This window comes from Oryza sativa, chromosome 12 (genome assembly GCF_034140825.1).
Source record: "Oryza sativa Japonica Group chromosome 12, ASM3414082v1".
Classification (NCBI taxonomy): domain Eukaryota; kingdom Viridiplantae; phylum Streptophyta; class Magnoliopsida; order Poales; family Poaceae; genus Oryza; species Oryza sativa.
In genome coordinates this window covers 17,161,477-17,233,565 of record NC_089046.1, presented here as the reverse complement: position 1 = coordinate 17,233,565, position 72,089 = coordinate 17,161,477, and the positions used below count along the sequence as shown (strand labels likewise).

General features: G+C 43.5%; 3 protein-coding genes across 4 annotated transcripts; 2 read left to right on the top strand and 1 right to left on the bottom strand.

The window, feature by feature from the left end:
• Positions 1–32,474: 32,474 nt before the first annotated feature.
• LOC4352197 (uncharacterized) lies at positions 32,475–38,729 on the top strand. The gene is made up of 10 exons (XM_015764988.2): positions 32,475–32,767; positions 32,886–33,058; positions 34,272–34,430; positions 35,209–35,358; positions 35,895–36,038; positions 36,393–36,549; positions 37,180–37,352; positions 37,622–37,677; positions 37,946–38,048; positions 38,432–38,729. Exons 1-10 carry the CDS (start codon positions 32,557–32,559, stop codon positions 38,519–38,521), a joined length of 1,416 nt encoding a protein of 471 aa, XP_015620474.1. The 5' UTR covers positions 32,475–32,556; the 3' UTR covers positions 38,522–38,729.
• LOC9270461 (putative cyclic nucleotide-gated ion channel 7) lies at positions 38,133–42,786 on the bottom strand. 2 transcript variants are annotated; one of them, XM_015764987.3, is made up of 3 exons: positions 41,706–42,786; positions 40,592–41,122; positions 38,133–39,580 (listed from the first exon to the last, which is right to left on the bottom strand). In XM_015764987.3, exons 1-3 carry the CDS (start codon positions 42,582–42,584, stop codon positions 38,768–38,770), a joined length of 2,223 nt encoding a protein of 740 aa, XP_015620473.1. In that variant the 5' UTR covers positions 42,585–42,786; the 3' UTR covers positions 38,133–38,767. The 2 variants fall into 2 exon arrangements, with proteins under 2 accessions (XP_015620473.1, XP_066162358.1); XM_066306261.1 differs by having other exon boundaries at positions 38,133–39,586; positions 40,598–41,122; positions 41,706–42,780.
• Positions 42,787–53,106: 10,320 nt separating this feature from the next.
• LOC4352196 (disease resistance protein RGA5-like) lies at positions 53,107–59,802 on the top strand. Its single transcript, XM_015762800.3, has 4 exons — positions 53,107–53,396; positions 53,519–54,363; positions 56,285–58,326; positions 59,536–59,802. The coding sequence occupies exons 2-3, from the start codon at positions 53,654–53,656 to the stop codon at positions 56,526–56,528; spliced, it is 954 nt and encodes a 317-aa protein (XP_015618286.2). The 5' UTR covers positions 53,107–53,396; positions 53,519–53,653; the 3' UTR covers positions 56,529–58,326; positions 59,536–59,802.
• The last annotated feature ends 12,287 nt before the right edge of the window (positions 59,803–72,089 follow it).

Here is a 72,089-nt window from a genome sequence, read left to right as displayed (position 1 = left end):
GACAGCTTGAATCTTATAACAAACCATGCTGAAGCTAATAAATCCTAGCTGATGAGGGCACGACTAGCTTGGATATAACCATGACTACCTTATGTATTAATCAACCAAAGGTGCATATGTTATATATTAGATTTACTTGTTATATATTTGAACAAACGTTGCTACATAGTGATTTTGTGTGTTTTAGTTTGCAGAGGTACTTGCTTGGGCGAAAGAAAGAGACCGAGCGTAAGGAATGCATGGATGATTGAAGAAGTTGATTGGGGACCAAATCAAAACCTTCTCCAAGTCTTCTTTCATATCAGCACGTCCTTTTTGGTCCATAGAAGACAGGAGATAAATTTCAACACGTTTTGGATTCGAATTCGGGCCTCATGACAGCATCAACTTCAAACGGACCTAGCCACTGATCTAGAAGGAATTTTGAGGCCCATGAGTACTTGTTGGAAAGCTTATGGAGTCTACTTTCAAGCCACATATCTCATCCAGTCCGAATCTAATTTGGGTTTTGGGCCTTGTAATTGTGTCGTGGGCTTAGCCCATGGGGTGTGCGCCCTAGGGCAATCCTAGGACGTCCCTAATCATATTTAATCAATAGCCGTCATTGTTTAGAGTCAGGTTTTGCTTAGATTATTCTGTTAAGAACAGTTTTGCCACTAGATCGGTTTATGGAACCCCAAATTAGAGTGCTTAATCATTTATATGCAATTTGGTTGCAATCTATCTTGTTATCGCTTGTGTTCTTCAATTCGCATGCAGGGATTAGCCTTCTCGGTGAGGTCAACCAGGTTTCGGCACGGTTGATAACTAGAGGAGACATGGTGTTGCGATTGCGGAGCTCAGTAGCGTGTTCGTTCAGAAGCCGGATCGAGTTGTGTCGCGACTCCGCCTAAATCGATTGTTTATCAATACCTATCGGAAGATCGGGACTAACATCCCTCATCACTAGTCCCCAACCGTGAAGTTGGAAAAGTCAATTTCCGATTACATGGCTTGGTTAATACGCATCCATTTAGCACTCTTACATGACTAGGTCTTACATAGTCATTCGGCTCTTAGAATCTGACAAGACCTTATCTGCTCTGGGCATCCCAGTCGAAATTCTCTTAGGTTTCTTGGAGGCTTGTCAGAACAGCTTAAAGGGACAGTAGGACCGACTTCAAGACGAAGGCGGTATAAGAAAAGAGGATCACCGGACAAATATTGTACATATAAACACTTATAGAAGTTGACGTATAAGAAGTGATGAGACGACTTCCACACGGGGTGAAGACCAGGTGTATAGTTGTACTCAACAAATCGCAGAGGTAGTGGGAGATTCGCTACACTACTGATCGAAGACCTGTTATAGTCGTAACTCGACCACTGCAGTTTAAGGTGCAAGAGATCGCTACATCCTACTGGTTGATAACCAGAAGTGAGTATCTCTCGACCGTTTAAAATAGAGTTGCAAGGACCGCTACATTGCTGGTCGAAGACCAGTCGTAGTCGTAACTCGACCTCTGGATATTGTGGTACCAGGACTGCTATGCTGCTAGTCGAGGACCAGTCGTAGTCGTATCTCGACCATTAGAAGTCGTGGTGCGAGGACCGCTATGCTACTGGTCGAGGACCAGTTGTAGACATAACTCGATCACTTGAAGTGGAGGTACGAGAGATCACTACGACCTACTGGTTCGAGAACTAGGAGTAGGAGTCTCTCAACAGTTTGAAATTGAGGTGCGAGGACAGCTACGCTGCTGATCAAGGACCAGTCGTAGTCGTACCATGACCATTTGAAGGGAATCCAGAGTACTAGATGGACGACATTCTCGTGACCTACGAGAATTGCCTCCTAATGACGACGAAGACAATGAGGAATTATCGTAGTCGGAGGTTCGGTTCCCGGACCTACTACCTCGTCCTCAGGCCCTCTAGAATTCAAGGGATCTCGAGTTTCGTCGACATCGTGTGATGTCGTGATATCGTTAACCTTGTCTGTTGTCGTCCTGATGTCGTTAGTCCTGAATGTTGTCGTCCTGGTGACAACGGCGATCTAGTCGGTCTTGGTTGTCGCTATCATGACCATGTTGATTGTCGCATTAGATATCGAGAGATTGTTGTAACCAACTGGTCGAGGATCAAAAGTAGGCGTATCTCGATCACCTGAAGATGAATTTTTAGGTGGTGATAGATCGCTACGATCTACTAGTCGAGGACCGGGTGTAGGCGCATCTCGATCACTTATAGGCAACTGATAGGCATACAAAAACAAACCATATTCGCGAAAGCATCCCTTGTTATCCGTGACTCCCCTTATCAATATTTATCGTACTCACTTGGTCGATCCCGGTGTACGACCATAGAGAAATGGTGTCTTCGACAACGATATATGGAGTTCAATGGTCCAGAAGTGAATTTAAATTGATAAGCGGCCAGATATTGCTACAACTGTCTGGTCGATAACCAGGAGTAGGCATCTCTTAATCACCTATAGGGGCGCTAGAGTTGGTTATTACATGTGCATCTTATGTGGCCAGCATGACTCACATACCCAACTTATAGCATATCCAGATGTCTGTTTGCAATCATGTTGGGTGATCAAGCCGACAACGTTCGCGAGGAATTATACGTTAACAACCTTTGTTCAAATAGTCCAGCCGTAGCCGGTGCTATACATAAGATAAGTCGTCAGTCTTCGTTGGTAGGTTGGGTGCAATAACTCAGCATTTTTCGAGAACGTTCTCGATAATGGGGTGTATTCGACTACAACCTACTCGAGTGTTCAATTGTTCCTGAAAAATATTTTCTAAAAGACAAGATATATAGCAGAGGATATTGAGTATATACCCAAAAAACTGCATAAATCTTCTAGTATTATCAGGATATAATGAGCAAATTAAATATTAGGCATTATGTAAACCGTAAACAAGCATGATTTATACTGACGAAAATAGGGCGAGCCCCCAGTATTAAACCGTTGTTGGCCTATTATAGGGAATGCTATATTGTATAAAAAGCATGCTCCAGGTAAACATAATAAATCATGGATCTGACAGTATTGTATATATCTTGAAAATAGGTACGGTAAATTGTATACAAAATATTGCGTACCTTTTATAGATACATGCCAGATGTATCTACGAAATTAGTAGATTAATTTAAAAATCAATCTCACTAATTACCTTTTGTGCACATGTCCGAGTACCCCAGACATATCTTACCAAAGCAATTGTACATATGGACTGTGGATAAATCTTGGCTTGTATCCTCATGTCTGCTGGTGTACTCGGTTGGTGATAGTAAATGTCGTGTCCAGCTTGGACTTAGCGGGCCGATGCATTGCACCAGCTAGCTGTAGGAGTTGATGCCACACGCGGAATGATTTGTTTTCACCTTAACCCGGCTAGAACAGTGCGACGTTTGATCTCGATTCGAATCGGGCCAATGCGTCCGAGTACACCCCATTGGGAATAGGACCGACTCATATTGGATCAATCCCACGTGCCGTCGATACCGTTGGTCTTCCGCCGTGACGAAATCTTGAACCTTGGTCGATCTCGCCGGATCGAATAGTTGATGACGATGATTCCGATCTCATCGGGAGACATACTTCGGTCGGGTTAGATCTCCCCACATCCGAAATTGTTGAGTAGCTTATTGTTGGATAATCCATCTCTTGAACTCATCTCTTCAAAACCTTGAAGCACAAAGATCCCTATCTGGCACGCCACTGTCGACGTTTGAGATCGCGACTAAAGTATTTTGGATGGTATGGGGATCGTTTGTACAAGGGTATATGCAAGATTGAAGTAAAAGAGATGGAGACAGGGATTTTTATACAGATTCGGGCCCCTTATCTGATAGGCAATAGACCTATATCCTGTTGGCCGAAGCCGGTGTTGCTCTTATTCATCTGAATCACACAAGTACGATATTTGGGATAACCTATCTAGCCGTCGTCGACTTGGCTGCAGGGATAACCAACTCGTAGTCGACGACATGGTAGTCTTCCTCGTCGAATATGAACTCGTCGAGATCAGATATGGCACTAGATCCCTCTTGCCGGCCTTCGTAAGAACCGGATGGGGTTTGTCTAGGCTAATCTCTGATGTCGATATATAGCGGCGTATTGGCTTGTGTGTATGTTGTGTCTTGTGGCTTGTCCCCTCTTCTCTCCTCCTATGGAGGCTTGTATTTATACCCATAGATACCCCTCGTCCAAGTAGAACTAGGGAAACCTATGTGGATACAATCCAAGTAGTCCTTGTCGTTTTCATACAGAACTCTATTCGTCTTTTCTTATCCGGAACTCCTTCTATATACGATATTTGTTTTCGTATAAAACTTGGTACATGGTGGGCCTCGTTGAGCTTAGTCGATTACTATTGGGTATATGGTATCCATAACCCTGACAATTTATAATACTAAATTAGTTTCATCAAATCATTAATTAAATATAATTTCATAATAAATTTGTTTTGAGTTAAAAATGTTACTGCTTTTCTCTACAAACTTGGCACCCCCACTCTGGCACCCCCGGTGGCTTCGCCATTAGCGAGAGGTGAGGCCAACTGCCAAGGTGCTAAGGCGAATTTTGATCCGTGGGTTCTCATTCTTTCTTCTATAGTTAATTATCATGACATGCATTTAATTTTTATGCAAATATGAAAATATTTATGTCATGTTTAAAGAACATTCGATAACGAATCAAGTCACAATAAAATAAATGATAATTATATAATTTTTTTTAATAAGACGAATGGTTAAACGTTGGACAAAAAATTAACAGCGTCATACATTAAAATATGGAGGTAGTAGCACCTAACGTGCATGCTTGCTTCGATGAAATTTCAGCAACGCGTTGTCGTCAACTTCTTCCATAATTAATCGGTGTGGAATAATAGTGGCGAAGCCACCGGGGGTGCCGGAGTCACTGGCGAAGCCAGGATTTGAGGATTGGGGGTGCCAACTACAAGCCGTACGTGTGAACTTGATGGCAGCTCGGTGAAGGGTGATAAGGATATGTAATTGGCAAGTTGGACGAAAATAACTGGAAATTGCAAGATGATCAAATAGACAAGTAGATGAAAACGAAGTTTAGTCTATAGCTATGGTATCGCTGTTGCTGCTAGAAGAGAGGAGCCTATCACCCTACTGTGTTTAGCAATTTACTCCGAGGAAAACAAGATCATCTAGGCCAGTTGTTTGGACGGGTGGGTGGGCCCAGATTGTGACCCATCCAAACGAGGCACTAGCTAGCTTTTATCGGCGTATGGATCAGAGCAGGTACAATACAGTAACATATTATAAGCACATTTCGAGAAGATTCACGAGGAGAAAGAGGAGCAGTGGACTAGATTTATAGCCAGCTACAGTACGGACTACAAAACACAATATGTATATGACTGATAAGATCAGATATTAATAATGTAGTATATGAAACTATTTTATGCATTGGTTATTAAATTAAGGAGAAAATACTAATTACCCTCCCAAACTATCACGGTCGACCGAATTACCCCCTAAAACTAAAAACCAGACATCGCTCACCATAAACTTTCAATACCGGACGAATTACCGCCTTCACCCAATCCACGGAGGTTTTGTCCTACGTGGCGTACGCATGGCACTCCAGTCAACATTTTCTTTTTTTAATGGGGGCCCTACCTGTCATATATACTTTCTCCCCTCTTCTTTCTCCTCTTCCCTCCTCTCTCTCTCTCGGGCATTCTCGCCTTCTTGGCGAGCAAGGCAGCGCGTGGCGGTGGGCGGTCGGCTGGGCGAGTGGAGGCAGCTGTGGCGGCGAGGCTCGGAGTTTCACCGGATGGGGCGGCTCGGTGGGCGTAGACATTGTAGAAGGTCCAGGCATCCTCCTCGTCATCGAACTCCTCATCTCCTCGAACGGGTCGATGCCATCGTAGACGCCGGCCCGCGCCGCATACGCCGCCACCGCCACCGACCCCGCCAAGCCGTTCCCGGCGGCGTCAGCCTCCATCTCCGCGGTGTAGTCAACGTTGTCGTAGTCGTCGTCGCCCATTTCGCTCTCGGGCGTCCCGTGCTCACTCCCCACCACCCCTCCTCCTCCTCCCCCTCCTCTCACCATACCACCTGTCCCCCCAACCCAAACGTGCGCCACCCCTCCGAGATCAATCCCACATCAATCAATCCAGAGAGAGAGCCTCCTCATCCCCGGCCACGATTACACAGGGAAGCAACGAGAGGCGATCGACGTGGGAGACCGCCGGGGAGATATTTCAGCCGACAGTTGCATCGACGGCGGCAGCGTCAGCGGTGGTGGTGGTCCGACGAGGGGGTGAAGGAGGTGGGGGCAGGGTGGGGGTGGGGAAGAAGGGGAGGGGAGGGGCGTGACCGCGTGACGCGTCTAGGCGAGGCAGTCCCCCGAGTTGTCCCGCGTGAAGGCCTCCCACTCGCCTCCGCTCGCCCAGCTGCACCCACAGCCTCTTCCGCTCGCCCAGCCACGCCCGTAGCCGCCTCTGCTCGCCCAGCCGCGCCCTCAGCCATCCCGCTCGCCCCGCCGTGCCCGCAGCAGCCTCCACTCGCCCAGCCGCGCCCTCAACCGTCGCCGCTCGCCCCGCCGCGCGCTGCCTTGCTTGCCGAGAAGGCGAGAACACCAAAGAGAGAGGAAGAGAAGAAAGAGCAGGGGAGAGAGTATATATGACAGGTGGGCCCACCATTCAAAAAAAGAAAATTGCTGGCTGGAGTGCCACACGTACGCCGGGAAATTTAACTATTTGCCACTCTTGTGACATGGCAATTAACGATTTGCCACACCCTGTCAATGACATGTGGGCCCTCATGTGTCTATGACATGTGGGCCTAGTGGCAAATCATTAAGCAACATCCGTAAGAGGGGCAAATAGTTAAAAGCCCCCACGTACGCCACGTAGGACAAAACCGCCACGTAGGACAAAACCGCCTTATTGGGTCGAGGGGATAATTCGTCCGGTATTGAAAGTTTAGGGTGAGCGATATCTGATTTCGGGTTTAGGGGGTAATTCGGTCGACCGCTATAGTTTAGGAGGTAATTCGTACTTTTTTTTCCCTTAAATTAATTATAGATGATTTGAAGCAAGCTGTTGACTCTACTATTAAAATTAATGGCAGCAACGGTGGCCTACAAGTCACCGTGCTCCACGACACGTGCTGCCGTCGTCACCACAGACGGAGGCTTCCGCGTCTTCCGAGATCGTGGCCGTGCCGTGGGCGGTGGGACCTTCCTCTAACTTCATCTCGCCCTCCTGGGGGCCACGGGGGATTGTCGAGCTCGTTGCCCGCATCCTTCCATGAGCAGCCGGAGACGAAGCGGACATGGATGACTCATGACTGAGACTAAGCAGTGGCGGAGCAGGTCGCCGGCCATCGTCGCAGAGGTTACTGATACGTGGGGCCGACCACATTCTTGTTTTCTCTAAAAGTAATGCCGCGTAAGGGCGAGATCGCTAATGAGCGATCAGTCGCGCGGGTGAGCGGGTGAGGAGATCAGTCGCGCGGGTGAGCGGGTGAGGAGATCAGTCGCGCGCGCCCTCACCCGCGCGACTGGACGCGTGTCGCGCGCGGAGAGGGGGGCACGGGCGGCGGCGCTGCGCGCTGATTTTTTATCGTAATTCCGTACGGTTTATTTTTTCTTGTTTTTTCTTTTTTTCTTTCCGCTTTTCTTTTGCGCATGTTCCTTTTTTTTGGGGTTTCTCTTTTCTGTTTTTATTCCGTACCTTCTGTTTTCGTTTTTTTCTGTTTTCTGTTTAATACGTATCCGTACCTTCTGTTTTCGTTTTTTTCTGTTTTCTGTTTAATACGTACGTATGCTAACTTTGTATATGTACAAATACAAACTTTATATACGCATATACAAAGTTTGTATACGCATATACAAACTTTGTATACGCGTATACAAAGCTTGTATACATATGTATTACTAATTTTTTATACACGTATACAAAGTTTGTATACACATATATAAAGTTCGTATATACGTGTATTTTTTAGGTTTTTATACCTGTATACAAAGTTTGTATTCACGTATTTTTTAGGTTTTTTATATGTACACATAAACTTTATATATATGTGTATATTTTTTTACATTAAAATTGTATATATATATATAATTATACGTATGTATATATAGTATATACATACGTATATATATTGCCGTAGAGAAGAGAGACTAGAGAGAGGAGAAGTGACCGCGCGCGCCCCCCCCCCATGTAAGGGTCATGTCGGATGATGAACGGAACTGTTGAAACTGTTGTTGTTGATAGTATCGAAACTGTTGTTGATAGTGTATACGGGATTGTTTTGTACTGGCTGGTGGATGCTGCGTGGTTTTTCATTTTTGTGGTTTTGCAGGAGACGGCAGCCACCGCGCCGACGATGCCTGCGGCGACAACTCATGGAGTGCGGGTAGGCAAACTCCGTAGGTTGGATTCGCCGGCCCTTACGTCAGACACATCGACACAGACGAGGCGTCGCCGCTAGCTAGGCTGGATGGAGGCTGTAATACCCTGAAATTAAAAATAAAAATAACATGGTTGGAATTGGGCTGAATCAATTTGGGCCAAGTCGCACCAGTCCAGCCCACCTCCCCCACCAAATCCCTAGGGAGAGGCAACTCCCACCTCCCTACCCGACGCCGCCACACCTCCCCTCAGCACCTATGGAACTCACATATTCTTTTCTTCTATATTAACCTTACTCCATAGATCTCTAAGAACGATAGATCTAACCAAGAATCTGATTGGAAAAACGGATCGAGGAAGAGGAGAGGAGCCAGAGGAGTGGTGGGTTGGTTTTCCCATCATATTCTCTCAAGTTCTCCAAAACCCTAGGTGAGGCTTACCCCTCCTGTACAGAGGTTCTAGGTTGTGTTAGGGTTGTAATTCGTCGCTTTTTGGAGGGTTAGAGGATGGGTTTAGGTGTTGTGTTTTGGATTAGTGATTCTGGGTGCTGTTAGCTTTGCTATGTCTCTGTATTTCGCCAATTAGAGGATCAAAACGATTTTTTCTGCGAAAGTTTATAACTAGGAAGTTGTAGAGTTTTTCCTTAGCTTTCCATATTGGTAAAGTACACTTTGATTGGACGAGTACCATATTGGTAAAGTACACTTTAATTGGGCGAGTAGAACTCCAGATATGGTTGTTTTAGTGTGGCAGTCTGAATTCTCGGGCAGATTCCGAAGCTCGTTTGATCTGCGCTTTAGGCCATCTAAATGGTAGAATAAAAATATGGTTTCTACACGAAAGTTGTAGGTCTCATTCTCTAGTTTCATAAAATGTATTCATTTGCAATGTTAAACTTATTAAATAGTGAAGTAACAATGCTTTTTATAGATGGGATAGGACCGTAGGAGCGTGCCTCTTAATTTATTATAGCTATGTTTGAATGTGTTTGCTAAGTCTTTGTTTGTGATTAGGTGGTGGTCCTTCAGATCGTGCGTGATACCAACCCTTCCTTGGAGGCAAGTGAATGTAGCTGTGGTTTGCTACGGTTTTAACATGTTATTTTTCCAACCTCCACCTTGACACTTTAATACCTACGGTCATGATAATTCCATAGGTGCAAATAATTATTTTATGTATTTTGCACTGTGCTCTCTCCGCTCGGCTAACTATGGTCAATGTGGTATGCTTTTAGTGAGAGTAATTATTATATGTGGTATCATTGGAAGGATTATGGCCGTGTTATTATTCCTCTATTATTGTCTTGCATTGCATTTCATATGCATTTCATTCGAAGTTATGTCGTGAACCTATGGTTGCGACCGTATCGGTACAACATTGTGTACTGTCGTAACACGATGCAGCTTCACACCTTGTTGGGTGTGAAGGCAGGAATATCATTGCATTTGCATCGCATTGCACTTTGGCATTTTGGGGTTTGAAAAGTTGTATACTCTATTGAGTTCATGAGAGGGCTTATTTCTCCTGAAGTCATTGCAGATGTGGTTTATCCTCTTTGCTTTTGAACCTATGAACACTAAATGTTTGCCTTTATATTTAATGTTATGTTCCTTTGTTTTCTTATGAATATAGTCTAATGATTTGGTAGGTTAAATAACTTGTTAAAACAATTTTCTTGCTATTCTCACACCCTTGCAGTGTTTTCAGGTGCTTAAGGTGACATTCTCGCTTTGGGGAAATGGGAGTAGAAGCACATCGGCATTCCACACTACCACCTTAATCTTTAAAGCTGTCATGATTTTATAATAAAGGAATTTTACTCTTGTTAAGTTGAACTAGATGAAGCTAAGAGTTGAAATTAGTTTATTTCATCCCTGAATGTTCTTTTCTCCTTGTTTATTTGTTGATGGCTACTCGCAATGTTATACTTATATTTGATGCTTCCGCAATGCTTATGTTTTAGAGGAGATGCTGTCAAAATTTTCCTTATTTGTTATAAATGTATGTTTGTTTAGTAGCATCCCAGTGTTGTTAAAGTTTCTAGGGTGTTACAGAGGCGTAGCCGCCGCTCAGGGAGGAGGCCGACGAGATGCTGCCGCCGAGGTAGGGATTGAGAAGGTTGCCTTATCTATTTAGGATGGACAGTTGGAGACGGTCCAATCCACTGGAACGATCGAATGCGAATGCAAAAAATACAATTTTGCCCTTCAAAACATGTATTCCACACGGACAGCGAGGCGGTACCTGCACTGCACACACGGGAAACCTGTACCTCCCGGAACTAAATGTTGTCAGACCTTGGATCTGGCTCAATGAACGGATAGGATTTTGGTACCTCCCACCCTCAAGGATGGTAAAAATGCTATATGCCTAAGGGATGTGAATAAATCAACAAAGAATAGAGTGAAAGTGAAATGTTTACCAAGGCTAATGGTGTCACTCTTTGGAAAACTAGATGATACCTCGCGCGTTGTGGCGGGATTTGTAGTGACATATTTTGAAGATCTATGTTTATAGAGAATCGCAAATAAGAAATGAATGTAAACAATGACAAATAAAAAGACGCGATGAAGTTTTGGTCTTTAGGATGATAATATAGGGACTTTTGAAAGGACTGAATACAACAATGATAACATTCATGATGGGGTACTTTGAAAGCATGGAAATAAGGTTGTTACATATAAAACACTATCTTACAAAATATATAAGGAGGTTATTCGGGTGGAATGAACCAATAAGATGAAGAGCAATGCTTGTTATTGAAGAGGCAACAAATCAGATAGTATATTTTCATGGAACTATTGTAGATTAATTAGCTATTACCTAACTGAGCACACTTCGTTGATCAAAAGTCATTTTACAAATGTGAAATAAGGAAATGAGAAAAGGCTAGCTAAAACCTATAAGTAATTGATACGATTGCTTACCTGGTCATTATAAGAACTGGTGAAGCTGGATGGAGCTAGCATAAAATTCTGTATAGATCACCTTTCTCAGCAGATATGAAAAATATTTCCGTATACGGAATCACAAAATATTTTGTCGAATCACGGGCTGCCGAAAGGATTGCTTCTGATCTTTTTTCGTCAAGGAATAATTAAACTGCAGTTAATTTTTACCTCACTGTTTACCTCACGTCACAACACGTTTACAACATGAGTTGCATATGGAATACTGATTACTGATGTTCTTGTGGAGATTATGGATACCCCATATCTACACGGCATGTTTAGTCCGATTAGGTACAGGGTACCATATATAGATAGAATATCTTTATGAGGACTCGGGTTAGGTTTAAACTTGTATGTCAAGGAAATATCTGAGATCCTAGTCGGTTACGATTGTATTTTATCTATAATTACATATTCCGTTAGGGATATGGACTGTATTTTGTAATACGGACCCCTTCCCCTATATAAGGAGGGGTCCGGGTCCCTCTAGAAGTCTAGGGACACGATTTTCTCCCAGATCATACGATCTATAATACACTCAGCGGATCCATCCCCGGACAGGAGTAGGGTATTACTTCTTGAATAAGAAGGCCTGAACATGTATAAAATCCTTTGTCTCCAAACCCATCCACTTTTCTAGCTTGATAGCCACCCCCTTTTAGTATTGCCGAAATCTTGTTTCGACAGTTGGCGCGCCAGGTAGGGGTTGCGTCAAGTTTTTCGCCGATTAGTGCGATGGGTTCCATCTCCGGCATCGACGACTTCGTCTTCCCTCCTGGGCAGGCGTTCCGGTTCGGCAGCCTCGACTCATCACCAACGACTTCGGCAAGATCTCTCTCCTTGACTCGGACTCAAACCAGTCAGGGAGAGACCAGCTCCCAGCCCCGTTCGGTATTCCGAACTCGGCCGAGATCTACCCCAAGCTTATCTCGATCGAGTCGGCTCCAAACCACTCGGACGAGATCCCATCTACTTCAACGCCACCAAATCAAGACGATGGGGCCTACCCGCCAATCCTGATGAAACTCCCCGACGATCTGGCTGCCATCTTCACTACAAGGACGTCTTCTCCCCGTAGGTCTAGGTGGAATCCGGCTTCAACGCCGATCCAGCCTAGCTCCAGGGAAGTCGGTGTCATACTCCAGCCACTCGGCACGGTTTCGACGGATCAATTGGAAGGCTACTTCAGCTCCCCTGGCGTCGACTCACGACCATCAGAGATCGTAGAGTATGACGAATCCGGCTACCGCTACGACAACCGCGACCTCGACGACTTCGACGAAAGCTTTGAAGATGACTACACCCCTCTCTATTTCGGCGTCTTCATGGCCGATAACGAGACGGAGGAACAACGCCAAGCCCGAGAAACAGAAGCAATACACGTACAACAGGAGGCCGAGCGACGCCGACTTGAAGAGGAGCGCCAAGCACAAGAGCAAGAACGGCTGCAGCGTGAGCAACAGGAACGTGAACGGGCTGCAAAGGAGGCTGAGGACCGACGACAACGAGCCTTGGACGCAGGGCGACGAGCGCGAAATCTTATTGGGCAGCAAGACATCGAGGGGACAGCGGTCTTCCGCACCCCTCAACAGAACGCCGTTGCGGCGATCACTCTCCTCGACACCCTCCTCAAGGAAGACGTGCTCAACCAAGCTAATCACGTCGTCAACATCTTGAACCAGACCAAGACCATGATTGCCGCCTCGGTCCCGGTTAACTCCGGAAGCATCCGCACGCCGACTGGCAGCCAAGTTCCCCATCTTCGATCTCAAGATTATCACCAGCCAAGCCTCAGCATCGCCGGCGCAGGATCCAATCGCAGGAGCAGGGGTCACGACGAGTGATCTGTCCATTTACCTCCCGAACGACACAGGGAGCGCCGAGTTGAACGGCCTCGCTCCCCACCTCGACGGCGCCCCGTCGATCTTCGTGATACAATCAGTCAGCGCCGTGCAGCACGAGGCTACGCCCACCGCCACTCACCAGATCGCTATGACGACGACGTGGATGGAGTCGTTGCCTTTACTAATGACCTGCGTCGAGTGGATTGGCCAGCCGGCTTCAAGCCGACTGGAATCGAGAAGTACGACGGCACCACTAATCCGGAGTCTTGGCTCACCGTCTACGGTCTCGCAATTCATGCAGCAGGAGGAGACAGCAAAGCCATGGCTAACTACATGCCTGTGGCTCTAGCAGATTCTGCCCGGTCCTGGCTTCATGGGTTACCCCGCGGCACGATCGGATCATAGGCGGAACTCCGCGACCACTTCATCGCCAACTTCCAGGGCACCTTTGAACGCACTGGCACACAGTTTGATCTCTACAATATCATTCAGAAATCTGGAGAATCCCTTCGAGATTATATTCGACGCTTCTCTGAACAACGCAACAAGATCTCCGACATTACCGACGACGTCATCATCGCTGCTTTCACCAAGGGCATTCGTCACGAAGATCTAGTCGGCAAGTTCGGGCGCAAGCCTCCCAAGACGGTCAAACAGATATTCGAAAAAGCCAATGAATATGCCAAAGCCAAAGACGCCATTATCGCATCCAAGCAGTCGGGTCCCACTTGGAAGCCAAAGAAAGATGCGCCGACTACGGGAGGGGGTGGAAGTAACAACCACAAGGACCGCAAGCGTAAGCCCGAGGAACTTGTTGCGACTACTACACATTCCTCCCGACAACGTTCGCGCGTCAACACTTTTGATAAGATCATGAACTCCCAATGTCCGCATCATCCCAACTCCAATCATGTAGCAAAAGATTGCTTCGTCTACAAACAGTTTGCAGAACAATACGCCAAGAATGCACGGAAGACCTCCGATGGAGATCAAAGCACGTCGAAAAAGAAGGACGATGACAATGATGCCCCACAGGTTTTCAAGACCATCGCAAGGAACTCAATCACATCTTTGGCGGCCTTCTGACTTATGAATCTAAAAGAAAACAAAAGCTGACCGAACGGGAGATTAACGATGTTCAGCCCGATACGCCCCAATATCTTCGGTGGTCGGAGACAACAATCAAGTTTGACCGCTCGGATCACCCAGACCGAGTGGTCCACCCGGGGCGGTACCCCCTGGTACTAGACCCAGTGGTTCGCAACGTCAAGCTTCGCAGATCCCTCATCGATGGCGGCAGTGCACTCAATATCCTCTTCGCCAAGACCCTGGATGACATGCAGATCCCTCGCACCGAATTGAAGTCGAGTAATGCGTCCTTCCACGGAGTCATCCCAGGGTTATGCGCCACGCCACTCGGCCAGATCACTCTTCCGGTCACCTTTGGTACTCGGGAGAACTTCTGCACAGAGAATGTCTGCATCGAAGTTGCTGACTTCGAGACAGCGTATCATGCCATACTCGGGCGCCCGGCGTTAGCCAAATTTATGGCTGTCCCGCACTATACCTACATGATGATGAAGATGCCTGGTCCTCAAGGAGTCATATCCCTGCGGAGCAACATCAAAAAAGCCGTCACATGCGACAAGGAAAGCTGCGAGATGGCCCAAACCCGCGAGATCGCGATCGCCCGAGAAGACATCCGACTGGCTGCAACCACGGCAAGCGAAGGAGAAGTGCCTACAACCAAGATCTCAAAGAGTGGAGAAAGCGAAGCCAAGACCAAGAAAATTCCTCTAGATCCTTCTGATCCTACTAAAACAACTGTAATAGGCGCTGAGTTAGATTGTAAATAGGAAAGCGCGCTCATCACCTTTCTTCAAAATAATAAAGATATCTTTGCGTGGAAACCATCCGATATGCCTGGTATTCCTAGAGAGGTGATTGAGCACTCTTTGCATGTTAAGGAAGACGCTAAACCCATCAAACAACGACTCCGCCGCTTTGCACAAGATAGGAAGGACGCGATCAAGGAGGAATTGACCAAGTTGTTAGCAGTGGGCTTCATCAAAGAAGTCCTTCATCCCGACTGGCTGGCTAACCCAGTCCTGGTTGGGAAGAAGACCGGGCAATGGCGCATGTGTGTCGATTACACCGACCTCAACAAGTCTTGCCCCAAAGATCCTTTTGGGTTGCCTCGCATTGACCAGGTAGTTGACTCGACCGCCAGCTGCGAGCTACTCAGTTTTTTGGATTGCTACTCTGGATATCATCAGATCCGATTGAAAGAATCCGACTGCTTGAAGACTTCATTCATCACGCCGTTTAGGGCCTACTGCTACATCACCATGCCTTTCGGATTAAAGAACGCAGGAGCAACTTATCAACGCATGATCCAGAGATGTTTCTCAACTCAGATCGGTCGCAACGTTGAAGCTTATGTGGATGATGTAGTCGTCAAGACCAAGCAGAAAGATGATTTGATCACGGACCTGGAAGAAACCTTTGCGAGCATCCGCACTTTCAGGATGAAACTAAACCCTGAAAAGTGCATCTTCGGAGTACCGTCAGGGAAGCTGCTTGGATTTATGGTGTCTCATAGAGGCATACAAGCCAACCCGGAGAAAATCAATGCCATCCTCAACATGAAACCGCCAAGTTCTCAGAAAGATGTCCAAAAGTTGACTGGTTGCATGGCGGCGCTCAGCCGGTTCGTTTCACGACTTGGCGAGCGGGGGATGCCCTTCTTCAAGCTGTTAAAGAAAACAGACAATTTCCAGTGGGGACCCGAAGCACAGAAAGCCTTTGAAGACTTCAAGAAACTTCTCACTACTGCACCAGTTTTGCCCTCACCACATCCGCAGGAGCCGCTATTGTTATACGTGTCGGCAACTTCTCAGGTTGTGAGCACGGTCCTGGTTGTTGAGCGTGAAGAAGAAGGCCATGTTCAGAAAGTTCAGCGACCAATCTACTTCGTTAGCGAGGTTTTGGCCGACTCCAAGACGAGATATCCTCAGGTCCAGAAGCAATTATATGGTGTTCTAATTACCGTCAGGAAATTATCTCACTACTTCCAAGGTCACTCGGTCACGGTGGTTACATCGTTTCCACTCGGGGATATACTTCATAATCGCGAAGCCAATGGGCGGATCACAAAATGGGCCTTAGAACTGATGTCCTTGGATATATCGTTCAAGCCGGGAACTTCGATCAAGTCCCAAGCTTTAGCCGACTTCGTCGCCGAGTGGACCGAGCACCAAGAAGATATGCCCGAGGAGAAGATGGAGTATTGGACTATGCACTTTGACGGGTCCAAGAGACTTTCAGGCACTGGGGCTGGGGTTGTTTTGATTTCCCCGACTGGAGAAAGACTGAGCTACGTGTTATGGATACATTTTTCTGCATCTCACAACGTGGCAGAATACGCGGCGCTCCTTCACGGACTACGGATTGCAATCTGTTTGGGAATTAGGCGTTTGATAGTTCGCGGAGATTCACAGTTGGTTGTTAATCAAGTTATGAAAGAGTGGTCCTGCCTTGATGACAACATGACCGCCTATCGGCAAGAGGTATGCAAGTTGGAAGACAAGTTTGATGGGCTCGAACTAACCCACGTCCTTCGGCACAATAACGAAGCAGCCGACAGACTCGCTAACTTCGGTTCCAAACGCGAAGCAGCTCCTTCCGACGTGTTCGCCGAACATCTTTACGAACCAACCGTACCAAGGAAAGAAACAGTTGAGGCCATAGACATTCAAGACATAGCTATGGTTGAAGCCGACTGGAGAGAGCCCCTTATATGATTTCTGACCAAACAAGAACTCCCCCAAGATAAAGATGAAGCCGAGCGGATTTCCAGGCGCAGCAGGCTTTATATTATTCATGAGACCGAGCTGTACAAGAAAAGTCCATCAGGAATCTTGCAACGGTGTGTGTCTTTGGAGGAAGGGAGACAATTGTTAAAGGATATACATTCTGGCATCTGCAGCAATCATGCTGCTTGTCACGTCCTGATAAATTCATCCCGAAATAAAAATCATTCTCTAAAAGGAATAATAGAATTAATTAAAATTCGAAAAGAAATTGGCAAACACTAAAATACGTACAAGAAAAATTCAAATGTGGCCCGGAGAATTTTTGTTAAATTCTCCTTGGTCTAAAAAGAGCCCTCAAATTTTAGTGGAATTTTCAGAGCACAAATAATAATTGAGAAGAAATAAACAAAGTTAAAAAGGTTTTATAAAAAGAAAAATCTCTAAAAGTCTTCTTTTCCCCCCCCTTCCTCTCTTGGGCCGGCTCGGCCCAACTCTCCCTCCCTCTCTCTCCTCTCCCCGCGGCCCATCGGCCTCCTCCCCGCGCGCGCGCCGCTGACAGGCGGGCCCGCCCGCCGCCCTCGCTGACGGGTGGGGCCCACCTGTCATCGCCTTCCTCCCGCCGCTCCCGCCGCTCGCCCGTGCCCTAGCGCCGCCGCCGCCACGGATTCCGCCGCATCCCGCCGTCCCCGCGCGCCATAATGAGGGGGGAATCATTCCCCGCGATTCCCTCTCCCGTTTCCCCCGTTTTTCCCTCTCTCTCTCCCTCGGATTCGTCCGATTTCATTCCCGAAACCCTCGCCGGCGCAATCAATGGCGGCCGAGATCTCCGCGGCCGATTCCTCTCTCTCCGGCCGCGCTTTCCCCCTCTCGGCGCTATAAAATCGTCCCCCGTGCTTCGCTCTTCCGTTTCCGCCGCTCGCCGCTCGCTCTCGCCGTCGGATTCGTGCTCGCGCCGTGCACCTCTCTCTCCGCCGTCGCCGTCGAGCTCCGGTCCGCCGCCGTCGTCGCTCCGGTCTTCCTCCCGACTCGGCGTCGCCTCCATCGTCTTTGCCGCGTCGTCGTCGACCCCGTCCGCTCCTCCGCTTCGCTCGCCGACCGTCGGAGCGCCGTCGTCCTCGTCGTCCCGAACCGCGCCGCCGCCTTCTTCCGCTTCGGCCGCCGTTCCCGTCGTCGCCGTCGACCGGGGTGAGCCGAAGACCGCCCCTCTCGCTTCCCTCTCCTCTCCGCTCTCTCGGGCGCCGCTCCGCCGCGCCGGTGGTCGCCGGCGGTGACCATCGGGGCGCGGGCGCGCCGCCTCCCGTCGGCCGTGCCGGCGAGGCCGCCCTCGGGCGCGCCCCGCGGCTGCCAAGTGGGCCCGGCCGTCAGCCGCCCGCGCCCGCGGGTGCGGCTGACGCGTGGGACCCACGGCGCCGACCGCCGCCAGCCGCGTGCTCCCGGTCCACCGTGGACCGAGAGGCTGACGCGTGGGCCCCACTTCCCGTGGACCCGGTCCGCGCGCCCTCTCCCTCGGCTGACGCAATAAATGAGATTTTTAATTAAAATTTAAATGAAGAAATTCGCAAATATCCATTTAAAGAGCATATAAACTTCAAAGGGCCATATCTTGGCCATTTGAACTCGGAATTGGACCGTTCAAGTCTCTAATTTTTCCTTAAGAAGTCAAGAACCCATTTTTGTGCTTGGTTTCTGCTGTTATGTGGAGTTTATTAGAGTAAAAGCCTTTTTCTTTTCCGTTGGTCGTGTAGACGCTGCAGCTTCGGAAGATCCGCTCTTCGTGGAAGTTGAAGCCGGCGTTTGGGAAAGCGAGCAAGGCAAGTCACATCATCCTTGAGCATATTGAATCCCAGTTTACAAAATTATTTTTAATTTAAATTAATGCATTATCGCTTTATTTAAATTCCCGCGTTATCATTGTTTTATTTAGCCATGCCTATTTACCTTTGTTATGACCTTATTATTATTGCTATTGTTGTTATTACCTTGTTCACCCTAGGAAAATAAAACCCCAACTAGTGGGTACTCTATTTATGGTTCCACTAGTATGAATTTAGGTAGATGCTTCGCTGATTAATAGGACAACATTAGGTGGTTTTATAATTTTAGACTTTGGGTATATTCATATCATTTGGTCACTGTGGAATTGTTGGTTTATGGTGGAATTGGACATACACCTCTCTTCCTCTTTCAAAACCCCTAAAACCTGTTTTCGGTGGGGTTTGGGTGCATGCCAGTTGTGGGAAGTAGCACCCCGGCCACTATAAGGATTAAGCTCGGGCCTCTGTTGCAAAGCACTACCGTACTTCCACATGTCTAGTGGGTAAGGCTTAGTTTGTGGCTCAGTCTGGTCATAAACAAAAGTACACGGATTGGAGATGGATGAAGTCGGGGGTCGATGGACATTCTCCAGGGCAAATGAAGGCTACACGAGCTGCGGCCCGGTAGTCGAGATGTCATGGCAGAGGGTTGGTGCCCTGCTGCTAGGGGGCTCAGTCCTGCCTGCCTGTCCCGGGTGTCCCGGCCGTAGGGGGATTGGGTCGGTACTCTTGTTTATGGCTAGGATGGGTTGGGAACTATGTCACGTCTTCCGTCCGTATACCGTGGTGGTATGTGGCACGTGGTTGCACGTGAGGAAGATGTGTCTTGTGGGTAAAGATGTACACCTCTGATCAGAGTATAATCTATTCGAATAGCCGCGCCCTCGGTTATGGGCAAGCCGAGCAATGTACCCAAGTCAGTGTTTCAAATTCTTAAAATTTGCTCAACAACTAAGATGTGGAATGGTTGGCCTGGGTTGGCTTGGGACGAGCTGGGACCCAGGGTCGGGTTGCCAGTTCGGTCTGAATCATCGTAGGCCTTGGGTTAAAGCAGGTTCGTGAGGGTTCACGGCCTTGTTTAATAATACTGTGTAGCTCTAGGATCGTCTTTATAAAATGGCTTTGGGCAACTAAGTGACTTTTAAAGGCTGTTACTGCAAAACTTAACCCCTATATTATTGTCCCCTTGTACTCCCTTGCATTAATTATGCATCTCCGGTGTGGCTTGCTGAGTACTGTGGTTGTACTCATTCTTGCTCTATCTTTCTCCCCCCTTCAGTAAGAGAAGCTTTGGAGAAGAAGTCTTAGGTGGAGTCCTGGCTTATACCCCAGTTGAGCGCCTGTGAAGATGGAGCCGTAGGCCCGCTAGTCCGCTGCTGTTTATTTTTGATTGTCAGGCCTTAAGTGCCTTTGTAATAATGTAAATATTATCGATATAATAAAGATGTGTCTTTTATATCATGTTTGTGTGGTGTACCCCGGCTTTTCCTGGGACGGGGATTAATACACTAGCGTTCGGGAAAAGGCAATTTTCCCGGTCGCGACACTGCTGCATGGACCATTGTCGGTAAGGCTTATCGGCAAGGTTTTTTTTGGCCCACAGCTGTGTCTGATGCCGACAAAATTGTGCAGACATGTGAGGGTTGTCAATTTTTCGCCAGACAAACTCATCTGCCAGCCCAAGAGATGCAAACCATCCCGTTGTCCTGGCCGTTTGCGGTTTGGGGGCTTGACATGGTCGGCCCGTTTAAAAAGGCAGTCGGCGGTTATACTCATCTCTTTGTGGCTGTCGACAAATTCTCCAAGTGGATTGAAGCTAAACCGGTCATCACAATCATGGCAGACAAAGCTAGAGATTTTTTCATCAACATTGTGCATCGGTTTGGGGTACCTAATTGGATCATCACTGATAATGGCACTCAATTCACTGGCGGAGTATTTAAAGACTTTTGTGAAGACTTCGGCGGAGTATTTACGCCTCCGTAGCGCACCCTATGAGCAATGGACAAGTCGAACGAGATAACGGCATGGTACTCCAAGGAATAAAGGCACAAGTTTTCGACCGACTGAATCCCTATGCCGGCAAGTGGGTAGAACAGCTGTCGTCGGTACTTTGGTCCTTGCGCACCACTCTCAGTCGGGCCACGGGCCAGTCGCCGTTCTTCTTAGTTTATGGAGCAGAAGCAATGTTTCCTAGTGAGGTGGAATTCGAATCTTTACATTTTCGCAACTTTCGCGAGGAGCGCTACGAAGAAGACCGAGTAGATGATCTACACCGATTGGAAGAGGCCCGCGAAGCAGCCTTAATTCAATCGGCCCGATACTTGCAAGGGTTGCGTCGTCATCATAATCGTAACGTTCGATCACGAGCCTTCTTAGTCGGCGACCTGGTTCTGAGAAAAATTCAAACTACACGAGATCGGCACAAGTTATCCCCCTTATGGGAAGGGCCATTTATAATCTCCGAAGTCACTCGGCCAGGTTCCTACCGACTCAAGCGGGAAGACGGTACTCCTATCGACAACTCTTGGAATATCGAACATCTTCGTCGTTTTTATGCTTAATTATTACCTTTGTATTTCCCTATCTTGACTGCTAACATCAAGCTTTCCCTTGAAGTTACCAGTCGGGGGCTACTATAATAATAATGGAGTGTGATCTTTATCAATTCAATTTACTTACTTGATTTACCATTGCCTTGCTTGATTTTTTGGCTTAGTTAATGAGGACTGAAAGTTTTTTAATAGCTTTTGCGGGTTTTAGGCTCAATAAGGTTTGACAAAAGCTTTTAAGAAATCAGAAGCTAAGTTTGAAATACTGAGCACAGCATAAATTCATCAGTATTGTACAAATTGTGCCTCCATCATCATCATCAGAATCATTGTTATCAAATTACATCAATCGGTATCAGTTTTTTCATCATCAGAGTTATCAGGACCAGTCGGCCGAAGATTGGTGTCCTGGAATCTCTCAACTACATCAACCGCTATCTTAACGGCGGCTTTCTGCGCATCGTTGATGAGGTCAAGAGCAGCTTCTTCGCTCATCCCGTCTGCAAAGCCATCAATGGCATCAATGTCGATCTTCGGGTATAGAGACTTGGTCATTGCCAACGCCAGGCTCACTCCCACACTCCCAGCCTCTTTGATATTCTTAAAATATGTATCTGGAGCAACTCTCAACTTGTCGAAGATTTCGGAAGCATCGAATGTACTCGGACCATTGTTGTTGAAGAACATGGCTTGGACGAGTGGGGTAGCAGCGTTAGCAACTTCATCCCTAGCCCCTTCAAGCCTTTTGATTTTGCCAACTAAGACGTCGAATTCAGCCTGCGACTTGATCTTGCGGTCTGCATCAACAGATTCACATCAATGAGTTAGCGTAAAGAAGATAATGGCTTTTGAGGCATTGATTGCTGGTACCTTCAACGTCCTTCAGAGCCGAGTCCCTCTGTTTCCCCAATTCGGCCTTGTCGGTCTCCAGAGTCTGAATCCGCTTTTCCAGTTCAGAAATCCTGGCGGCTTGCACTGTATTGCTTCTTGGTTAATTGATATCACAAGGATGGCAGCACAAGTAAGTCAGACAGAGATTGTATTTACCCTTTGATGAACCGCTCAGTTCAAAGTTGGATTCCTAAAGCTTGGCGATCCGATCCCTTAGATCATGCTCAGTTTTCCTGGCAAGTTCTCTGGCTTCGTGCAGCTGATCTCTGGTGGCCTCAAGGGTTCCGAGATGGGGAACTAATTTTTCCAGGGTTGCGGTCTTTGCTTCATTCCTGAGATGAATCCTATGCAAAACAGTTTTATTAGCGCTTGAGCTAAATGACGAACAAGATAGTTGAGGCCGGGCACGAAGAAACTTACGTTCACAATGCGAGTAGCCTGGCTGAGTGCCTTTTTCAACAGGCATACCTCCTCATCTTCTTTTTGCTTATTTGTTACAATTCCCTGAGGTTGCATGTCTTCATCCCACCACTTGACCAGAATGGGAGGGCGCGAATCTTCAGCCGCTCGTATCCGGAGGATTTCTTCTTCATCACCGATCATTGGCCCTAATGTATCCATGAATAAAGGTGAAACAATCGAATAAAGTCTGTTGGATCAAAGTGATTTCAGATTATGTGTTTACCAATGATGATTTCCGGTCGGGGACGAGTGGGCTCTTGTGATTTTACAGGAGATCTGGATCCTGGGTCATTGCTGGCATCCTTTCCGGGAGGGCTGTCTGCTTGAGCTTCAACTTCAGGGATCTCTTGGCTCAACCATGTGTCCGACTGGTTTCCAGTCGGGGGCTCTTGGTCAACTCCAATTCCAGCTTCAGCCGACTGGTTTCCAGTCGGGGGTTTGTTGCTGGGCTCTACATTGTCGGTTGCCGGCTGATTATCACTCTCGTGATCTTTGGCGGTCGACCCGGTTTCCTTTGAAGAACCCGTCTCCGTGTTAGTCGGATTAGAGTCCTTTCCAGAAGGATCTATGTCAGATGGCTTCCTACAAGTTTGAGTCGTGCTATCAGTATTATTTTAATGATGAGTGAGCGTCAACACAAGCAAGATCGTCGCATGATTTGTACCTGGAAGACTTCCTGATTTTCGGCATGGGACGACTGGATGTTTTCTTCTTCGGATTGGCTTGCTTCGGTAATTTTCCGGTCGCCCCTTTATCTCCAAGTTTTCCAGCATCATCGCCTTCGTCGTCACTCAGAACTAATTTCCTCTTGCGGGAATCTGACTGGCCGGCTGGATTAGAGGTGTTTGGTTGGGTATCAGCCCGAATTTTTGGTCCTCCACTCCCCTGACCAGTTTGCCTGCGAGGTGATCGGCGCTGAGCGATTGGAGTATCCGACTTCATCAGTGCGAACTCCTGAGCATAATTGTCAAACAATTTAACAAGAGACAAGATCATGCTTTTGAGGAAGGTTGAGGTGTTTGAATACATACCGGTGGAGGAGGATTGAATGCGTTGTACAGCACCACCGGCAGTAAGTGTGAGTAGCTGACTACGATAGCATTTGAGAAGATCTTGTACATTCTCTCCTTCATGACCTTAAAATCAAGAGAATCTGGATCTTCACGGTTTGGATCATGCTTGCCGTCAAATTCGAAGGCTGTACGAGATCTCTCTTTAATTGGAGCTAACCGGCTCTTGATGAAATGCCGGGTGATCTGTTCTCCTTGCAGACCTTGCTCCTTTAGCTTTATCAAGCAAGTCCATCAGTTCCAACGCCTGAGCGGCTTCATCTCCCATTGGCAGTGAGTTCCAAGTGTCCTGATAAACTGGAGGGAGACAGGAGTACTCGGGGTGTGCAGGCTCAGGGTTTTGAACATAGAACCAATTTGCATGCCAGCTTTTGTTCGAGGTTTTGAAGGGCATGGAGAAGTATTTTTGGCTCAAAGTTTCCCTAAGTTTTGAAGGGCATGGTTTGCTCTTGTTCAGTCGGGGCTTGAGAAAGAAGATGCGGCGGAACAAGGCAAAATGTGGCCTAATGCCCAAAAAAGCTTCGTAGGCATGAATAAAGTTGGCAATGTGGACTATGGAGTTTGGGTTCAAGTGATGCAGGCTAATCCCATAGAAATTCAGAATTCCCCGAAAGAATCTTGAGGTTGGAAGAGAAAATCCGCCATAGAAGAAATGAGAAAATACCACGACTTCATGCGTATCGGGGGTCGGGAACGCTTCGCCGAATGCTGGTCGCCACCCAATGATCTCTTTCGCCGGAAGAACGCCGTGCGCCACCATCTCTTTCAGATTCTCCTCCGTCACATCGGAGGGCGCCCACTGACTCTCGAAGCTTTCTCTCTCTTCCGCCATGAATGTGAACTAGATGGTTTAATTTGGTCTGAGATATGGCTGGAAGGGGATGGGGAATCGGTGCGGTGGGTGCGCAGAAGGATTTCGCGGAGTTTTGGAGGATGGATTGGAGCGGATTGGTGAACCCTAGCTTTGCCGACGCGGTTTTGCACTGTAGCGAGAAATGGGGAAAATGGCGAGCGTCTCGGCGGGGAAGACGAAACGGCGCTTGGACTTCGGTGTTTATTTCGCTAGGGTATCGGGAGTGATAATGGGCCTGGGCCTATACAGTACTTCAGCCCAATTCTATTATCAGCGTGGCCCGCTGTGATCCCTAGGGACTTAGGTATTTTTGCTTTGGCAATTTGTGCTCACAATGGTATGACCCGATGCTGTTAAAATCCTTTTTGACGCGGTTAGATAATTCTTTGGAATTACTACGATGCAAATAAAAAGGTGCCCGACAGAAAAGTGTTATACAATTTTTGTAAGCTTTTTAGGCTGCAAGAGTTGTTTGGGTTGATTCGAGATGACTAGTTTTCTAATGGTCATTTTCTTGGCATGTTATATGCTTATTTTGATTATGGTGAGGGTCGTAGCCTAGGCTATTAGACTCGTTAATTGCCATGATTCTTATCATATTTGGTGGATCATCTTAAGAGTTTTTACTCGAGTTCTTGTCAAATATGTCTATTTATGGACCTTTTGAGTGTTTATCACTCGGGCTTTTTCATATTTCCATTCTTGATATATTAAAGTTAAAAAGCAGTCGGCTGGATGTTTTATCGAACGCCGCGTATGCTTTGCTATATGATGCTTGGTTGTAAAACCACTCGGTTCTTGACTACATGTTTAGTTTTTAAATAACCACATAGTCGGGGACTACACCTAATTAGGTGCATCTAGTCGATGCACCCAGTTTTTTCTATTTTTTTGAGCTTCACAGCCTTTGGTTTTGGTTCTCGAAGATCTATACAGAAGGGATTGAAGCACTCGGATTATTGCTTTATATTTCAAGAGAAGGCTATTTCGTCGACTGCAAAGGTCTCGGGGGCTACTGTGGAGATTATGGATACCCCATATCTACACGGCATGTTTAGTCCGACTAGGTACAGGATACCATATATAGATAGAATATCTTTATGAGGACTCGGGTTAGATTTAAACTTGTATGTCAAGGAAATATCTGAGATCCTAGTCGGTTACAATTGTATTTTATCTGTAATTACATATTCCGTTAGGGATATGGACTGTATTTTGTAATACGGACCCCTTCCCCTATATTAGGAGGGGTCCGGGTCCCTCTAGGGACACGATTTTCTCCCAGATCATACGATCAATAATACACTCGGCGGATCCATCCCCGGACGAGTATTACTTCTTGAATAAGAAGGCCTGAACCTGTATAAAATCATTTGTCTCTAAACCCATCCACTTTTCTAGCTTGATAGCCACCCCCTTTAGTATTTGCCGAAATCTTATTTCGACAGTTCTGCGACAGGAATTATCTGCAGTTGTCAAATTCACCGCATAGAGTTATCTGTGTATAATAAAGAATACTAATCTACTGAAACAGATACTGCAAAGAAATCGAAGGGAGTAACCTGTTAAAAATAGAATACAAACAAATTAGTTTGAATGCTATAATCAGTCCACATCAATAGATACTGATAAGCAAGAGAGATTTAGCTTAGATTAACGATGAACCTGAGAACGGCACGAATCGGGGTGTCGCCCTCATTAGCTGAGTAATGGATCCAAGAACATGTGTATTTCGAGGAGTAAGAGCAGGCGCATATATCTATATAAAGACGATAAGAAGGGGATGTAACGAACAAAATATTGCAGGAAACATTTATTAGAAGATGAACAGACAAAAGTGGGAAGCCGGCTAGGCGGGGCTCGCTGTCTCCCTCATGTTTACTCCCGCTGCAGGAGAGGAGACCCTTGCGCTCCCTCACGCTGATGCGGAAGGGGAGGACAGCGAGAAAGGGTTTGCAGGGATATGGACTTGGGCCAACAGAAAAAAGAGGTGGAGTTCGATGCAAAGGCCAATGAGCAGGCCTTACGGCGGCACCGTCGATCTAGATACCAACATACAATCCAACGGCTTATGAAAAAAGGACGACGTGGCGCAACATGGTGTAAGCTTTATAGCTAACTTCTCTAGTGGGTATCAACTATATAGAAAGAAAGGATAGAACAGGGTGCATGGCTTTAATCTATTGGGGTCACTTGACACCGCAATTGTTATTGGCGTCACTTTGACACCGCAGGCAACAGCTGATCCGTCCAAATTCTCTTGATTTAATTATTTTAATATCTATTTTTTTGGTTTTGTATAAATCTGTCCATGGGTCTTTTTTCTAGATCGTGCTTTCTATCTTGTCCTAATATGATTCTACATCCGATTTCTCCCTTGCCTCTTCCTCTATGCTCTCTACATTAAATCAACTAGGAAGATAACCCGTGCATTTGCGCGTGCATGTTTTTATTTCGTTTCGAAAACAGGTCTAACAAAATAAGTTTAAATTAAAGTGAGGTATTTCCCTTCTTAATTGAATGTTCATTGTATTTTTTTAAAAAAATCTTGAGAAACTTTAATTGCTTATAAATATATAATTTTTACCATCCTACTATCTCCTTTTTAAATTGATCAAATATATATATCTTAGATAGTGATTCTTATGCGTAGGACCCTACAGTATTTTTAAGAAAAATATCTAGTCAATATGAGTCTTAAAATAAAAATTAGTAGGAAATTTCTAATCATATCGTTATAAGAAATGCTATTATTGATTTTGTATTGACACCTTAGAGGCATTTACACACAAGTCGTGGAATTTAGTGTATTCGTTTAATTATTATTGACTTTATCTCTTGATGTGTCAAAGCGAAATATGACTTGTATGTAGAGAAGCATAAAAATTTTAAAAGAATAAAATATCATCAGGATGTAAAATGAGCTTTTTTTTTTCCTGTAGCCAAGGGAATAGATTGATTCAATACTACCTTTGCGGGTTAAGTGCTCCCCTAAAATAGTTCACTATGTAAAAGCTTCAACGCAACCTTGTGGTTTAAGTACTCCACTAAAATAGTTATGTGTAAAAACATTACAAAAGTTATTTCTAAAGGTAGCCCATGAGTCCGAGGCAAAAGGGTCATCACACAAGAGGCTGCACATTTGAGGAACATGTGAAAAGTATTATCGCGGAAATCATTTGTTTAGAAGTGTGATGAACATAATTGTACATTCAATTAATAAAGTTGGAAAAGTGGCTTAAAGTTGTCATTTCACATTGATTGGATATGAAAATAATGGTTTATACAAATCTTTGTGCCCATATCATTGTTTGCCAACAATCAATAGAACTTGATAGTTACTTTTGGTGTTCCTTTTGGTATGTACTAAAATGGCTACATATTTTACAACTTGCCGTATCCTTTGCTGAGATATACCTGCTTTTTTTCTCTGTATACTGGATTGTCTCATTGTTTGTTAATGGATGCCATAGGTGCATGTGACACAATATATATATTTCAAATAAAAAGCCTTCTCGAGTCTAAATTGATTTCGTAGTGTGGGAGATAGTTTATTGTTTCGTGTAGAGTTTGTCAGAATACACGTAGCTTGGCAGGAACATAATTTCATTGCAAAAAATAACCCCGCATGTGTGATTATTATGTAGAGTGGTGTGATTGTTGTCATGATTTAAATATTTTTACTAAATTTATGATTAAACATTAGGAATTTACATAATGCAAACGATCACTTTGTGATTTTATTTTAGCTAACATGCATTAGGCCTTTAGTGATTATATTTATATTGTATAATCCTAAATATAAAACTTGTAAACATGACCCCTTCTCACTCCATGCCAAATTTTGCACATAACAAAATGTAAAGCTCTGCTAACTGCTACAGAGTATGCTCACTTCAACATTGGTAACACTTGATGAATTATAACAGCTAGATGATTAAAAAGATACAAAACACCAGATGAGAAAAGAGCATTAGTTTAACCAAAGATATTCTATACCTAACAATTTTTTCCATAAAAAGAATGGGGATACAACCGCACCCAATGCATCTGTACTACACACGTTATTGAAAGCATTTTTCATTGCACGAGGGGAACACATTGGTGGCAGGGAGACTGAGTGGGAGATACCTTTTAGTCAATCCATGCATACCTGTCAACACCAGAATTTTGCATCAGATTTGGATAAGATGAAGAAAGATCGAAGCGGAATTGGTATAGAATCAAGTTGAAATCGAAGTCGGACTGTGTATCGGCTGGCGTCATATGGGCTGCAAACAGGACAGAGGCTTAACTTAGCCGATATAGCAAGTAGCCGATGCGATATAACTTGGGCTCGGTTTCGGCCTAGATTGAGATAACCGTCATTGCCAATTAGAGATAGGGCTCGAATAAAGGCAATTGTATCTATTGATTAGGATATTTAAGTCGATTTTTGTTAGATTTGGCAAGAGGCCACCGTATATGGTCTTGTTTGTATTGAAAGGTTGGGTCGTGTCTATAATGGACTAAGTCTGCACTCGGGGTATAAGTATGAACCCAATAGCATTGTAATGGAGAAGACAATCTAATACAACTTTGGCGCATCGCCACCCCTTTTGTTCTTCTTCTCGGTGAGTTCTCTCGACAAGAGGTAGCCCGTCTCAATAACTTGTGCTATCGGGGCTATTATGTTGTTTTAGATGTTCTAATCCTTTTATCATAACCATATGTTATCATATGTCATAGTTAATCTAGCATTAGTATCTCAATTTAGCACTATCAGTTGGTTCTCGCTTTAGGGTTCCTACTGGTATCGGCTAAATTGCCTTACTAGATTAGATTAGCTAAAGCATCTACCATCTTGAAAAGTGGTTAATTCCTTGATTGTTTAGACTTTAGGTTTCCCTACTTACTTTGAGATGCATCATCCCTAGTCTTGTGTAGAACCCTAAAAACTAACTTGGAATTAATCATAATTAGAGATAGTATCGAAGTTTCAGCGCCGATCTTACCTAATATACATGCTTCTTTACTGGTGTTATGTATATTTGCCATTTATATAGACAGATCGTTCTATATAATCATATCAAGTTAGATCAGTATCGGCTTGGCTATCTAAATTACTAACTGATCATGATTTGATATATTTATAAAGATTGATTTGTTTATATAAGTTTATACTAGAGTATTAGCAAGTACTTCATCATTATCTATATATTTTGCTCTAAATATTGTTCCATCGGCTAGTTTTATAATATTATATTAAACTTCTTTATCAAACCTAATAAGCAGTATTTGTAGCCGATGAGGCTTATTTAGGGTCTTTTATTCTTTGATCTATTCAGTTCATAACCGATTTGGTCTAACTACATCGGCTGAGACCACCAACGATATGCTATCGGCCGATCAGCTATCAGCTTACTAACTCTGATTTTGTCTTTCTTGTTGATTGTCGGATCAAATCAGCTGGCACGCCCTTGACATACTCGAGGCTAGCCTTGGACCTGCACTGGAATTAAGCAGATCTCTCAGGCCGCCATGTTTTCCGTCAACAATACCGCCAACAAAATCTCCAGCTGTTGGCACTGGAATCATAATAGGAGGTCAGTAAGCCTTGTCCTCCATTGCCCCCTCCTGTATTAGATCCGCAGGCACCGCCACCTCCTTGTGCATCCCATCCGTGCAAACTTCCGATGCAGCTGTCGCATTTGAATCACCTCAACCCACCGCCACCTTTTGGATCAAAACCACAAGCCGCACGCCTCCTCCGCCTTGGCTCGTGTCTCTTGAATAAAAAACATAAACTGTTTTGCCGCTACCATGAACGCTGCTTCTGAGCCAAATCCTTCCACCGGAGCCGCCTCCGGCATCGGATCTAACTACTCGCAACCCTCCCCCACCGCATCCTGGTGGATGGGGAACTTCGCAGGAAGATGGGGAGCGAGGAGGAGCAGCGTAGAGCGGGGAAGAACATGTGGGGAGGAGCGGGAGGGAGTCAGAATCTTGGTAGGGTCGGCATCTGGATGCCGCCGCATCGATGCAATCGATACAAGAGGGGGCGGCGGGGAGGAACGGGAGAGAAACGCGAGAGACAACCGGGAGGAGATAAGGTTTCTACGGTGTGAAAGAGAGAAGATAGTCGCCATCCACCTATGGCCAGCATTATGATAGAGTTAAAGTTTCTTGTTTTCTGTGTTGGAATCGGTTTTTTTTAGACAAAGTCCTCCCTTGATGAATCGTTTCTTTGTGGAATGGAGGGAGTACACACGTGGTAGCAGTAGATCAGTAGTAGTAACTAAAATGCATATCATCGTGGGAGCCCGACCTTTCACCCATACATCTGCCGTCTGATCCGTAGTTACTTTCATAATATATGTTTTAACTTGTTTTAAAAGTTGAATATGCCTCCATAACTATTCCATCTGTCCAGAAATATAAGTGGTTTTGTTATCTGGGTATGTAATATAGTGGATTTGTCTCCTCCCAAAGCAAGCAAGCAAGCACTGCCTGTATTGTGTCAATAAAGTATTTTCAAGCTACACAGATGTACTACTTACTCTTTCTTAATTTGTGAATATTCATAACCAAACACGTTGATAGTGTCACTATCTTATGAGTAAAACATATGGGAAACACCAGGGATCGGTCGACCGGCGGGGGAGCAAAAATTGGGCGCTCCCCCGCCGCACGACGCGCGCATGCCGCGCCAGCCCACCATGCACCACGTGTGCCCCTATAAACACCCGCCACGTCTCCTGTTACCCACATATTTTAGATACCCTACATTAAGATAATTCGTTTCATTTTTTGTTTTCCACCAAAAATGTTTCACCTAGTGTACTTGTAATGTTTCACTATGTATGAATCAAATGTTGCAGTGACTTAAACATTCTTTCGTTATTTGCTGAAACATTGTGGTTATGTAACGTGAAACAACGCCCGATTTAAACGATTGAAATATTTTCGATCTACTCAGCGAAACAATTCCGATATACTTGATGTAACATCGTGCAACATTTAAAAATATTTCAATAATAAGCTAAATATTTTTTTTATCGGAACATATCCATGTGTAGTATTGTTTTAAAGATTTAATTGCAATGAATTTAATGGTGTAATTGGACCATAATTTAAATAAATAATTTAAGAGAAAAAATAGTTTAAAGTGGTTTTGCACACATGTATCATGCTGACGTCAGCATGACGTGGATGCCCAATTTTTCCACTCTCCATCAGGCTCCAGATGCCTAGTCTTCTCCAAAACATACAGCTTCTCCTAAGGCTGTGTTTAGAATGGCTGGTTCACAGCTCCTCCACCTCGTTTTTTCCACACGCACGTTTTTCAAACGGTTAAACGGTTTGTTTTTACAAAAAGTTTCTGTACGAAAGTTGCTTAGAAAGAAATTTAGCTAATACTTAATTAATCACGCGCTAATGGACCGTTTCGTTTTCCGTGCGCACTGTGGTGTTAGGAACCCATCGTTCCGAACACAGCCTTAGGCCCTATTTGGAGAGCTTCTCCTAGCTGCAAACCCATCTTTTGCTAGAAACTGCCCCAAACAATCCACAGTTTCTGAGAATCTGTAGTTACAGATTCTGAAAAATAAACTAAGAAGCCAGAAGATGGAGAAGCTGGGTTTCAAAGCTTTTTCAGATTCTCAAAAACTGGCTACCAAACAACTGCTTCTCAGAATTTAAAGCTCCTCAAACAGACCCTTAGTCACCTACCGATCGAAAATAAACGGATCAGATCTCATCCTCATCATTTGGTTAGTTGGCTGACTCCACACGCCTCGCCGTCTCAGTGTCGACAGTGTCCCCTCCCCTCAATCATTTCGGTCTCCATTCCGAGAAAAACAATCCACTAGCTCACTAGCTTCGCCGGCGTACGGACGCGCGCCGCGGGGACTGGAGGAGCGCGCAAAAATGGCGGCGGCGGCGGCGGTGGCTGACGAAGTCACCGTGCTCCACGGCGGGGTCGTCGTCAGCATGGACGGCGGCTTCCGCGTCTTCCAGGACGGCGCCGTCGCCGTCGCCGGGGACCGCATCGCCGCCGTGGGACCGTCCGCCGACGTCCTCTCGTCCTTCCCCGGGGCCGCGGCGACAGTCGACCTCGCCGGCCGCATCCTCCTCCCCGGTTGGTTTCTAGCATTCCCCGCACACTTCCACCGATTCGTCGATTTTAAGCTCTTCCCCCAATCGGAATTTGTGGCTGGATTTTTACTGTTTTTTGTTGTTCGATTGGGGTTTGGTAGGGTTCGTCAACACGCACGTGCACACGTCGCAGCAGCTGGCGCGGGGGATCGCCGACGACGTCGACCTGATGGCGTGGCTGCACGGGAGGATCTGGCCATACGAGTCCCACATGACGGAGGAGGACTCCTACGCCTCCACCCTCCTCTGCGGCATCGAGCTCATTCGATCCGGGGTGAGCTAACCCTCCCCTGACTGACATCAGTTCAGTTCCTCTGATACTACGATAGTGGAAATTCTCACGATAGTGACACTGTCAACGTGTTTGCTGGAACCTGTAACAAATTTTTCACTGCTTGATTGCGATTCCATGACTGAATTTGGCGCCTAGAGCACTTTCAGAGAATTGAGCAGTCCATGCAGTATATCTGTTGATGATGGGTGTGCCTGTTAGTGTTTAAAGGGTGACCAAAATTTCTTGCATCTTGATTTAGTTTATATTGGACAGTGTTGGGTATGATTTGCATTCTCGTTGGAGAAATTTGCGAATTGTTAGTTTTATGTCCACGATGTGGTGGATGTGGATTGTCATGGGAAGTATGCACTTATGGTTTCTGGGGATGTCAGAGGGAGATGCAGAGCTGTGAATGTACTTTGGACAAACCCAGATAGCATCTTGCTTGAATGTCCTCTGCATATTTACTGCATTCGATTGTTTCTTTCTGTTATCGAACATTGCATTGTATAGAAAGGTGGATTTAACATGAGCGAAATGGTACTATAGTAATTTCAGAAGTAAAATGTATGGGGTTTCTGGCCTCAAAAGTATCAAATCCTATGATAACGCTGGTTCACAATATCTGAAGATGTTATTTTTCATTTACTACTCCAATGGATCAAAACAATGTTTAGAAATCAACATCTGAAGTTCTTAATATCCTTTGTGCTATTAATTGTATTCCATTGTGCTATTAATTGTATTCATGATTAAAGGCTCATAGGTTTATAATCTGGTAGTATTTGTGTTATCATCATGCTGGACGGATACAGTTATCTTCTTCTGTAGCCTGTAGGTTTCTTTATATGAGGTAAAGTTGATTATATTTGTGTTTCCTTAAAACTTCTGTCACATCTGTCCAGTCAGTTTATTTTCTGTGAAAGTCCGAAGGTCCTGATATTCTTGAAGATAGGGGCATGAAGAATCCAAGGATTGGATAATCTTAATTTTGTGTTTTGTTTAACTCAATCTTTCCTACCCTTCTGACCCACACTACATATGTTTCTCGTATATATGAAATGGGCTCTGCAATATAATTGTGCTGCACTTGATTCGTACTTTCTCAGTTTGCTGAATAGGATTTATGTTCAAACTAGTAACCACATGAAGATCTGTAACTGCGAATTAGCCAGTGTTCCTAACATTTTTCCCTTTAAAACTCAAATGACAGGTAACATGCTTTGCGGAAGCAGGTGGGCAGTATGTTTCAGAAATGGCACGTGCAGTAGAGTTGCTGGGATTGCGTGCATGCTTGACAAAATCAATAATGGATTGTGGTGATGGGTTACCTCCAAACTGGAGCTCTTGTTCAACTGATGATTGCATTCAGGTTTTCTTCTGGCTTGGAACTTATCCTAGTTTTGTTTCACATCATTTCCTTCCATATGTTGACTACCTGTAACGAATATCCATTTTCTTGAACATTGTCACTTGCTGCTTACCCACTTTTTTTTTTTTGCTTTTAATAAAATCATTTACTGGATATCTGAACTCAAGCATCTTTAGTAACCACATGAGGACTATATGTCCCATTGTTCCCTTATATATAATGCTACCATTTAGCTCTGTACTAACTGTCATACACATGCAAATGGCTTTCAGGACTTATATTATATATGATAGAAGTTTTTTCCTGAAATAATTCAAGGCACAATTGCAGTAAAATCTCCGAAGTCAGACATGCAGGATCTTGAATAGGAAGAGTTTTTTGGGGAAAGAACTCAGTCTTGCTTATCAGAGAATCATATTCTTTATCTAGGAACATGCTGCATGCCTGAAATTCAACAATACCTAACTAGTATCTTTGTCCATATAATGTCCACAATGTAATGTAAAGAAGTCCAAAACAACAAATAAAGAGAAAATATTCGTCCACAATGTAATGTATTCATTTTTGAGCCATTTTTCCCTTTCTTTTTTTCTCCATGTCACAGCTGTTAGGAACTTTTGTTTGATGTTTTGCAAATTGAGTCTATTCATATTTGGTAGTTTCTGTTTTGCACAACTTAAGATTCATGTAAATACAGATATACATGTGTTTGACTGTTTATTCATTGCATGCCTGTTTTTTATTGATGCAAGTGACAAGTTGCATTGCGTTGCCACAGTCGCAGAAAGATCTATACGAAAAGCATCACAACACAGCTGATGGGCGTATCAGGATATGGTTTGGGTTGAGACAGATCATGAATGCAACGGATCGTTTACTGCTTGAAACAAGAGATGCTGCACAGAAACTGAATACTGGAATCCACATGGTACTTATGTAAATCGATTTATTGGTGCAACCAAATTTATCTGTTTTAAGATAGTGTGCTGCGTTATTTGATCCATACAATTAAAAAAAAAACTATTTTTCACATCTTTAATGTTTTAAGTACAAAGTTAAAAGTAGCCTTCACATTCCATTTTGTGTGGCCAGGAAGGATCGTATTTACCAGAGAAAAACAGTCCACACCACTTATTTTTGCAAACATATATTATACAAATTGACATTGATCATATATGTTAGGGTCAATACTACTTACAATTTTTTATGATCTCATTCTCATATGGATATATGTATTTTCAGTTATTTACTAGAATTTTCTTGCATAGGCAGATATAAGCATATGTATTGTGTATCTAGCCTCACAATTGCATGGGGGAATTCAGCTAAGTTTTCATATTTTCGGTACTGCATTGAGTTCTTTTACTGTTTTGGTGGTGCTCCCTAGAAGTTTTGTACAATAATAGCTTGTTGCTTAAATAGCATCAATAAATTTCTTACTCGTTCATTTTCACTTCTGTACAGCATATTGCAGAAATACCCTATGAAAATGAGCTGGTAATGCAGACTAAGGGAATTGATCATGGGACAGTGACATATTTAGAGAAAATTGATTTTCTGAGGAGCAATTTGCTGGCTGCTCATTCTGTTTGGTTGAATAAGCCTGAGGTGAGTAAACTTTTTCATTATGAAGTCTTACCTTTTACATTGTCCGTTGTCTTTGCTACTTACTCCTATGTAATATCAAAACTATGGTAAATACTGTTTCTTTCTAGTTGTAAGAAGTCACCCTAATTTTGCGCTTGATTACATCATGTAGAAGTCATCACTTGACAAATCATGAATCTGCTGCCACAGCTGTACAAGAAATGTTTCCTTTGTCACGTCAGTCTGTTGGATTTTGTTAAATTCTATTTGGCATTGTTTGGCATCTCTTTCCTGATAGATTGTCTGGATTTTTAAAGATGTAGCTTCTAATACCATTTTTTCAAAGTTTTCACCTTATAAGGTTCTTACATGCAGATTGGGCACTTTTTAAAGGCTGATGTTAAGGTTTCTCACTGCCCCGCATCTGCTATGAGGATGTTGGGGTTTGCTCCAATTAGAGAAATGCTGGATTCTGGTGTTTGTGTCTCTCTTGGTACAGATGGAGCGCCAAGCAATAACAGGATGAGCATTGGTCTGTTTCAGAAATCCTTAACACAAAACATATTATGAGCTAGAGGCATGACTAATGTCATGCAAAACAATTCTTATACTATCAAATGTAGATTATATACATCTTAATTGGATACACCTTAACATTTTGCAACTCTCTGTCAATTAAGTCCACAAAAAAACAAATTATTGTTTTTAATAAGTTGCTATGTAGTGTTGAGACCAGAGTGCTTACTCTGGTGTGCAGTCATGCACAGTAGCATTATACCAACTGAAAAAAACGAATAGAACTTGCGGAAAGCACGCATGGTTAAATTAATCTTGATATTAAAGTTCAAGTGGAAAAAAGATTAAAAACAAAGGTGTCACCTTTCCTTTTTAATTGCTTTTTCTGCATTTTTTAATATATGTATCATTTGCCAGCTTTGACCTTCATTGATGAATCCGTTTTTCCTTCTCCCTGAAAATTTGAAACTAAAATATTTTCGCACATAAATTGCATACTCTGCTAGATTCTAGGTCATATCCATCTTTTCTTTTTAAGTTTCCAGGCAGTTTTTTTATTACTTCGTTATCCACCACCGTGTCTGCACTGATGCCTCGATATATATCATAGTATATAAAACATTTACATGTCTACCCGTTTGTGCAGTTGATGAGATGTACCTAGCCTGTCTTATTAACAAAGGGCGTGAGGCGTACATCACTGGTACAACGAACCCAACTGCTCTTCCTGCAGAGACTGTATTGAAGATGGCTACTATTAATGGTGCAAAAGCAGTTCTGTGGGACGATGAAATAGGTTCGCTGGAGGTTGGGAAGAAGGTGATTCCATTAGCTGTTATTCTGTCATGTGTTGCATTCGATAGCCTTATGAGTATTAACACTGCCCACATTTTGTTTCCATATTCATCTCAAAATCCATATTAAATAAATTGCGATATGTTGTTTTTGTATTTCTCTGTCCTACATAAGCATCGTATCATCATGCGAGCCTATGATTTCCTATGGAATTCAAATGGTCTTGACGTTTGAGTTCTAGTATATTAATTCCTAAGTTGACATTACAGTATTCAGTATTCTAATTTGTGCAGGCGGACATGGTTGTTGTGAATCCACTTATATGGTCCATGGTCCCAGTGCATGACTGGTAAGCACTGCTACCTTGCAGAGTTGATTTAAGTCTTTGAATTGCGGTACTATTGAAAATAGGCTTTACAAACGGGTTTCATTTCACTTCTCTCAAGATTTTTAGAACAGCTTTTGTTTGAATCCATCAACCAACCAATTAACAGCTTTCTATGGCCATGATTACTGGATCTGATTGTTCATTGATGTATCTAGCTTGTCGAGTAGTGACTTGGGACACACTTTTGGTCATGCCATAATACTTGACTCACCTTCTTCCCGTTATGCAGCATTGCCAACATAGTTTACTGCATGAGAACAGAAAATATTGAATCTGTAATGTGCAACGGTCGATGGATTATGAGGGAAAAGAAGATCGTGAATTTGAATGAGGTAATTTACTGCTCAAGTATTTGCACCTTACACATCGAGATGAGCCAAATATGCTAGATTAAACAGTAAACACGATGAACATAATTGCATGCCAACAATTCACGAACTGGTTAAACTAGAACAGGTAATGTCAAAACATTCATGAGGAATAAACACTTCTGAAGTTCAGATTTCTAATGGTTAGAAAGTAGAAACGGTACTCCAACAGTCCTACCCCTAGCTGACCATATGCTAAAAATAGGCTTTGGTATATAATTGTCTGGTTCACCAACCAATAATTTTACACCCTGCTTAAGTACCTATAATGCACTGAAAACTGATTGTGTCTCTCACACTCTGGCCTCTGTGGCTCTGTTTTTTACTTTTCCTGTGGTCTATTCCAGGAGGAGGTAATTGCTTCAGCTGAAAAAATAGCAAGGGACCTTCTAGCGCGAGCTGGCATCAACCTACCCAATCGGATGAACTACTTGTGAATTTGTGATGATCGTCTTGCATTTTGTTCATGTGCCACTGCTTGAATCTGTCCAGTATTCTGCACGGATTGTATGATAATCTCCTGGCCAGGGGTGGTGGTACCTCAACATGTAAAGTAAATAAGAAATTTGCTGCAGCAGTGTTATAATTGCAAATCCCCCCAGCGGTACAGCCAGACTGACAAAAGTATAATTGGTTTCCTCTCCATCAAGATTTGCATGTTGTGTATAATTCGACACTACCAATCAGTACTCCATGGTCTGGAAGTCAGGCTCCGGCGGTTTGGGCAGGACGATGAGGTTGGCGTCCCGGCGCGACCGTTGCCGCTGCGCGCCGCGCATGGCGTTCTTGGCGAAGCGCGATACGAGGACGGTGGTGGTGATCTGGCAGGACGACGACGCCGACGCGGCCTCCTCCTCCTCCTCCTCCTCGCGGCGGCGCTGCTCGGCGGCCCTGCGCTTGAGGTGCCTCCTCCAGGCGGCCTGGATGAAGCAGGACGCCCAGGTGCGCCACTGCTGCGAGTAGAACCGGAACGTCTGCTGCAGCTGCTTGCTGTGCAGCCGCCTGAACTGCCCGGCGACGAACTTGAGCTCGTCGGCGTGGAGCGCGAACGCCTCCACCTCGGAGATGGCCTTGACGGTGCGCGTCGACAGCGGCAGGTTGGCGGCGGCCTTGGGGTCGAGCGCCCACGTCAGGAGCTCCTCCCCGCAGAAGTCCCCTTCCTTGAGGAGGCCCCGGTTGAAGAACCCCATCCTCCCGCCGTCCGTGGTGGAGCTCTCCAGCCTCCCGCGGATGATGAACAGCATCTCGTCCACGGGGTCCCCTTCCCGGAGGATGTAGGTGGCCTCCGTGCACAGGCTGGGCTTGAGGCGCTCGCAGATGGCGTCGAGGAGGCGCTCGTCCATGTTGGCGAACAGCGGCACGCGGCGGACGAGGCGGAGGCAGAGGTGCCGCTTCACGTCCCGCCGCAGGTCCTTGGGGAGGCTGCGCACGAGGCTGTCCTCGTCCACGCCCCGCGTCTCCAGCCACCGGTACTGGTCGTGCCGCCACACGCGCTCCTGGAGGTAGGGATGCAAGTGGGTAGTTCGGCTACCGGTATAAAAATCCGCTTACTATTTCATCATGGGAGTAGCTATATTTATGGCGCCATATTTTTCACTAAAAAATAGTCGGCATGTATTTACATTAAAAGTCTCTAAATTACATATGTAATTTTAGTGTATTTATAATGTAAGTCTCAAAATTACATATGTAAATCTTAAAGTTACATATGTAAATTCTAAAATTACATACCAATTATATATATAAGTGGTGTGTAAGCACCGTATAAATTTGAATAAATATATAATTGCAAACAGAAAAACACAGGTGACTAGTTGGCTAGGGTCGTTGGTTTTAATTGCCAGTGTTCCAGCAGAATCGGTTCGTATTTACGCTGCTCCTATACGGATCTCACAGAGAATCAAGCGGCTCGAAAATCGACTGTAACCAGGGCAAATATGTGTCGATATAAATTTAGCAAAACCGTTCATTTTTCACATGGTAGTACAAAATACTACCTCCGTCCCATATTACTTGTCGTTTTAAGTTTTTATTTGTAATGTTTGATCATTTGTCTTATTAAAAAAATTTAGAATTATTATTTATTTTATTTATGACTTGTTTTATTATCAAATGTACTTTAATTATGACTTATCTTTTTTATATTATTTGTCGTTTTTGACTTATAATGTTTGACCATTTGCTATTTCATTTTTCACATGGTAGTACAAAATACTACCTCCGTCCCATATTACTTGTCGTTTTGAGTTTTTATTTGTAATATTTGATCATTCGTCTTATTCAAAAAAATTTGGAATTATTATTTATTTTATTTGTGACTTGTTTTATTATCAAATGTACTTTAATTATGACTTATCTTTTTTATATTTACACTAATTTTTCAAATAAAATAAATGGTCAAACATTATAAGTCAAAAACGACAAATAATATGGGACGAATGTAGTATAGAAGAAAAAATATACTAGAAGTGAGATAATTAGCGGGCTAAAATAACCCACTTGCATACCTGGAGGTCGACGGGGAGCACGCGGTGGCGCATCCACTGCTCCGAGTCGCGGCGCCGCAGCCGCATCTCCTCAAGCCGCAGCGTCATCGACTGCAGGTACGTCTGCATGTTGCCGATGAGGAGCGCCATGAGGATGAGGCCGAACACGGCGAGGAAGATGGCGAACAGGGCCTCCCCCTTGTAGTGCGTCGTCTTCAGCCCCTGCCCCACGGTGCTCAGGTTCTGGAGCCCCCACCAGAGGCAGAAGAGCACCTTGGCGACCAGGTTCGTCGTCGACACCACGCCCGACTGGATCGCCGTCGTGAAGATCCCGTACTGGAACCCGGTCCCGGCCTCGTCCGCCGGCGCGCACTCCATCACCAGCACCTGCCGGATCATCGTCCTCCACTCCAGGAAACCCGACTGCCCCAGGTTCCCTCCTCCGCAGTACATGTACTTCTTGCACTGATGGAACTTGAGCACCCTGCAGTTCTCCCTCCAGCAGTCGTCCAGCCTCTCGATCGATAGCAGGTACCAGAACGCCCCCACCATCTAATCGAAATTGTAGTATCAATTGTTATATCACAAGTAAATTGGTTCAATATAGAAAACCATACATATTTTAACACTTACCTACATATATTTTGTTACTGATGTTTACAAAATCACACTATCAACGAACATGTGCAATGGCGAGATAACGTGGTTTTTTTTATCTATATATATTTAGGATGTGTGCGCTGGACGTGGAACAACCTCGTCATCTCGCACGTCGTTCAATTCGTTGATAGTTTGATTTTGTGAAGCTTTAATCCAAAAACATATGTAGTTAATTGCAGGGCTTAATATATATTTTGTTTTGGCTTATTCTATCGGTGGTTACTGATATACCGAAATTTTTATAATTTTAAACAAATGTTGGTCAAATTTGAACAAAATATTACCAAATTAAAAAAATTAAAAATTTTGGCCGAAATAATATCGTATCGGGGGGTCCGAAATTTCGAAAATTTCATTCCGGAATTTCTAACACTGGTTAAATGCCAAGTATCGAAACGTGTGTTGTTTTCTGAAACTTGAAGGTACTTACGTTATGTGAAATTTACAAATCGAATGAGAAGATTAGTGGACGTACGTGGCTGGCGAGCATGTAGAGGAGGAGGTAGTAGGCGGCGCCGGCGAAGGCGGTCTCGGCGAAGACGCCGGTGGTGCGCTTGAGCTCGGAGGTGATGGGGTAGAAGCGGACGAGGCGGGGGATGTACTGGACGAGGACGATGAAGAGGAGGGCGTTCTTGGTGGGCAGGAGGTCGGCGCCCTTGGGGCGGTGGAGGAAGTTCCAGATGGGGATCTGCGGCAGCGGGAGCACGGAGAGGAGGTCGACGACGAAGAAGCGGCGGACGTAGCGCCGCGCGATGGCGGCCGGGTCGATCACCAGCTCGCCGCGGCCGAACACCCGCGACGACGGCGCGATGTACGCCGTCCGGAACTGGAGCGCGATGCGGGCGAGGTAGAAGAGGTCGATGGCCGAGCGCACCGCGGTGGCGCCCGTGGCGAGGCCGCGGTCGAAGCCGATGCAGGTGTTGCTGTCGGTGGCGGTGACGGCGGGGAGGTAGAAGAAGAGTGGGTCGACGGCGACGGAGACGATGCAGGCCATGACGAAGAGGCGGTTCATCCGCACCAGGAACGCGTCCTGCGGGTCGAAGATCTTCTGGGACATGTTGGTGAGGTCCTCCTGGAACACGCGGCCGATGCTCTTGAGCCGCTCCGCCCGGTAGCCGCCGATGCTCATCACGCCCGCCGCCGCCATGCGCACCGACCGCGTCCGGATCTTGGGCGCGCTCGAGAAGTAGCTGTCCATCACGTGCTGCACCCTGCCGCCGCCGCCGCTGCCGTCCATGGTGTACGTCGCCGCCGGCTGCCGCTCCTGATCCTCCTGCTGCTCGAGCCGCACGAACGTCCCCTTCCTCCCGTTGATCGTCTGCGTCCTGTACCCGCCGCCGCAGCTGCCAAACATCTTACGACGCCTCCTCACCTGCTGCCTCCTTTGCCGCCGCCATTGCTGATGACATCGATCGATGCAATTGCTTCCTCATGCATGCATTGCGATTTGCGATTCCTTCTTGAAGAATCGATTGATCTCTGACCAACGAAATTTCAGAGGGATCGATTTGTCAGAAGCATTCTTCTCGATCAGAAACACTCTCGATCGATCGATCGATCTCTCTCGTGGCTGTGCTGTGTTAGTGGTTGCATGTTGTGATGCCGTGAGGAGAGGCGAGCCTCACACCTGGAGTATGGAATGGCCCCACAATCCACTAAGCAATAATCTGGGACGCAGTCATGGAAGTTGAGTAAATACTACCTCCATTTTTTATGTACTCCTATGTCATCCCGTTAACTTTTTTACAAACGTTTGATCATTCATCTTATTCAAAATTTTTGTACGAACATAAAAAGATTTAGGTCTAAGTATTATGCTTTTTAATTAAATTTTATAGGGTTAAGTCCATTTAACACCCTCAAACTTTTCCGTTAGTCTAAATCACACCTTTAACTCTAAAACCATTTGACCCCCTCAAACTTTTAATACCGTGCAAAAGACCCCCCCCCCCCCCCCGGTTTTCTACCCCGTTTTTTTCATACAAGAATGCCACGTCAGATACCATATGTATAAATTAGTGGGGCCCATATGTCAGTCTGGCCTTCTTCTTCCTCCTTCCCCTTTCTCCCCCACTCTCTCTCCCCTATCGGTGGTAGCACACCCAGCGGCAAGCCGCGCCACCAGCCCACCACCTCCTCTATGAGCTCGCGCCAAGGGAGGAGATGAGGCTGCCTCCAACTCCAGCCGCGGCACGGGGAAAGTGCAGGGGTGACTCTTCTCTGCCTTCGGCTCCCCATCTGCAGCTAGAGGAGAAGGAGGAGGCTCTAGACGGGTGGGTCAAGACGGCACACGGAGGAGGCGCTTGGGGAGACTATGGGTAGCCAGAGCTCGAGCTTGCCAGCGCATGTAGGAAAATGCTCAGGAAGACGGAGGGCAGCCAGAGCTCGAGCTCGTCGGTGCATACAGGAGGATGTGCTCGGGGAGGAGGGGGGAAGAGATTCGGTCGATCTCGCCGATAACTTGGGCTCTGGCGAGTTCCGCCTCTACGTGTCGTTGACGCCTCAGCCCCCTAGATCTAGGCTACGACGAGCTCGACGCCGAACCTGTCTTCTCTGAGATCAGCCAAGATCTCGCCATGCTTGAGAGAAGAGGGAGGTCAGCTGCGAGATTGATGCGGAGAATAGGGAGGTTGACGGTGAGCTTGACGTGGATCGGGTTGCCGTGCACGGAGAAGACGGGGTCACCAGCAAGCTCCGACGAGGGTTGATGGATGCGGATCGACCCCACTGTGAGCTCGCTTGAAGCCGCCTGTGCGATCTCCTCCTTCAACTCGAGCTTGTTGGGCAATGTTACCGGCGGCGAAAGGGCATGGAACTCTAGGTGTTGAGCGGGGAGAGGGGGGTGGCTCCACGAATGGAGCTCGTCGGCAACTTGGCATTGGCGTCCGCGAGCTCGTCGTTGCCTACACCACTTCCACCGTCAGATCTGGAATGAGGTTGGCGTCTGCGAGCTTCGCCACCGCCCGACTACCTCGCTTGAGCTCCACTGCCACCGCTCTCCCTCGTTGAGCTCGAGGATGTTAGCAGGGATGCCACTACTGCTGCTCTCTTGGCATGGGAGGAAGAAGGATAGAGAGAGAAAGAGGAAGGAGAGAAAGGGGATGGGAGATGGAGGAAGAAGAAGAGGTGGCTATCCTTTTTATTTTTATTTGCTGACTGGACCGCCACATCAGCGCCACATAGGTGAAAACCAGCTGAAAACCGCTTGAGGGGGTAAAATGAATGGTATTGAATGTGTTTAGGGGTGCCAAATACCCGGTTTTGAAGTTCAAGGGTGTATTTTAGACGAAGCGAAGAGTTGGAGGGTGTAAAATGGACTTATCCCAATTTTATATAAAACTAGCACGTGCAAAGACATGGGCTGGTAACTAGTAGGACTAGTAATATGCCCGTGCTAAACTCTACGGTGTAATTATATTTGTATTTGATAACTTTTAAAATCTTGATTTTTCTATTCATCACACAAGGTACACGTCGATCGTTGCCCTTTGAGCACAGAGCACGAGGGCGTGAATATAAACCCAAATAACAGTTTGATATGAAGCAGAAGTTAACTTAATAGTTTCACCATGTGTAACAAGATTAACAATTGTTGGTCATCTCGTTAACGTCTTCTTTTAATATCTACATGACATGATTACTAAAATATATCAATGGCAAAAGTACATATTTAGAGAGACATGTGTTAACATAGTCATGTTACCATTCCAGTGCAAACGGACGCATATAGCACGAGATGGTATAAAGAAGATAATCACACAATATTTCACCTGAATGATGATGGTACAAAACAAAAGGACGTTCGTGAGTAACATAAAGATCATCAATTTACTATCCTCTAGATTATGTTCTCAAATTAATTTTGATAGCATAGAGATTTTTTGTTTAAAGCACCATCAGAACTGTACAAGTTTATATGCTTGATCCGATTCATGGGGGAGAAAGAGAATGGGGAGGAGGGATTTATGTACCTTTGTGAGAATCACAGATCCGTGGCTGTGTAGAGTCAGTCGACAAGGCGGGCGACGGTGATTGGGGAGGGAGATCGGGGTGAGGGAGCAGAGGATGGGAGGAGATAACTAAGGCGGTAGACGAGGCGTGGAGACGGGCGATGGTGTCTGGCGGTTGATATCAGGTAGTCAGAGGGGCAGGGGTGATTCTCGGTGTTGGCGTGAAGAAGACTGCATGGCGTTATGGATTGACAGTGACCTGATGGTGGGGTGACAGAATTATAGGGTAGATAAATTGTTTGATTTAGGGTGTGTTTAGTTGGGGAAAAGGAAATTTTTGGGTGTCACATCGGACGTTTGACCGGATGTCGGAAGGGGTTTTCGGACACGAATGAAAAAACTAATTTCAGAACTCGCCTGGAAACCGCGAGACGAATCTTTTGAGACTAATTAAGCCGTCATTAGCACATGTGGGTTACTGTAGCACTTATGGCTAATCACGGACTAATTAGGCTTAAAAGATTGGTCTCGCGATTTCCCCCATAACTGTGCAATTAGTTTTTCTTTTTATCTATATTTAATGTTTCATGCATATGTCCAAAGATTCGATGTGATGTTTTTGGGAAAAAATTTTGGGAACTAAACGGGCCCTTACTCACATGGTTAGCAGCAAGGTCACTGTCCGAGTGAAACAACCTGAGTAGATTAATCTAAGAGAAATTTTGTCGATGAATACCTATGTACCCGTGGTGAGGCGGAGGTGGCAACGAGATAGAGACGGAGAGACGGTAACAGGACCTCAGCAGCTGCAGCGTCGTCCCTCACACAGTGGCCTTAATAGGAATACAACAGTTTGCATGTTAATTTATTTTAACCATTCCTCATGAAATACATTATCTGATCTAGGAAGATAATAAGATAAAATTCAGAATCAATATTCAAGTAAGTAGGTCAGAGTGTTCTCATAAACCCTGTAAATCAGAGTGTTCAGAGCCACATGGTACTCTGACCAGTTCCCAGGCATTTTCCCAGACAAGTTCATACTTCCAAAACTTTGCTAGTTAATTACCACATTTACAGAGTGCAATGAACTTAGCCATGTGTATATCTCAAAAATCGAATGCAGTAAGCACAATAAAGAATGTAATTAAATATGATAAAATGAAATCCATCTATCTATTATCTATTATATACTAAAAGTCCATTAAACTCCCTACAAACGCTCCTAAGCCGCCACATAGCACCCCTACAAACACTCTCAGGTCACCACATGGCGCTATAGAAAATCAAAACATCTAGCCATCGGTTTTCATTAAATCTGGTGGACCCATTATTTTCCACCATTAGATCAATCTTGAAAATTTTCCATTTAAATTTATGGGAGAATAGCTAATATGGTCCCTAAAGTTTCGCTCCTGGGTCATTTTAGTCCTTAATCTTTCATATTATCCAAATAAGTCCTTTAAATTTGTCATGTGGGCCAATATAGTCCTTCTTTCCACCAAAATCGCCACATGGACATGCCATGTCACCTTCCTATGCAAAATCTATATGATTTGTCCAATTTACCCTTACGCATAGGAAAATAAAAAATAAAAGGAAAAAGTTTAAAAAAATATATGGTATATGTAAGAGAAAATTATACCTCAAAAGGGTGAAAAAAGAAGTATTTTTTTCTATGGTTATGCTTAATTCACCCTTATATTTATTTTTCTATGATATATGCAAGGGTAAATTAGACAATTCATCATAGATTTTTCATGAATGATGACATGGCATATCCATATGATGATTTTGGTGGACCCAAGGACTATTCTAGGCCTTATGACAAAGGTTAAGGATTTCTTTGGACCATTTAAAATGTTAGGGACTAAACTGATCCTACAGAGAAACTTTAGGAACTAAAGTAGCTATTCTCCCTAAATTTATCTCAGAAAGCCTCACATCGCTCCGTACATGAACGTATGTACATCCGTACATAACAAACCCCTCCCAAAAATACGTCTTTTTTTTTCTTTCCCAAACTAATAATTCAATTCCATATTATCTATGCTTTTATGTTTAAAGTTATAAAAATATATTTGATTAGTATTATTAAAAAATACTCACTCCGTACGGTAAAAAATGTCACATTACTAAATTATGGTTTTCTTTATTTATATATTATTAAAAAATTAACGAGCAAATATTTTATTTTGACACCGACGTCCTCTATCTCCTACTTAGACTACATTTGATCTAGCTCATTGGTTGAGGTTATCCCGGGCACGTTAAACGACGTAGGTCATCAGCACAAGGTTAATTAAGTATTAAATATTACAAACTTGAAAATAGATTTATTTTTCTAGAAAAACTTTTGTATAGGAAGTATTTACAAAACACGCACAGTAGTTCAGAAGACATGATCACGATAAACGAGGGAGTAACCAATCAAATAAACACTTTAAAACTTAATCTTAAATTTATTACTTATGCACTAAAACACTTAATATGTAGTATATAATATACTTTGTCAATCCGAAACAGCCTAATGTATCCATTGTATGTTCCTACTAATCCTAATGTATATAGATTCTATATACAAATCACTGTCCACTAACCGCCAAGTCCTATAGTTTACGAGACATCCGTGCATAGTGCACCTAACAATAAACATGCGTGTGATCAAGTACAGAAAATAAAGGAAGAAAATAAAGGAACATAGTAAGTGGGTAACCATCAAGAAATGATAAGTAAGTAGAGGATGCCATCAAGTCACGACAAACAATAGTTGAGTACAACTAGATCGTGATTATGATCGAGTAATAGTGTTTCAACACTCCTACAAACACTCCTTATATGCCACGTGATGCTCTAATAAATTAGAGAAAATATATATAAGAAAAACTATAAGACAAAAAAGAAAAACATCTAGCCATTGATTTACAGTTAAATTGGTGGACCCATTATTTTCGACTATTACGTTAGATCTATCCAAGTAATCCATTGTGACTATGAGTAATAGCGTTCCTACATTCCTACAAACACTTTAAAGATGGCACGTGAGAGAATCTAAGAAAATTTATTAGAAAAAAGTAAAACATCTAGCTATTACTTTACGCTCAAATCGGTGAATCTATTATCTTAAACCATTATAGTAGATCTATTCAAGTAATCCCTTGCTTCTAGAATCTAGCTAATTCCTCCCTAGATGTATACGTACACAAGATATGTCAAAAAGAAAAAAAAAACGAAGAGTAAGTATATGAAACGCCCCATCAGGTAGTTTTCTTTTTCTTTCTTTGCAGTTCTAATGTTTTTCTCAAAATATGCATATATGTAGCAATTACTCCTGACGAGAATGTCAAAGAAGCCATGACGCTGCTGCGCCGCTTCACACCATCTCACCAATTTTCTAAAAGTATCTTTTTACTAAAAGGTAAAGGTAATCGTAGACACTCATATAAACATGTGCAGATCCACCATATGAATACACATATGCACACCTAACCCCTACGAGAGAAGAATATTTTTCAAGAAAAGGAAAAAGTACATACATACGAGAGATTACTATTTGCTAGAACAAACATACTTACATATAATCGAAAATGTCACATGGAACCACATTATATCACTTATAATTATGTGATTCTCATCTAAATAGTGTTAACAATTAGCACCCCACAAATAAAACAAGTGGCACAAATAATTTTGACAATATAGATTATTCCATCGTATATTACCCACGAAGTGAGTCAGATGTATAATAAAAGAAAAAAAAACCTGTATTAACTCACACGTTTGAGAAACGTGGTGACAGGCAAGATTATATATAATGGGATAAAATGATTTTTGTTTGAACATGACAGTTATTATCATTATTATGTCAAAATCTATGATCTACTCCACAATATCAATATTACTCTCTTACAATTATAAGTTAGCGTGTTGTTAAGGTATGACTTATTTCAGGATTCTTTTTATAAACAATAAATAAATTGTCGGCGCATTTGCGCGGGCTTTCTTCCTAGTTTATATTAACATGCTGTTATAAAATTCATGACCACATAATTTTTTGGCAGTTCCAGGGTAAAGTAAATAAGAGCATTAGAATTCCAGGGGCAGTTGTACGTGCTATTACCCAAGAACACCTGCTGTACGTGCTACATGATTTCTTGCACTGTCAGGGCTGCGACGGGCGAGCGGAGGGGAGCGCTTTTGCGGCGAATCTCGCGAAGACGAGGGAGAGCATAGGAGATTGCGCGAAGATTGCGGTTTCCGGACGGGGAAGCCGGATCAGAGTGGGGGAGTGGAACACGGTGAGGGATAGAGAGGCAATCTGCCCTGTTGATCTGATCCAGATGAACACAGATAGTTGGATTTGATGAATGAAGTATGAAGAATGTAGGACTGTGTTGGTGAATTATAGAGTAGATACCATAAAATACTTTTATTGTATTTATTTTTTAAGTTTACTAGCTTTCTCCTAACTGTGTAGTTACTTTGAATACATAAAGAGTACTTTCTATATATGACGCTAAATTACCATTTCCAAAAAAAATTGTAGTGATTACTTTCAAATGAAGAAAATTACTTTCTCCAAACTATGTAAAGTATAGCTGCATAATTACTTTGTATTTAGTTTTTGAGTCTTCTCTATATTTTACTTTACATAGTTTCTTATTCCAATATCATTCAATATGTTTACTTTCAATGCTACACAAAAAGTTACTTTTATTGTAGAACCTGGTTACTTCTATGGTTTAAGTAATTTTAATATAATCAATATTAGACTTATTTTATTATATATTTTGAGTGGAGTATAATGGTTTAAAATGATCGTATATACGGTTTAAAAGATATAAATCACCAAAGGTTGCATGAAGTGTAAAGGAAGGACGAGTGTAATGATCGTTGATTAGTTGATGTCAGGGTGGGCATGTGAACAAGTATATCTTTTCAAAGCAAGATTATGTGTATCTTTCTTTTTGCCAATTGACAAATTCCAATGCGCTATGTTTAGGGTATCTACAACCAAAGCCACCCCTAATGTACCCTCACTAACTTAGGACGCTCTATGAGGAACTCATCTTCCAATGGAGGATACCTCTGCATAGGTTCTTCAAAATCTGAGGCCACTTGATGGAGATACGTCAGCCCATAATGGGTGTCCTGACCCAAGGTAGTCCAGAGAAAAAAAATACCGTACGTACCCCTCCTCTTCTTTCTCATTCGCCCGCTCCTCTCTCTGCTCGTGATCGCGTCGAGTGTAAGGGTTGTGTTTACACCCAATTTTTACACCTAGGGTCGAAATAGGCAAAATTGCCAAGATTTGGGAAATATGTCGGTTTCCTCCACAGGGCCGGTCTGACCGCCGTGTATGGGCCGGTCAGAACGTGGCTTGAGGGCCGGTCAGACCAGCGGTATGTGGCCGGTCAGACCTGCAAAGTCCGAGACAGACTGTTTTCGTCGAGTCTCGAGATTCCTTACTTGGGAGGCTATGTGTTCGGGTTTCTTTTGGTTTCTACCCCTAGTTGGACATGGAAGAGGGCCTGTAGAGGGCAAGACCAACCCCTATATAGGTACAAGGCCGATTCAATTGTAAAATACAATCCAACATACAATCAATCGAATCGCTTTTTTCAATATTACTTCTACTTTTTCATCTAGTTCTACTTTAGTTCGTCCATCTATGTCGATTTGCACCGTAAATCACCCGCCTTCGCTGCGAGAGTGCGAAATCTTTGTAGGTTTGTCCCGTAAACCTTCTGTTTGCCCACGAGATGGGTAGTTATCCATCGTTCTATCTAAATCGGCTCCGCTAGCCGGTTTAATCTATCAAAACATATCTTGGTTTAGCTTTTTGCTTGGTTGAGGTGGTTGGCGACTCCATATCACCACAAGGCGTTTAGGTGTTGCGATCGTAATTGTCTTCTTGCAAAAAATTTGCCAACAGGGTGCCGCCGACGGTTCCTGCCACCGCCTCCCTTGTCGCCCTCTCCAACAGCCGTTGCTGCCTCCCTCCTCCCTCCGCCAGCCACGTCCCGCCGCAGTAGCTGACCTCCGGTCGATGTGGTTCCGGCACCTACGGCGGCCGAAGGCGGCATATCCGGCGCCGTCGTGGGCGGATCGGCCGCCCTTCCGAGCGGCCATCTATTCCCGCTTCCTCTCCATCCTTCGCGGATAGCACGTCCTCTCGGACGCCGTCGTCATGCTCACCACACGGGCGGGCGGATCTAGTGGGCTGGCGTGGTGGCGTCGAGGCGAGGGCAGCACCGGCGAGGCGTTGTCGTACTCGGGTGACGGCGGCGGCGGCGACGACGACTATTCCCTAGCGATGGCGTTGGAGCTGCATGAGCAAGGGCGGTCGGATCTGCTGGACGAGGGGTGGAAGGTGAAAATCCGGAGGTGAGTGTGGTGTCCACGAGCCACCATGCGCCCAACGCGGTGCTCTGCTCCGTGCCTCTGTCAAAAGTGAGGTAGGGCCACGTCCCTAGCAAGGGTGCGCGCGGCATCGCCAGGGGACGGCTCGAGTGAAAAAGTAAACGGAGATGGACGGCGTGCGCTAGGGGTATTGTGTAGGGGCACCCATTGCTCGGAGGAGCTAATTCGCGCATACGCGCCTGCGGCGTGCACTCCGGCCCACCGGCCCACGCGTACGCGCGTCGGCGCTGTTCTTTTTTTTTGGATTTTTTTCCATTTAGCTCTAATTCCTTTGGTTTTAGTGCATAAAAAAATTCATTAGTTTTACATAATGAAAATAATTAAGATAAGATTTGTTTTTTTTCAAAGATTCTTTTTTAAGTAACCGATTGAAAAGAAATTTATACATGAAGTCAAATTCTGAAAATTTTCGACCCAGATTTGAAAACTTTTAACCTAAATTTGAAAACTTTCAATCAAGATTTAAAAACTTTCAACTCGAAATTTGATTTTTTTAAAGTCAAAGTTTGAAAAATTTCAACTTTTCATCTGAAATTTGAAAAACTTTCAACTCAAATTTAAAACTTTTAACCCAAATTTAAAAAATTTCAACCCAGATTTGAAAACTTTCAACCCAGATTTGAAAACTTTCAACACAAATTTTGAAAACTTTCAAAGTCAAAATTTGAAATCTTTCAAGTCAAAATTAAAAACTTTCAATTCTATATTTGTAAAGAGGTGTGCAAAAGGAAAAAAAATAGGAAAGAAACAGCGGAAAAAAAAACGCCACGCCAAAATCAGGAAGAAATACAAATAAAAATAAAGAGAAAGAGCGGAAAAAAAAACACCGAAAGGGGGCCTAGCTAAATCGCGCTAGGAGCACCCCCCGCCATTATAGTTGGCCATAAGGCCCGAGGCCCGAAGGCCCGGCCCATGGCACGCCTTTTTGGCCCGGCCCAAGCACGGCACGGCCCGACTTGGGTCGGGCCCGTGCCGGCCCGGCCCGATCGTCGGGCCGTGCCTGGGCCTCCTCACCAGCACGCTAGGCTGGCCCGGCACGGTCGGGCTGGCCCGGCACGATGGGCCGGCAGGCTAAGCCCGGTACACAAAGTACAGGGACTAAAAATAGACATATAAATGTCACTGTCTAAATAATAGGGACCTTAAATAGACTTATTTTAGCTATTTATATACCACAGTCCAAAGAAGAGGGAGGTAAAATAGACTTTTTGTAGCTATACATATGTCACAGCCCAATAGGAGGGAGTAAATTTAGACTTATTCTGAAGAAAGCACGACGGCCCATCGTGCCTTCGGTCCGGCCCGGCACGGCCCGAGGCGTGTTGGGCCGTGAGTGCGGCACGTGGGCTGGCACGGCACGGCCCGGTGCGTCGGTCGGGCCGTGCCGGCCCGACAAGCCTCGGCCCAGGCACGACCGGGCCTGGGCCGTGCCGTGCCGGGCCTCCGCATGGCCATCTATACCCCCCATTGCTCTTATCTCCTCGCACTGCTTCCCTATCCAACAGTCTCTCGATTACTTCCCTATCGCAATGTCGATCGTCCCAGGTGGCAGCACTAGCAACTGAGCTCCGCTGCGGCTGAGGCTGCAGACGCCGAGCGCCGCGGGCGGCCGGAGCGGCGAGAGCTCGGGCAGGCGCGGGGCGGGATCTGGCCCGCGGCGCTAGCCGAAGCCACCGGCCGGCCAGTGGCCCGGGTTGCTCGGGTCGGGTGCGATTTGGCGGCGGCGACGACGGCAGCCGGCCGGTACCTCGACCCGTCGTTTTCCTCTCGACGAACGCCTACCTATCTCCCCAGTGCGTTTCTTCGCCTACCTTTTTTTTCATTTTGTTATTATTCTCGTTTTTCTTTTGAGATCAATTTCACCCCAAACCAATAAATTACTCCGGTAATATGGTCATGATGCATGCTGCTTCAGATGGAGGCGGTGAGCGCTTCCATGGGGGTGATGGCGCCTCTCCTCACCAAGCTAGCCACGCTGCTCGGTGACAAGTGCTACAAACTCAAGGGAGTGCGCAAGGACATCGAGTTCCTCAGGTCTTAGTTGGCCGAAATGAATGTTGTGCTGGAGAAGCTTGCAGATATGGAGCGGCTGGATGGCCAGCAGAAGCTGTGGAGGGACAATGTCCGCGAGATGGCGTATGACATTGAGGACTGCATTGATGTGTTCATGTATCATCTTGGTGATGGCCATAACAAGGATGGGTTGCTCCAGAAGACTGCACGAAAGATCAGGAAGCTGCGCGTTCGGTATCAGATCGCAAACAAGATCCAAGAACTCAAGGCCCGTGTCATGGAGGTGGCTCAACGCCGTAGCAGGTATATCGGTCTAGGTGAGGCTACGACCTCTTGTCCTAAGGTGGTGGAAATCGATCCTCGGCTGCCTGCGCTGTATGAAGCGGCTAAAAATCTTGTAGGCATTGATGGTCCACGGGAAGAAATTTCCCGGTGGCTCACGGAAGAAGGACAGAGTGGTCCAACCCAACAACTCAAAGTTGTATCTATCGTTGGCTTTGGAGGCCTTGGCAAGACAACTCTTGCTAACCAAGTGTACAAGCAAGTGAAGGACAAGTTTAATTGCACATCATTCTTGTCAGTGTCCAAAAATCCCGACGTGTTGAAGCTTCTGAAAAATCTACTTTTAGAAGTTCAAAAAAAAGAGATTATAATCAAGAGCTCATTGACACCCTCGGAGTTCACAAAATTTCCAGATGATAATCAAAAGCTCATTGACACTCTCAGAGAACACCTTGCTAACAAGAGGTATGCCTAAGTCTGTATATAGTTTGTCTTTGATGTGACGTTCATATTCAGTTCGTGTGAATATTTCTTGTGTATAGCTAATACTTTATAACTATGTGTACATTTCTACTGTTTAGGTTGACTTGTATTAGATTTTAGCACCATTTGGAACTTTCGATCCTATCAAGGAAAAACATGTAGTGCAAACCAGGAAACTATCGTAGGATCTAAAAATAGATGTTTGAGATTTGTCCAAATCACCATAAGTAAAAGATGACGTGGACAAATCTCAAACTTCTATTTTTAGATCCTACAATAGTTTTCTGATTTGCACTACATATTTTCTCTCGTATTAGAATGTTGTCTTAGGTTGACATAGCTCAAATTAGGCTCTATGTTAGGTGCATGTTTACTTCATAGCACACTGGGAGGTTCCACAATCATATCGGACATGTCACACACATCTCAGTATAATTTGGCACAACTTTATTTTGCTAGCAAATTTCAACTCTACGTAATTTAGTAGCTAAACCTTAGACAAATTAGACACGAACTTTTGGCAAATGCTAGCAAATTTTATGGTATACATTGCTGTGTTTGGCTTATAAATATGGACTAAAATGACTAACTATTCTCCTTTGATGCTTTATTATTGATTATGAATTTATTTCTCAATTTCTCTATTTTTACTTTCTACATTATATTCAGGCCACATTTTAAAACATGATTTCTCTAGTTTTATTAGGAAAAAAAACTATATATGGCCACTAACCACTGCATATGTTAATCTAGCTGCGGAATTTTAAGGTATTCTGAGCCTCTAGTAACTAAGGAACTGCAATTAAGAGCTCTAACTAAATCCAAGCCATTAATTGATTATGGTTTTTCCTAATTTAAAAAATATGTGCATCATACAAATAATAAATAAAAGTAGTGAGGAAAATATAATCAGGTGATATATCCTTGTAAATATTTAATTATGATGAAATTAACGGTGTAATCAGATCACGAACTGTAAGAGTAATTTGTGAGAAAAACAATTTTCAACTTGCTAATTAAGTGAATAGGATGAGAGGGAGTGGTGGGGAGAGCTTGCATGCACGTAGGAAGAGTGGAAGAGAGAAATGAGGCATGCATGTGGAGGTGCTGCACTAAAAAATGTGGCATGCATGTTGGGAAAGGGCGCCATATTTTTCTCAAACAAATCGGGTGACTGATTCAGTTGGGTCCCAAATGTTCACATGCGAACCTAAATTAAATAGAGGTACCACTGAAAATTCACTAGCAGGATTTTGATTTATTATCTAAGTATGATTCAAATATAATGAATGTCACATTTTATGTAAATATAAGTTTTGTAGGCCATAATTTGGTTTTGTAAAATTATAAAATATAGTTTGAGATCATTTTATTAATTATACCTGCCTTATCAAAAAGAGACTTTTAAGGCACATGCAAATATTCTACTTCATCCGTCCAAATATAACAACTTTTAGAGTTCAAACTATGCCCCAAATATAGTATCCTAGTACTTGTAAAAGGTGACTTTTACCACTAAACTATATTCGTCCAAATATAACAACTTTTAGAGTTCAAACTATGCCCCAAATATAATATCCTAGTACTTGTAAAAGGTGACTTTTACCACTAAACTATCTCCTATTACCTTTTGGCTTTATTATAGTCTCCAATAGTCCAACTATCCTAAGGAGGCAACCAAGTATTTTTACCTCTCTCCATAGTACTAGTTTCAAAGAATAAAACTTTTATATAATTTGGAAAAACGGAGTATTTGTTTTAAGTTATAGTGTGTTGTCTTACCACTAATAGGGCAATAGGAACGTCAACCATTGGATGCATGGCCAATTAATAGATGTTCCAAACTTCCAATCGAACAAACTTGAGTGCCCAAAAGATCATGACAAAAAGAATCTATTTGTAGGTATCTTATTGTAATTGATGACATATGGAGCACCAAGATATGGAACAATATCCAGTGTGCTTTTGTTCAGAATAATTATGGTAGCCGAGTTATAATTACAACACGAATCGAAGATGTAGCTACAAAGTGCAGCTTTGATTTCTATGGTATGGTGTACAAGATGCAACCACTTGATGAGGTTAACTCACGATCGTTATTTTTCAAAAGGCTATTTGCTTCCGAGGATGGTTTTACTGAGCAATAATATAGAAAAATATCAGAAGACATGTTAAGAAAATGCAAAGGGGTGCCATTAGCAATCATTAGCATTGCTAGCCTTTTGGCTAGTCATGGCATGAATGTGGAAAGGTGGGAGAAAGTACAGAACTATCTGGGCTACGAGTTGGAAACAAATCCTACTCTAGAATGGATGAGACATGTACTGAATCTGAGTTATAGTGATGTCCCACATGATCTTCGGGCATGCTTCTTGTACCTTGGAATATATCCGGAGGACTCTAAAATTTTCAAGGTTGATTTAACAAGACTATGGATAGCTGAAGGATTTGTTGAGGAAAAAGCTGGTTTAGATCTGGAGGAAGCTGCTGACAGCTATTTTAACGAACTTATTAACAGGAGTTTGATTGAACCAAATAATAATCGTCTCGGTGAGGTTGTATCATGTCGAGTCCATGACCTTATGCTTGATATTATTTTATCGAAGTGCCAGCAGGAAAACTTCATCACTGTGGCAACTAAGCAGTCCATATTGAATGATAGAGGGTTTCCAGTTCGTCGGTTATGCTGTCAGTTGTCCTATGAAAATTTGGAGATGGAAAGGATGGAAGTATCACAAGTTAGGTCCTTCATTACTTTCCCGGTGCGTGGCTGCAGTACACAGCCTCCTATTTCAAAGTTTGAACATTTGCGGGTATTGAAACTTGTGGCCTATGTGGCACCTACGCTCCTTGATTTGTCTGCTGTAAGTAATCTCTTCCTGTTGAAACACTTGAGGATCAGAGGGTTCCAGTTGATAATGCCTCAGAAAATTGGGAGACTCCAGTGTTTGAGGACGCTAGATCTACTATGCAGCCTTTTGGTGACTGGTATTCCATCAGATGTTATTTCTCTATCATCGCTGCGCCATCTCACAGTTTCGGACGTTTTACAGCTGCCTAATTGGATTGGCAAACTGGTCTCTCTACAGACTCTGTTTACCTTTGATGTCGGCACGATGCATTTTCAAGATACTGTCAGCGTGGGGGCTGGTGATGATGTCAGCACGATGCATTTTCGAGATACTGTCAGCGTGAGGCCTGGTGACGATGAACCGATATTAACCAAGCTAGACAAGCCTAAGTTTGTGCTTGATCAGGAACGACGTGACATCATTGATAGAATTAAGATGTCGGCACGTGTCATCCGGGCAGCCCTACAGTTCAAAGGTGATAACTCGTTTGAGAACTTCTGCTCCACCTATCTGGGTGATTATTCGCCGGGCATTCTGGATGGTGCACAGACTCATCATCCGGAAAAGCATCCACACTGTCCCGGAGTGGATGGAGCAGTGCGACAAGCTCACAATGTTAGAGATTCGTGTCAAGCAGCTCCAGAGCACCGGCGTCCATGTTCTATCCAATCTGCCCTGCCTCATCGATCTTGACTTGACTGCGCAAGCAACCCCTGAGGACGACATCGAGATTTATACCCACAGATTTCCAAAACTAGAGAAATTTATTCTAGCATGTGATTTTTTGCCATGCCTGAAGTTTTGTATAGGGGCAATGCCACAGCTTCAGACTCTGAAGCTAGATGACAGGAGGCCTGCTCAGCTCGAACAAGGGTGCAGCTCCAGCAGTGGAGCAGCGGCAGCACAATATGGCAGTAGTCCACTTGTTGGCATCGAGCACCTACTAAAGCTTGAAGAGGTTGAAGTGACAGCCAACTCCAGCAAGGTGTCTGCATACAGGGACGCTGTCCAAAGGCATCCAAGGATTCAAGACATACATGTCACGTTTAATACCCATGATGGAAGTGCAAGGACTCCGAAATAGCGCTGCAAGGTACTCGTGATATCCTTATAGTACTTTCCTTTGCTTGAATATTAATGCTGCTGTTTTATGGATCACCTAAAGGCACTGTTTTAATGATTTATCGATGACTATGTTTAGGACTGTCCTGAAACAACCTGCATTTTAATCACTTCTTATAATAGAAATTAAGGGGCTAAGTTAAATAGATAGTTAAATAATTTATACAAATTATTGTGATATTGTCAAATACCTGGGATCGCACAGATGCATATACACAAACATACATGCTTGAGGGTCCAACATCAGACATATACCATTAAACTAAAAAAGTTTAATGTACAAAATACAGGTGCCGGAATGCTATTCGATTGGCATGCATGCTATCATTTTATGGTTAAACTAACCACTGATTTCTTCCATCCAGCATTATATTAGTAAGCAAGAGCAACTTATTATTTCTCCATACGAATATAATCTCTAAATTACTTGTCATGTCACCTACTCTCTCCATAAAAAAACTAATCCTAAATATAAACCTGGATTGGATTGGGTTTTTTTTGGACGGAGTGAGTAGGAGCCATATCTTTGACCACCATGCGGAAGGCCACGCCAAATTATCCAATGGGAAGGTGGCAAGAAGGTATAACCAAGCAGTGAGACGGACATAAGCATAGCAGAGCTTTACCCCTGTTTTGGGGAACAGGGGAAGAAGCAGAGTGCTTCTTTGGGGCCAGCCAAGTGAGCTGTGATAGATAGGCCCAGATACATGTTCTAGTATAAATTACTTCCATGCTGGAGCAAATCAATGGGCAAACGAAACATTATTCAAAATATTAAGATCTAGAGAAAATTAAATTTACTTCCTCCGTTTTATATTATAGGACTTTTTAGCATTGCCCACATTCATATATTTGTTAATGAATTCATATATATATATATATATATATATATATATATATATATATATATATATGAATGTGGGCAATGTTAGAAAGTCATATAACCTGGTACGGAGGTAGTAGTAATGATCTGACTGTAGGGGACAACTCCTCTCTCTTGCCCTTTTTCTCCTAGAGTTTGTGATCGATTGAACCACTATCTTGAGTTCTTGAGTGAGTATTATAAAGTTTTAAAGTGAAATTGCCCTTCTGCATAACACCTTGTTATTTGATCTCATATTTTCGTTAATGCTTGCTTAGTATCTTTTACTGATTCTTGCTATTAAAACTCATTATACAGGGAAAAATATTGAGAGAATATTAGCTTGATTGTCCCCATAGCTGGAAGAATTCTAAGACAGGAATCACGACATTGTCTTGTTTGCACAAGATAAGCATCACGGATAGTACTATTACTGTTGTGGCATGTTTTGAAGAGCTTGTATTATGTAATCAGATTCAGTCCTGTCTAAGTAACGCGTGTTGCTTATATTTTTAAGTCCTACGTAGCATGGTTTGTAATACTTTCTATTTTTTAATATATGACGTCGTTAACTTTTTTGACAAATATTTGACCATTCGTCTTATTCAATTTTTTTTTGCAAATATTAAAATTTTTAAGTCATGCTTAAAAACATGTAACGATAAATCAAGTCATAATAATATAAATAATAATTACATAATTTTTTTGAATAAGCGAATGATCAAACGTATCTTAAATATATTAAAAAAGGAGAGAATATCAATTAGCTTCTCCGGGTTGGCAGTGATTTTCACTTCGTTTAGTCTGGTTTTCGTGAATTTGTATTACGGGGCTTATTTAGCACAGCTCAGGTCGAGGCATTTGACCTTTTGCCATTTTTAAGATGTGAAGGTAGGCGCATACCCCTTTTTACTCATGTTCTCTATATATCGATTAAAAAATTAGCCACCTGGCCGATGTGACGTAGAGTTATTGCTTCAGAATGGCTCGAACCTATAAAAAAATGGCACTGTCTATGTGGTATCCGGCTGAAAATTTTTGGGTTATCAGCAGAATTTCTGGCCATAGGATAAACCACGTGTCAAAGATCGCGGTGTTGCCCCCGCGCAAGCTCTTCTCCGTGCGCGCCTCCCACGCCAGTGCTTCTCTATTAAGACGGTGCACGTTACAAGAAGGCCTCCTTTTTGTTAGTTTGTTGGGCTGGTTTTTATCCATTCAAATGAAGCCCAAAATTTGTGATGAATTGTTCTAACAAACCAAGCAGAAGAAGGCCCAATTCGCAACCAAGAAAGAACCGACATCATCGTCATAAAATTTGCGTACATCGCATAAATACTCTCCCATATTGACCTCACAGCGTAGGCACACTTGTGACACCTGACAAGACAATATAATGATCTCTACCGGCCGTCCAGTATCACAGAGCAAACAGACTACCAAAAATAAAGTCAAACATTACGGAATTTCTGTACCTAATAAAGTGTATTAATTCTGCAAACCAAACTAGGAAGGACATTAGAGATTTACCTTTTCAACATCCTGGAGACATGGTATATATGCCAATCACTTGAAGCCCACAAATGAGAACACTATTTTTCGAGGGGTAAGGGCAGGAGCTCTGCCGATTTCATTTAGGAAGGAAAGAATAGAGTTTTTGCATAACACGGGTTAAACTAAAACAGAACAATATAAATGCCATCAAAACTAGTTAAACTAAAACATATGCATATATGAAGTTAAAAAACTTTTGATCTTTAGTTTCTCTTCAAATATAAATTTTTTTTTTTAGTTTTGATACTTATAAATATGCATCATATAAGTATTATTTGATATAAGACTATTTCTAACAAAAACATGGACGTTAGAATTGAGAGATTTTTATGGCAAGCAAACAACGGCATCAAGAACAATTTCCAGTGATTAGGCTATGACCTAAATAAGCGATAAAGTGATTAATATGTACCAAATTATAAAAATCTAACAAAGACAAAAACATATACATCTTATAAGTATTATTTGATAAAAGACTGTCTCCGACAAAAACATGGACATAGAATTGAGGGATTTTTATGACAAGCAAACAGCAGCATTAAGAACGATTTCCAGTGGTTAGGCTATGACCTAAATAAGCGATAAATTAATTAATATGTACCAAAATTATAAAAATCTAACAAAGACAAAAACAAAAACAAAAACACATAAAAAACAAAAAAGCACCGTTTCTGAAACTATGCTCATTTCTGACAAAGTAAAATTTTTTGACAAAAACAAACACAAAATAAAAAATACAAAAAAAAACAAAACCGAGAGAGTGTACACAAGCTGACATGGCATAACTTCTTCAGACAAAACTGACACAACTATGTAATATTCCCTAAAATTATGAGGTGATGCAGTCTTATTGTTGACAAAATACAAATGTTAGCAACTGACAAAACATATGACTCGTCAGTAGTAATTTGTTTCAGTGTTGTAATATTCATATGCAGATTACATATCTTAAGAACCTTCAGATTACATATCTTCAAGATTCCATTTTTTTTTCTAAACAGTGACCTTTAGGAAACTTATTATTTGTAATTTGTATGCAAATATTGTTAGTAAATAGATGCTTGCTGACAAAACAAAAAAAAGTAACATATAACGTCATTAAACAAAAATGAATTTGTTAAGTTTGCAGTTAACAGAATAGTGAATGGAGAAAGAACTAACATAATTCAAAATTTGTTTTATATACATGATTCTAACCAATTAGTGTAGGATCAGTCAAAATAAAAATGGTTGCATCCCACCTTAACCATGCAACCATTGTCCAGAACAGGTATTTATCCCCCCAATAGATAAAAAATTAGCAGAGCATAAACTCATTACGAACAGAGGTAATGGGAGGTGTAAGATTAAAGTGTTTTTTATTCTTATTATGTGATGAACAACTGGCATATGAGATTATTGATTTTGATATTTAGAGATTATTGGCGAAGTGGTTTTGGAGATGATTGGATTTTTAGGTGATGAACAGGGACGGTTGTTTTGTCAAGTCCGGTCAGACTAGGCAGGTGCTGCTGGTCAGACTGGCGTGTATTGAGCGGTCAGACCGGCCGATTCTATGTCGATTTCGGTTTCAGGTTGTTTCTTTGGATATCCATAATTAATATGTGTTTATGGCTTCTAGATGGATACTCTGCGTATGTAATACTGTTGTTTGCTAACAATGAGTCAAGTTGGAGATAACTTGGTCTCGGAATATGGTTTCTTTGTTTGATTCATGTGTAGTGACTTGATGCCTCGGGAGAGTATTGCCGGTGATGGATCGGGAGTCAACTTGGAGATAAGGTGACGTCCGGATGGTTAGATATCATGCGGGATACTTAGGCTAAAGATCAATGCACGTGGTTGGTGAAGATTCCATATGGCATACGATGGAGATATTGTGTGTGTATCGGATGCGGAGTCGAATTTGGAAGGAGTCCAAATTTTATCGTTAACACTTGTACGGGAAGGTTTCCTAGGTAAATTAGGACTTCTTGTATGAGTTTGGTTCGTGGCTTTAGGCTGCCTACCTCATGTATAAATAGAGAGGGAGGATGTGGCCTCCCGGTATCGCTTTAGAGAGCATTGAGTTGAGAGAATAGTTAGGGTTTCGAGTTTAGTCGAGATTTTCGTGAGGAGTGTTGTTGTTGCACTTTGTAAACACAGAGAGAAGTAATAAAGTTGTCATCTCCATCAAGAGTTCTTCGATTTGTGTTTGCTCGGGTTCGACGGTCTAACCAACGAGACACCGGCGGTCAGACCGGCGGCATCGCGGCGGTCAGACCGGCGGCTACATGGCGGGCAGTACGGTGAAGACTTCAGGCGACTACAGCTTCTTCGGGGCGGTTAGACCGGATGATCTAATCTTTCTAAATCCGGAGAAGATTTCGATTATTATCTTTCTAGATTTAACAAAATTTTGTGTGATCTTAGATATGTTGATTCTGCTTATGATGTTAATTACTCACAATCTGAGATTTCTCGCCACTTTTTGAATGGTCTTGACATGTCTATTTGGGAGTTGAAAGTCACATCAATTCAAGAGTCAAACTTTGACTTTGGATTCACTTTATACAAAATTGAAAACACATCAGATAAATATTCTTTCTCGTAAAGTTGATTCTAATTCTAGTGCTTTGGTTTCTCCCTCGACTTCTTTGGATGTTGGTGCTTCATCGTCGAATTTGTCGACGAGTGATACTCGTGGACTGGATGAGTTGAGTATTGGGATACGTTGGAACAAGGGTCTACGTAGTACGACATCAAGCAGACAAAAGACAAGGATTATACTGGTTCAGGCCCCTTGTCAGGTAATAACCCTAGTCCAGTTTATATGAGATTGATGGGCCAAGAACTCAGAATTAACACAACGAATTAGGCCAAAATTCACAAGTCTGCGGAGAGGAGCAGTAGAGGAGGCCACCAGCCAAATTGTGGGCTGGATGGGCCGGCCCCTGGTTCGGCCAAACTAGGCCGAACCCACCAGGCCACCGTTAGATCCAGGTTTTGGCTAGACGGCTGAGATGATGCCCCTAGGATGGTTGGAGGGTATTACCGACCATTCCAACCGTCATAACCATCATTACCTGCCTATAAAAGGAGCTCACTCTCTTCACTTCAACACACACCTCAAGCAAGAGCTCTCTCATATATATTCTCTCAAGTTAGTTTAGTAGTCTTAAGCTAGTGGAATATGAATAGAGTAGAAATCGGAGTCTGGAAGCCTTCGGATGAGTTCGGGTATGGCTCTAGTAGCTTTCCTTTCCTCTTTTGTATGCTTTGTACCTTATTTAGAATACTCTTCTTTATACATTTATAGTATTGAAATACTTTCCGAGTATATGAATGCCAACTTTACATTATGTTCATGTTATACTGATTATACTGCTAGCTTATATGGGAGATGCTTTGGTACGGGTATAGTGTTTGCTTATGCAATTACTCTATGTCATGACGATGATATTAGAGTAGTATCTGGTAGTTTAGGCATGGTGTCTAGGTTACGGGATATCATTATTTGGGGTTATATGCTGCGGATGAGAGGTGGGCCGCTGATGGTGACAGCTCAGTACGGGTATTCCTCCGCGCGTGTTTATAGTCCTAAGTTAATTTCCTTCCGAGGGTACTCCTCTGTATTTAGCCCCAGTTGTATGGTCATGACGGACTGTCGTAAGGAACTCGGCAGTCAGGGGTGGCTTTTCGAAGTACCAGGAGGGCATTGGATAGAGGGTATTAGCTAGTATATCAGATAATTAGGATGTATATATAGTATGTATACTAGAAGTATAGGAATAGATTCTCTTTCTCTTTTCTTTCCACTTAGCTTAGATATTTTATAAAAGAATGAGTAGCTCCCTGCTTGTGTGTCACTCTACCCTTGGATTATATTAACCCCTGCTTAGACTATGATTATTACAAGTAACATATAAATTATTAGTTAGGTTCTCTCTACCATGATCTTCCCATGGGATTAAATAAATACGATACCCTTGGAATACTCTCGGGTGAAATGCTACAATGGTATATCCGTGCGCTTACGGATGAACTCTATAACCATAATATACCAGGAGTATTTCTGCTCCATTGCTAGGAATTATATTTCTAGTAATGTCGTTAAGAAATACCAAAAGCCTTGCACCCCTCCCTAGCGGTCCTTTTATACCGTGGATCATCTTGACCCCTAAGTAAGGCCTGAGGATATTTGATCTGGTACGGTATAACAGAAGCTCTATCTCTTCCGAGTAGGACTTTGGAAATCTCTTGACCTGTAGACATATTTTCCATAATTTAGAACAAACTCCAAATAGTGTACATGGAAACGATTCGTGTACGTGAAGATATACCTTATCGATGTATTTTATAAGTCGTAGGATAGAAGGTATGCCTTATCCGTAACCCTGACATAATTCTACCTCTCTTGCTTTGATTAATGCCATGCCTGATGAGCAACTCGAACAGTTCGAGGAGGAGGACTTGGCTTTGGCCGCTTACAAGATTTCTCGAGCTATGAATAATGTTAGTTATAGGAAAAGAGGAGGTCCAACTCATTGCTTCGAGTGTGGAGCGCTTCATCATATTTGCTCGCATTGTCCTAATCTTGGGAGAGGCAAGAAGGAAGACAATAGTGGTGAGAAGACCAAGTCCAAGAGCTCATTCAAGGGGAGGAAGACCAAGAAAATCTCAAGAAGATGTTGAATCAAGTCTACGCCGCTTTTGAATCAAGTATAAGCAATGTAGATGGAGAGAGTGAGGAAGATGAAGACAAGGGAAAGAACATGCCAGTGTTTGCTTCATGGCATGTGGTGAATCGGATTCAGAATCTGAAAGCTATTCATGTTTTAAGTGCAAAAAGTAAGAAATTTGAGAAGATGCATAAGAAACAAGAGTTTATAATTGAATCTCTTAATTCTGAAATTACAAGATTAAAATCTCTTATTCCTAATGATGATGATTGTAAAAATTGCGAGGTTTTAATGCATGAAATTTCAAAAATTAGAGATGTCAATGTTGCACATGATTTGAAAAATAGATCTTCTCTTTCTCTTGGATTTGCCTTGCACACACGCACTTTGGATGAGTTGTTTTTAACTAAAAAGTTGTTGAAAAAAAATATCAAGTTGCTTTTCATGCTAGTGTGATGTTTAACATGATTTGTGCTAAAAAGTTAAAAAGAACAACATGGTGTTTTGAATTGCTCAACATGCACACTAAACAAGTTGAGGCTAAAAGATGCATTAGGTCGTGTTGAGTACATGGAGGATGTTGTGAAAACTAATGAAGTGCTTTCTTGCCCCAAATGTTGTAAAAGCAAAGGTGTTATGATAGATTGTGAAAATTGTGCTAATTTGAAAAAAATAGGTTTCTTATTTGAAAAGTTCTTTGCAAAGATTTTCTGATGGTAAGAAACAACTTAACATGATTTTGTATCAATCTAAAGTGACTAGTTACAATATGGTGTTGGTTTTGATGTTCATGTCTATTTCACCAAAAGTCAAGGTAATGTTTTGAGTGTGACTGAACATGGTGAAATTTTGTCAAAACCTAGTGCTAAGAAAACAGTTTTTAAGTCTGCTGGAATTATGCCCTCTCTTTCTGCAACACTAAAAGAAACAAAAATAAATCTTTCAAAACCATCTACTTCTAAAGAAATGTATACTTGTTCTTTTTGTGGTAAAGATTGTCATCTTGTTGGTTTTTGTTTCAAATTAGCTCGTAAATAGAAAAAGGAGAGAGAAATTGCTTTTGCAAAATCAAAGTGGCAAAAATCTGGTTTTCCCTCGACGAAACCGGTTAGACCGCAATGGGTCCGACGGTCAGACCGGTCATGTCAGATTGGCAGCAGTGCCGTAGTCAGACCGGACTCCGGTCAAACCGGCGGTACAGAAGCAGTCAGACCGGCCCCCGGTCAGACCCTACTGTATCTCGGTCAGACCGGCCTCGGAGCGAATTTTCTAAAAATTCTCAAATTGTTTTTGCATGTCGATATATGCCTATTGGATCTACTGGTCATGTGTCTTGGTACTGGATTCCTAAATTTCTTTTATCTAACCCTAGTACTGAGGCTTCGACATCTTCTTGTGTGTAGGCTTTGCTGGCAAGAAAGGACAACATGTGGATTGTGGATTCCGGTTGTTCATGGCACATGACCGGTGATAAAAATTGGTTCTCCTTCCTCAAACAGGCATCCAAGACTGAATCGATTATCTTTGGTGATGCTTATACTAGTGCCGTTCTTGCTACAGGTATGGTCAAGGTAAGTGACAAGTTTGAATTGAAAAACGTAGCTTTGGTTGAGGACCTAAAGTATAATTTGCTTTTAATTTCACAAATTGTTGATGAAAATTTTGAGGTTCACTTTAAGAAAACTGGAAGTAAAGTATTTGATTCTTGTGGTGATTCTGTGTTGAATATTTCTCGCTATGGAAGAGTATTTAAAGCTGATTTTGAAAATCATGTTTCACTTGTAATAACATGTTTGGTTGCTAAATTTAATAAGGATGTAATGTTTTGGCATTGTGGACTTGGATATGTTGGTTTTGATCATCTCACGAGGTTAAGTGGTTTGGATCTTGTTCGTGGTTTGACTAAACTTAAGAAAGATCTTGATTTGGTTTGTACACCATATTGTCATGCTAAGATGATTGCTTCTTCACATGCTCGTATTGTTTCTGGGATGACAGATGCACCGAGACAGCTATTACACATGGACACTGTTGGTCCAGCTAGAGTGCAATCCGTTGGAGGAAAGTGGCATGTGTTGGTTATTGTTGACGATTTTTCTCGATATTCTTGGGTATTGTTTATGGCAACAAAGGATGAGGCGTTTCAACACTTTCGTGGTTTGTATCTTCGATTGGATCTTGAACTTCTTGGTTCTTTGAAAAGAATTCGAAGTGATAATGGTGGTGAGTTTAAGAATGCTTGCTTTGAACAATTTTGCAACGAAAAAGGTCTTGAACATGAATTTGTTTCTCCTTGTGTTCCTCAACAAAACGGTGTTGTTGAAAGAAAGAATCGGTCTTTGGTTGAGATGGCTAGAACGATGTTGGATGAGTATCACACTCCTAGAAAATTTTGGGCTAAAGCGGTTAACACTGCATGCTATATTTCAAATCTGGTTTTCTTGAGGTCAAAACTTGGAAAAACTTCTTGTAAGCTTCAATTTTGACATGAACCCAAAGTTTGATATTTGCGTGTTTTTGGTTGCAAATGCTTTGTCTTGAAATATGGAAATTTGGATAAGTTTGAGGCATGCTCTATTGATGGAATGTTTCTTGGTTACCTCGCACATTCACGTGGCTATCGTGTACTTGTTTTGGAGACTAACAAAATTATTGAGACTTGCGAAGTTACTTTTGATGAGGCTAGTCCAAGTACTAGACCATATATTGCAGGTACATTGTCACAGGTTCAGGGGGAGGATGGTCGTATTTTTGAAGACGAGAGCGACGACGACGACGACGAGGTCGGCTCAGCTGGTCAGACCGGGCGCCAGGCCGGCCAGACCGCCGGCACACCTCCGGTTACACCGGTGTAGGACGTGTGGTTAGACCGGCCAGGGTCGTCGGGGTTCGGATCTGTTGATGCTGAATCAAAATATGTTGCTACTGCTAGTTGTTGTTCTCAGATTATTTGGCTAATTTCAAATTTGAATGATTTTGGTCTTCCTTTTGAGAAAATACCACACTTTTGGGATAATACTAGTGCTATTAACATTGCTAAGAATCCTGTACAACAATGTCACGCCCGGAATTTCTATCCAAAATTCCAAACGCTTACATGTGTGTGAACCCTCGTCCAGGAATCAGCCGAGGCACACAATAACAAATTGATAATAGAGTACAATTATTACTCTAATTAATAAGCGAATAAAATGTCATTACAGAGGTAGATAGTTCCTCTCAATCAATAAAGATCTAAGCAGTGGAAAATAAGATAAACGGCGCAGACGACTCCACTCCACAGGCAGCTTGACCAAGGCTACACCTAATCCTCCACACCATCAGCTTCACTGTAGAACTCTTCCTCTGATGAATGATTGCAAGGTGAGTATATGACATACTCAGCAAGCCACGCAGCAAATATGCAAGTGCACAGGATAACAAAGGATGGCATAGTAGGGTTTCATTTGCATAAACAACATTTCATAAACATTTCAGAATTTAATAAAACAGTTAAGTAATAATTAAACAATATTAATCCAACGCTATACAACATACCCTGTTGCATAGGCCCAACCATTCTTAACAACCATCCTGGCTGAACAGTTCTATCTCCAAACCAGGAATATACCATTCCAAACCAGGAGCTAATCAAATTATTACCAATTATAGCATCTTTTATTATGGTGAGAAGTGTGAGACTAATCACGAAAGACATTGTTAGGCCCGCCCATAACCGCGGGCATGGCTATTCGAATAGTTTTACTCTGATCAGAGGTGTACCACTGTACCCACAAGACACAGCCCCACATCATGTCACCATGTGCCTCAATACCACCACGGTACCTCGGAAAGGAGCTATGACAATACCCCTTGCATAACACAATCCACCGCAGCGCACCATTCCTGGATGATAATCACCCCCTTATAAACAAGGCATGGACTCCCCAGCGACCCCCGTGGGCTTATCTCCGCCACATCTCAGTCTGGTGCTCCGCAATGAACCATGCTATACAAAAGGTAAAGCCGTTGCCCACGCTGGCTTGTGGTTGGCACGGTTAATGTTTCACAACCGAAACTCGTGAACCGGTCCTTAATTGTCATGAGCACGACTCTCAAAACCATGTGCTCACAACCCACCATTATCCAGTTTTAGTTGGCAAGTAATTAATTAACCAATCACGATTGACCATCGTGAACTATCATTAAGCAATCATTAAATAATAGTGAGTCATAAGTTATCCCAATAGTGTGCTAATGTTTCTAAGCATGGCTAAGCAATCACATCTAATATCTAGCTGAACCAATATGTAAAGCTCAACTAGTCAAGTTATAATAACCCAAGGTATCAAGGAATAAAGTAATCAAGAACAAAAGGGCTATAACAAACAATAGGTTAATTCCACCCAATGACATTCGAAAATAAATGCAATAGTTGAATAGAAATAATAGCTTTAAACAGGATCAACATGCTCAAAGGGTTGTTTGGGATCTGTGTGACTTGCCTTGCTGGCCTTGGAACTCTTCAAATTCTTCTCCTGCGAAAACGGACTCTCCGGGAACGTCGGAATCTAAACAGAAAAGAGCAAAAACACCAAAACAGCACATAAACAAGCGTGAACAGTACATGTGGATATTTTTAACATGTAGATCTCAATTTTAGAAAAATTTAGAGACTTGAACCAACTAAATCCGAGCTAAGATGAATTAGTTATGAATTTTTGAAGATTAAATCGGATTAAAACACTTATATTGATTTTAATTGAATTATGACGCAATAATGAATTATTTTTGAAAAGGAAAAAGGGAATTATTGCGTCAGCGGCTAGGGTTTGCGGTGGACCGGGCGCACGGCGGCGGTTCACGGGAAACGGACGGCCGAGATCGATCCATCCAAAACGGACGGCCGAGATCGAACGGTCCACGACGGCTAACGGCAGACGGACCCTGATGACGTCAGCGGCGACGTCATCTCCGGCGACGGCTCGGCGGCTCGGGCGCACAAGCTCGCCGGCGAACGACGGCACACCGGCGCGAACGGAGGACACCAAAACGATGCGGGCATCGCGGCGAACTCACCGGTGACCAAAGAAGCGGCGGAAGATCAACGGACGGCGATGGCGTCGAGGAAGAAGCGGCGGCGACCTCCGGCTTAACGACGACGGCGGTGCTAGGTCACACGGCGCTAGGGCTCTTCCGACGGCGAGAGACGAAGGCGAGGGTGGCGACGGGTAGCGGCGACACCGGGGATCCTTTTATAGGGGCAAGGAGGCGGCGGCGAAGGCCCACAGCGACCCGCGACGCGAAGGAAACCTCGGGGTTCAGAGGAAAGAGACCGATCCGATTCGACCTCGAATCCACGAACTTCCAAAGCGATTTAGACGATGATTCCATAAGAGAAAAGGTAGAGGAGATCCCGAAGATTGTTTCCCCTCTATTGATTTCACCGGATCGGGAAAGGAGCGGCCGGATTTGGAAGGAGATGGCGGCGGCGCGGCGCTAGGGTTTCGGGCGGCGGCCGACGCGAGGAAGACGACGACTCCGACAGGTGGGACCCACCTGTCAGCGACAGCGAGCGCGCGCGCGGGCGGCTGCGGCTGCGGACTGGGCCGACTTGGGCCGGGAAGAGAGAGAGAAGGTTTTGGGCCGACTTTCGGCCCAAAGCCAAAAGAAGACTTTTAAAAACCTTTTTCAATTTAAATTATTTCTTAAATGCAATTCTATTTATTAAAAATACTTCCTTAGCTCAAATAAATCCCAGAAAAATCTAGGAATTATAGAATTAAGCAAAGTATTTAATGAAATTTTATCTGGCCCCATTTTATATTGGAATTTATTAATTAAAATTAGATCTTCTCTTCAAGGCTTTTAAAAATCATTTCTAAAAATTCCAATTAAACAACAATTTATATATTTAGGATTTTTAGGGTGTGACAAACCTACCCCCTTAAACAGAATCTCGTCCTCGAGATTCGGAAGAACTGGCGAACAGATGCGGATGAGCTGACTTCAATTCGTCTTCTCGTTCCCAAGTTGATTCTTCTTCCGAGTGATTACTCCATTGGACTTTGCAAAAGTGGATAACTCGATTCCTGGTTCTTCTCTCATCTATTTCCAAGATACGGATTGGTTTCTCAACATAGGTCAGATCCTCTTGGACTTCTATCTGTTCAAGATTAGCTTCTTCGGTAGGTACCCTTAAACACTTTTTCAATTGCGACACATGGAACACATTATGGACTCCTGCCAAAGATTGAGGTAACTCCAATTGATAAGCAACCTCTCCTCTTCTACTGACAATCTTATAAGGTCCCACAAAACGCGGTGCCAATTTTCCTTTGGTGTGAAAACGATGAACTCCTCGAAAAGGCTTGACACGAAGGTACACATAATCTCCTTCGTCAAAACTTAGATCTCTACGACGATTGTCGGCATAACTCTTATGACGAGACTGGGCCACACGCAATCTTTCTTGAATGATTTTCACCTTTTCTTCTGCTTCCCTCAGGATATCCGTCCCGAAAACCTGACGTTCTCCCGTTTGATCCCACAAAAGCGGAGTGCGGCACTTCCGACCATACAGTGCTTCGTAAGGAGCCATCTGAAGACTAGCTTGATAACTGTTGTTGTACGAAAATTCTGCATAAGGTAGATTTTTATCCCAACTTCCACCGAAATCTA

Bases quoted from the DNA above. Each gene is read 5' to 3' on its own strand.
- LOC4352196 (XM_015762800.3), top strand. From the start codon at position 53,654: ATGAATGTTGTGCTGGAGAAGCTTGCAGATATGGAGCGGCTGGATGGC. The intron at 54,364-56,284 runs GTATGCCTAAGT...ATCTATTTGTAG, and splicing joins GAACACCTTGCTAACAAGAG to GTATCTTATTGTAATTGATG.
- LOC4352197 (XM_015764988.2), top strand. From the start codon at position 32,557: ATGGCGGCGGCGGCGGCGGTGGCTGACGAAGTCACCGTGCTCCACGGC. The intron at 34,431-35,208 runs GTTTTCTTCTGG...GCGTTGCCACAG, and splicing joins CAACTGATGATTGCATTCAG to TCGCAGAAAGATCTATACGA. The intron at 37,353-37,621 runs GTGATTCCATTA...TAATTTGTGCAG, and splicing joins CGCTGGAGGTTGGGAAGAAG to GCGGACATGGTTGTTGTGAA.
- LOC9270461 (XM_015764987.3), bottom strand. From the start codon at position 42,584: ATGTTTGGCAGCTGCGGCGGCGGGTACAGGACGCAGACGATCAACGGG. The intron at 41,123-41,705 runs GTACGTCCACTA...AATTTCGATTAG, and splicing joins TCTACATGCTCGCCAGCCAC to ATGGTGGGGGCGTTCTGGTA. The intron at 39,581-40,591 runs GTATGCAAGTGG...CCCTACCTCCAG, and splicing joins TGCTCCCCGTCGACCTCCAG to GAGCGCGTGTGGCGGCACGA.